The sequence below is a fragment of the Nuphar pumila genome, chromosome 7 (assembly GCF_984573655.1).
Source record: "Nuphar pumila chromosome 7, dmNupPumi1.hap1.1, whole genome shotgun sequence".
Lineage (NCBI taxonomy): Eukaryota > Viridiplantae > Streptophyta > Magnoliopsida > Nymphaeales > Nymphaeaceae > Nuphar > Nuphar pumila.
Window position 1 is genome coordinate 7425923 of NC_143255.1, and position 72089 is coordinate 7498011.

At 38.3% G+C, this 72089-nt stretch overlaps 2 protein-coding genes across 2 annotated transcripts; both read right to left on the reverse strand.

Annotated features, from left to right (window-relative positions):
* Positions 1-7743: 7743 nt before the first annotated feature.
* LOC149831019 (uncharacterized) lies at positions 7744-25693 on the reverse strand. Its single transcript, XM_090012914.1, is given in 7 exon segments — positions 7744-8035; positions 8531-9131; positions 9133-10820; positions 10854-11486; positions 11802-12092; positions 21984-23094; positions 24996-25693. Coding segments are annotated over 7 exon segments (5115 nt in total). The 5' UTR covers positions 25622-25693; the 3' UTR covers positions 7744-7870.
* A 37149-nt stretch (positions 25694-62842) lies between these two features.
* Positions 62843-64190, reverse strand: LOC149831020 (ankyrin repeat-containing protein At2g01680-like). Its single transcript, XM_090013615.1, has one exon. The coding sequence runs from the start codon at positions 64094-64096 to the stop codon at positions 63131-63133; it is 966 nt and encodes a 321-aa protein (XP_089869741.1). The 5' UTR covers positions 64097-64190; the 3' UTR covers positions 62843-63130.
* Between the last annotated feature and the right edge of the window lie 7899 nt (positions 64191-72089).

Below are 72089 nucleotides of genomic sequence, written 5' to 3' on the forward strand. Positions count from 1 at the left end.
ATATCAATATTATGCATGATCATTAGCATGTGTAGAAATGTATCTCTTGAGTGTAAGCATAATATGCATAAAATGACCATGAAAGAGTTAATAGCAATGAGATGAATGTATGCATATGCCGACGATGATATGTCATACATGTTAAAAAGAAGGATTGCCTTTTTTTTGCAACATATCTAGGTTATATTTTTTGAATAACATGCATGATAATGAGAATTGTGATTAGCCTTGAGTTTCTTAAGTTTAGTTAAGTTGTCTGAATTTAAATTGAGATTAATATGCTTAACCCATTAAATCTCGAAAGTAGCGACCTGTGAAAAGGGCTACCTGGTTCACTGCCAGAGTGTAACCACCATGAAGAGTGGACTGCTTGTGATTTAATGATATAAAGACTATTTCATTGCATGCTTAGTATAATATAAAGTTTGAACCCTAGTACGATTTTGAAATTGAGAATGGAACTCACAACAATTATTTTATGATGGCACTTGTAGGAGAATGAGTAAAACACGAGTTTGAAAGTAAGGTTCAAAGTAATGAACTTAAAATATGACTTAGGATATTATATTCACACAATATCTGAGATAGTAGATAATCATAGATGGTTGAAAGTCATTTATGGTTAGGATATAGCATAAACCATGACGAATTTGAGCCTAACCTACTGGGTAGCGACTAATGGGGACTTTCTTATTGTTTCACTGCAGTGGCTGGTGATTCGGGAATCACTAAAATCATATGGTTCATAGTTTGGCCAATAACATAGAATTGAGGTATTGTACACGAGTTGTTATGCCTATAGATGACTATGACCGGTATAGCCGACCTAGTGTTATAATATATTGTGAGTGAGTGTTAGATTGAGCGAGTTAATAAAGAAATTTAAAATATACAAACCTTATGCGGTGTATCAAAACTAAACTTAGATTAAGGACTTAAAACTTATTACAATTGTAAGTTAAAGTTATTTATTGCTTATAAATATTTTTTACTAAGTTATAGACTCATCTTTCTGAATAATTATAACTGTAGATTTCAGATACACAAGCAAAAGCGGTACATGATTAGCTACTTCGATTGTGCAACAAAGATATTGGTTAATTTTATTTTTTGTCATTGAACATTCATGTAATCTTTGTTTCTGTATGTTTTGAACGATAAACCTTGTTAATCAATTAGAGTATTTTAAAGAAAAAATTAGTTATATTTTCTCTATGCGAACTCTGTGTACTTTCTCTCTGGGAAGTAATATCAATCAGACTTGGACTTTAAAGGTCCTGGATTGGGGTGTTACAAATTTTTTTGTGAAAAAAAGATTTAAATGTGGTTTTGTGTAATAAAGAGGCATATTGCAAACAAAAAATCAAAGGTGTTATGGCTTCGTAAGGGGGATTCAAATTCTTCATAGTTTCATGTTATGGTGAGAGGGAGAAGAAGATAAAACATGATTCTTAACATAGAACATGAGAGCAATTATCTTTAGTCCTTCTCCTTCTCCTAAATTCAGTGGGTTGCTATACAGTATTTTAAGAGGTTGTTGTCCAGTGAGGACAATAGAGATAGCATGTTTGAGGAGATGGATAGCTAGGGGCCTAATTGTGTTTAATGAAGAAAATGAGACTTTAATTGCCCTCTTGAGTGATGATGAAATAAAGACTACAATTTTTCATAATGAATGGGGATAAATCCTCTGGGCTAAATGGGCTTTTGCATGTTTATTTCAGAAGTATTAAGATATTATTGGGTGGGAGGATTGTAAGCATATAAACGAATTCTTCTTATAAAGAAAGCTTGTGAAACAATAATTTTTTTTTTAAAGGCAAGGTAGGGTTAGGCAGACTTGCACCGGTTACACAACATATCACTGGGTTTTGAACTTGTAACATCCCAACACATGGTGACATGCACTAACAGCTCCTATCAAACAAGGCAAGGTCCTGCTGGTACTTATGAGGAAGATTAATCCAGTGTATCTTGTGCTTATTCCTAAGACTGGGGGAGTTACTTATTTGACACAATTTAGACCTATTGCATTGTGAAATGTTATATGTAAGTGCATTACTCGGGTTATGCTTAATCTTATGCATAAAATTTAAATTCGCATAATATCCTTAGTTTAATCAAGAGGCATTTTTATAACGGCGATGAATCCATGAGAGTATATTGTGAGCCCATTAGATGATTAATTCCATAATGGCTCACCCCTCCATATTAAGATGGATATGGAGAAAGCATAGGGCCGAGTTGAATGGGTTTTTTTGGATTTAGGTCTTTTTGTATTAGGCTTTCATCCTATTTGGGTAAGTTGTGTCATGTTATGTTTGAAATATGCCTTCTTTTCAGTTATGATATATGGATCACTATATTACTTTCATAGTAGTCAGGGCATAAAACAAGAGGACACATTATTTTCACATCTTTTCCTTGTGATTATGGAATGTCTTGAAAATTTCAGTTTGATATTGAGAAAGGGCATATTTTCACTCTAAAATTCATATATGAATGGAACCGATGACCTCTTGATTATGAACAATGCCTTATTTTTTATGGCTGCCCATGAAGAGTCCCGGAGAAATTTTAAGAAATCTCTTCATCAGTTTGAACAATGCACATGTATGACGATCAATGCCTTAAAGTCAATGATGAACCCAAGGTGGCAGCCATAAAGGAATGTTTGTCTAATAAATCATGTTTTGCCCAATCAACCATGGCATTGATGTTGACACCCAAATTATTTTGGGTTCTCTGAACCAACTTTGGTAGTTGGTCCCGACATCACATCATGGTTGGAAATTGGGATGTGTTAATTCACATTCCTCGAGATTTAAGGTGCGAACCTTTTATATTTCATTATTCGCTGAGAATACTAAGTTTCATAAAAAAATAAAACTTTAATTTCTTCAAATACACACCAAGCACAATCAAATAGTTTTAAAGAGTATTCCTAAAAGTCATATATGATAATTGTGTTTCAAAGAACATTTTTAAAAGGTTTTCTGTGTTTCTAGATCTTTTTGAATGAAAATACAATTTTTACTAAACTTTGACTAATAAAATAATGTTATCAACCTCTTTCAACCAAAAGTAAAGGTTTCTAACTTTTCAATGGATCGAAAATCACTTTGATATGGCATCGAAGTGAAAAGTTAGATCCAAAACATAATTTTGGTTTTCAAAATAACTTATTTGAAAAGTAGGGCCCACTTTGAGGGCATTTTTGGCTATTCAAATATGTGAATTTGGTTTCAAGCCTAAATGATCGATCATGTCAAAGGCTATTAGCTTTCCAAGGCACTAAACTTTTTGTAAAATGGACTTATAAATATTAAGTTATAGGCATTTTCCCAAAAATGTGTCAGAATGAGACTAAGGTTTTGGCTTTGATTCCATTCCAGATCCAATAGATCGGACCCAATCTTTAAGACATGTGCTGATCTAAGTGGGTTTGCACCTGATCTAACTTAGATTTGACACGATCCAGAAAGTCTGAGGCAATCCCAAAGATTGGCGACAATTTAAGTGGGTTTGGACTTGAGCTAGACTTGGATTCAACCCGATATAAATCTAGATCTAGTATATCAGATCCAGTCTCAATGACTGACACCAATCTATGTGGGTCTAGACCCATTCTAGACATAGGCCTAGGTCCAAATATGATCCATTGCCAAGATAACACCAGTCAAGGAGACTGGCACCGATCTCTTGGATCCAATCCATATCCAAATCTAGACACAACCTAGATCTGACTCGACCAAAGCATATCAACGCTAGTCAGTAAAAGCGGGGCAAATCGATCAGTGCCAACATCACTAATTGGCATGGATCTACATCGGTGCCAGTTTGTGTAAGTAGCACCAATCCTGATCAACCCCAGTGCACTCATCTAGCATCGATCTTGGACCAGAATTTGGCGGGAAGCCTATAAATACCTCCATATTCACCGTTTTTCAAAATTCTTGAGCTTGAGTGAACTTCTCCACTTGAGTGCTTAGGCTCTAATGAAGAATTGGGAGCCATCTCAAAACACACATGACAAGATCCTCATCCATAACTGGTTTCCCAGCCATAGCAAGCTGATGGATAATAAGCTAACTTTTTTACCATAGTCATCAATGCTTCTATTGTCCTTCTTCAGACATTGAATTTTTTATTTTATTTGACTGACTCAGAGCGTGAAACACAAGATTCTGTCAACATTTCTCAGACCTCATAAGACATCTCAAGGCCAACAACCAGTGTATGAATTGATTCGAACCATGACAAAATAATCCCGATCAAGAGAAACTGGTCATGTCACCTCCAAACAATAAATTCAAGACTGAGCTCTTTCTTGCCATCTTTTCAAGTGGGCTTGGGTTTAAACCCATCTTTGTACCCATCAAGTCGTTTGAATTTAGAAGCACATAAAGCATAACTCTCAGCAGTCAACTTTGTGCCAAGGAAATACTGAATGTTTTTCAGCGCTGGTAACGAAGGAGGATTAGAACTTATCTCATAATTGTTGGATGCCATAGACTACTTGAAAAAAGAACTGCAGCTATGTTGGCTTTGATACTATGTGAAGGTATCTAAATCAGTCCTCCCACGTGCTCTCTATCTCTCAACATATACACAAACATAAATCAATTTATGTGCTTCGATCCGTGAGTATCTACATCCACGGTTACCTATATCATTTAAATCATATCATTTTGGCTTAAATACTTGAGAATTTCACAACTTCGTTAGATAGATCTTTAAACTCTGTCATTGGTTGGTCATTCTCAAATGCATGGTGACTGAATAGCTGCAGTGAATACCCATTGTTCAGTTCTTTAAGGGCATAAATTTGGTCTTCCTTCCGTCCATGCTTTAGGACTACGTCTTTGTCCCTTGTTGTAACAATAATCTTACTTACTGCACCGAACCATTCCTCTTGCTTCGAAGCTTTTCGGTGGGCTATAAATGTATCAAGTTGCTCCTTGACATCCACATCATCAAGAATTAGAACTATATTACACCTCATTCATTGCCTGATCAAGCTAGCTAATTCCTTGTTTAACATCATGGACGTCAATATTTTCTTTTAAAATGTCAGAAATTAGCCTAGTTTGTAGTGCGGGAAGTCCCTTAAGATGCTGGGCATTTTCACGAACATCTTTGATGAAGCAAAAACTACCATCATATTTAGTAGATAGCTTATTATAGATGGCCATCGCAATTGTCATCTTTCCGTTGCCACCCTGCCCACAGATTCCAATAAGGCAAACAACATTTGTTTCCCTGTCCAACATCTCCAACACTTCATTTAATTGAGAATCCATCCCAATTAAAGGCTTTACGTGAAATGGAACCATTCTTAATAAATTAGATACCGCCTTGCATATAAGTATGATTAGTTTTGCCTCATCCCCCGGATTATGGAGAGTACTTGAATTGATGACAACAAATAAGAAATTCCAAAGCTTGAAGAACATTATCCAACTCAGATAAATAATCTGAACCCTTTATTACCAAAACATATATATGTATAGCATTTTCTACCCTCGTGGGTAAGGAACTTTCTAGTTTGAACTTGTGTGAAGATGTTGTTTTGACCAAATCTGACCTCATGGATATGTTCAACATGGTTAAAATAATAAAAACCCTTGGATCATAGCTTTTTCATGTTAACATATGTTTCTTTTGAAGTTTGAAAATTTGGTATGTCTAGGCCATTGATTTTTTCAAACCTCATCATATACCTCAGAAAAACATGACCAAAGGTCCGTTTCTACTAAATATGTAAATCACATCTCAAGGGTCAAATGTGTAAATAACTGAAAAAAATATAAAATATTACAATTTTTTACTAAGAGGTTCCTTACTACGTACCAACGTAACAAACATTATATATATATATATATAGTAATGGGTAGGTGCTTACTTATAAATTCTGGTTTTGCCCCTAAATGTAGACCATCCTAATTCCAAGTCATCTTCCTCCTTGGTAGCCAAGAATATGTTTTTCATTTTTTTTTTAAAGAAATCAAGTAAAAACAAGTATTGAAGGAAACCAAGCACACCGGGGGAAACATTAGCAGAGTAGAGTCAGCAACTATCAGTGTCAAAGCTTGCGAATATCTGGTCACCCTCTACAAAGTAGTACCAAGTACAAGAAGCTTAATAAAATACTATTAACACAAACTAAAACAAACAATACATACATAATGCTAAGAGCGATCAGCCTCTAGGGATTCTACCAGTCACCACCCAGTGGGAGCCAAATATGGGACGAAGGGGTCAGCAGTTTTGTTCCCAAGCCCGCCACCAGGTATCAAAACAGAGCACCAAATGGATAGTGCAAAAGGCACGGTCAACAAAGAAGCGACCCAACTTGGACGGGCATCCGTTTGCTAGGCGTCGTGACCAAAAGAAGACACTTGAACAAAGGCAAGAAAGGCACACGAGCAAGAGTGTGAGCAGAAGCCATTGAGATATCCGTTCAGACGGTTGCTTAACCAGTGACGGACAGTGAGACTAACTGCCAGCTAAGACGTAACAACACATCAGTTAGAGAACATACCATTGGGTTTTGAACTTGCAACGTCCCAACACATGGTCACATGCACTAACAGCTCCTACCAAGCAACAGGAGTCCCGTTGGTGACCGTGAAAGGATTTTAAAAAGCTCTTTGGAAGCCATCTGACTTAACCATTGTGACAAAGCTTGCCAGATTTATGAAAATCTCTCAAAAATACCATACCTTGAGAAATTACTAAAAGTTAAATACAGTAATTTCTTGCCATATTTTCAATTTCTAACTATTTTTTGTCAGAAACATATATATCGCATCTTACACATGATATTTATGTTTTTATCGGCTATTTATCATAAAAACTGTGTGTTTTTAGTTTTAAGTGTTTTTTATTTATATTTCTTTATAAAATTTATTTTTTATATTTTTAATTTATTTTTTTAGTACTGAGATTTTCCCTAAAATGCAAAATTTTCAAAAACTTTCTATTATTCAGACTTGCCACCAGTGTTGTGAGAGGCGCACACTCAGTACCTGAAGCGTTCTGGAATTGCTTTGAATACATAATTATCTAAAATAATTTCAAATATAACACCGTTTGGATTGCCCTTTCAGCTAAATTAAATGTTTGATGCAAGTTTCAATAGCATTAATAGCACCCGATTAATTGCGTGGTGGTAAACCACTAAAAATCTTGCATTAGTATAACTAACTTAAATTTACATATACCTGTATATAAGTAAGAGATGTGCGCAAAAGTGCATTGCTGAAAAACTATAGTTTCATGATAGTTCTATTGCATGTATGCATTTGATATGTCCAAGAAAAAAATATTTATATGCATCACTAAGATTTTTTTTTTGTTTAGGCCATTTTTGATGGAAACAAATTCAAGGTAATAATTTCAAAAATTGGGAGCTATTTATTTTTCAAGTCCTTCAAAAACCTTATATTTACTAAATCAACCATCAAACAAACTCATATAACAAACTCATATATGTATATTTATATTAAAAAACCATTTACCAGTGCTATTTTATTAATATTATATATTTTATTATTTTGATCATGAAGCTTACGCTTACGCCTGGCTTCATAACATGCTCAACGCCTCATTTAACAACCTTGCTGGCCACCACCCTCCAATTGTAATGTTACCCGAACTCAACTCGTAACCATAAGAAGTTGTTGAAACCCATATCATCAAAGGTCCTTCACCTAAGTGCTCATTTATGGCATCCTTCAATTTACTTGTTGAAAGTCGGAAGTATCTTCCAGTCTCGTCTACTTGACTCTCTCCTTGTAGCCTTTCAAGTAAGGCGATCTTTCGGTTCCCCATGACTTCGAAACACACGTTAATGGGTGATGTCTCATCAAAGTTTGGAGTGGAGCGCGAACGCCTCTGTCAAATAAAATTTGCATTCCGTATGTCGGTAAAATTTGATAAACCTCACGGCTTCCGCTGGAATCCCAAATATCAAGTGGGGAACCACACGGCTTCCAGTAATGCAGAAATCCCTCAAATGATTAAATGACGCCTGCAAGTCAAAGAGTTAGGCATTAATACATATATCGAAATGCTACATATACCAATCACTGGATCGGGGTGGAGGTAGGGGACCCCGTCTAAAAATTCTGCCTTCCATCTCCGCCTTCATCTCTGCATGGGTTTTGATTTTAACCTCCATCTCCTTCCTTTATTCCCATTTCATGTCTTCCATTCCGAGACCAAATGGGGGTGAAGCGGCGTTTCTCCCCGATCCTTAAAGGTATTTTAGATATTTTTAGTAACAGAGATCGAGGATGAAGCCCAACGAGAAAGCATAAATCCATCCCCGTCTCCATCCCTGCACGGGTTTTGATTTTAACCTCTCTATCCTTGTGCAAATGAGGCGAGGCCCGTTTTTCCCCTGTCCACTGCCATCCCTAAATCACTCTTAACAAATATCTGACACTAGATGTGATAACTCAATAATTAATATGTTCCCTTCAAAAAGAAAAAAAAAAGACCATGAAGCAAGGTACCTACCTACCTGTGACAATCTGCTCATAAGGTCAACACCCAGGCTTCCACACCCACTCATGTCCAACCTTTCTAAAGACTGGAGGCTTTCAATGCCAGGAACGTCAGTGAGATACTTGCATCCTCTGAGGCTCAAGTTCTTTAAAACCTTCAGGTTTGAGATGTCTGATATTTTACTCAAAACAGTACAATCAAAGAGATGGATGTAAAGAAGAGAAGATGGAAGCGGAGGAAGAGACTCGAGCCTAGAGAGGCCACGCAAGGTAAGTTTTTTTAATTGAAAAAAACCACCAATAAAATCCAGATGGAGTTCCCCAAAGGCTCTTGAAGATGGCTCAGGAAGGAAATCAACCTCTAGCTCCATCAAAGATTTCAAACATCCAATGGGATCTAGAAATTGTTCAAGCGAATTGCAAACCACTAGGTATAAATGAGTTAGGCTCGTTAAGTACCTAATGGAACCAGGTATCCCTTCCATTGAACTGCAGCCCTTCAGGTTGAGCTTTTTCAAAGACTCCAACCGACCGATGGAATCGGGAATTCCTTTTAGAGAGTGACAATCTTCTAGAGATAAAATACGAAGCTCCTTCAAGTCCCCTAAGGAATCAGGTATCGCTTCCATTGAACTGCAGCCCTTCAGGTTGAGCTCTTCCGAAGACTCCAACCGACCGATGAAATTGAGAATTCTTTTCAGAGAGCGACAATCTTCTAGAGATAATAGGAAGCTTCTTCAAGTCCCCTAACGAATCAGGTATCCCTTCCATTGAAGTGCAGCCCTTCAGGTTGAGCTCTTCTAAAGACTCCAACCGACCGATGGAATCGGGAATTCCTTTCAGAGCGTGACAATCCTCTAGAGATAAAATACGAAGCTTCTTCAAGTCCCCTAAGGAATCATGTATCTCTTGCATTGAACTGCAGCCCTTCAGGTTGAGCTCTTCTAAAGACTCCAACCGACCGATGGAATCGGGAATTCCTTTCAGAGCGTGACAATCCTCTAGAGATAAAATACGAAGCTTCTTCAAGTCCCCTAAGGAATCAGGTACCCCTTCCATTGAACTGCAGCCCTTCAGGTTGAGCTTTTCTAAAGACTCCAACCGACCGATGGAATCGGGAATTCCTTTCAGAGCGTGACAATCCTCTAGAGATAAAATACGAAGCTTCTTCAAGTCCCCTAAGGAATCAGGTACCCCTTCCATTGAACTGCAGCCCTTCAGGTTGAGCTTTTCTAAAGACTCCAACCGATCTATGGAATCGGGAATTCCTTTCAGAGAGTGACAATCTTCTAGAGATAAAATACGAAGCTTCTTCAAGTCCCCTAACGAATTAGGTATCCCTTCCATTGAACTGCAGCCCTTCAGGTTGAGTTGTTCCAAAGACTCCAACCTTCCAATGGAATAAGGAATTTCTTCCAGAAAGGAACAATTTTCTAGAGATAAAATACGAAGCTTCTTCAAGTCCCCTAAAGAATCAGGTATCTCTTCCATTGAACTGCAGCCCTTCAGGTTGAGCTTTTCTAAAGACTCCAACCGATCGATGGAATCGGGAATTCCTTTCAGAGAGTGACAATCTTCTAGAGATAAAATACGAAGCTTCTTCAAGTCCCCTAACGAATTAGGTATCCCTTCCATTGAACTGCAGCCCTTCAGGTTGAGTTGTTCCAAAGACTCCAACCTTCCAATGGAATAAGGAATTTCTTCCAGAAAGGAACAATTTTCTAGAGATAAAATACGAAGCTTCTTCAAGTCCCCTAAAGAATCAGGTATCTCTTCCATTGAACTGCAGCCCTTCAGGTTGAGCTTTTCTAAAGACTCCAACCGATCGATGGAATCGGGAATTCCTTTCAGAGAGTGACAATCTTCTAGAGATAAAATACGAAGCTTCTTCAAGTCCCCTAACGAATTAGGTATCCCTTCCATTGAACTGCAGCCCTTCAGGTTGAGTTGTTCCAAAGACTCCAACCTTCCAATGGAATAAGGAATTTCTTCCAGAAAGGAACAATTTTCTAGAGATAAAATACGAAGCTTCTTCAAGTCCCCTAAAGAATCAGGTATCTCTTTCATTGAACTGCAGCCCCTGAGGTTGAGCACTTCCAAAGACTCCAACCTTCCAATGGAATTGGGAATTCTTTTCAGAGAGCGACAACGTTCTAGAGATAAAATACGAAGCTTCTTCAAGTCCCCTAACGAATCAGGTATCTCTTTCATTGAAGTGCAACCCTCCAAGTTGAGCTCTTCCAAAGACTCCAACCTTCGAATGGAATCCGGAATTTCTTCTAGAGAGTAACAATATTCTAGAGATAAAATACGAAGCTTCTTCTAGTCCCCTAAGGAAACAGGTATCCTTTTCATTGAAGTGCAGCCCCTGAGGATGAGCTCTTCCAAAGACTCCAACCTTCGAATGGAATCCGGAATTCTTTTCAGAGAGCGACAATTTTCTAGAGATAAAATACGAAGCTTCTTCAAGTCCCCTAACGAATCAGGTATCTCTTCCATTGAAGTGCAACCCTCCAAGTTGAGCTCTTCCAAAGACTCCAACCTTCGAATGAAATCCGGAATTTCTACCAGAACGAAACAATATTCTAGAGATAAAATACGAAGCTTCTTCAAGTCCCCTAAGGAAACAGGTATCCTTTTCATTGAAGTGCAGCCCCTGAGGTTGAGCTCTTCCAAAGACTCCAACCTTCCAATGGAGTAGGGAATTTCTTCCAGAAAGGAACAATTTTCTAGAGATAAAATACGAAGCTTCTTCAAGTCCCCTACCCCTTCTGGCAGCCATTGTAGTGAGCCACACTCTTCCATACTCAAGAAAACCAGCTTCTTAAGATGCCCGATTGATTCATCAATTTCTATCAGTGACCGACAGTGGTCGAGCACCAACCTTTCCAGGCACTGGAGACTAGTGAAATCAGGAGTGCGGACGAGTCTTAGACAGTGAGAGAGATCGAGGACCTTTAGCTTTGGAAGCACCTGCAGATCAATTATTATTATTATTATTAAGAAAAACATTATATGCATCAAAAAAATATGAGAAACTAGGAGTAAAAAGAAAAGGTGACCTTGTTCAATGTTGTTCATCACTAGGATGCATGTGACTCAAATTCCCATGACCAAATGGCCATCACTCATTCTTGGTACCTTAATCAAAGGCACAAAACGTGTTGGCTCTGCCTAAAATAGGCATTTGAATCATGGGATGATTAGTGCTTTTCCGTATTTGATTTTGCACACCGAAGATGGAAATGCATGTGTGTTTTTATTCTTACTATTTTTGTGACTACTAACCATTTTACCCATTGCAATTTCTCGAAAGGCAGCACCACTTAAGTCGAGGACAACGAGTCCCTTAAGGCGATCGTTACTAAACTGAACCGTATCCGAGCGACCATAATACGACGACGTCAGATATTTTAGATTGCTTGGGAGGTGTACGGGCCCATCATCTTCATCCCCATAGGAGATGTTATCAAGGATCTTGAGACTGCTCATTGCTTCAGATGCGCGCTTGCTCAAATGCATATGCCCGTTGTCTATATTCTGAAAAGTGATGCCTTCTATGAGGGGGAGCTCGGATCCCTGCACAAATAAGAAAGGAAACAGACCGAATCAGGTTACCAAGAATCCGAGAACGTGCATGTTTGGACTCATCAAGCAGAGTTTGAGGGTCGCATGCACCAACTCATCCACAAACTGTTGACTGACTCGAACTTATGACCGAGTCTGTGCAATCAAACTAGAGGAGGATGGATGACCTCATTGAAATGGAATGAATACGGTAAAACTGAACCGATTCAAATAGAAAACAGTTGCAAGGGAGAGGGTCTTATGTTTTCATTTCATTTCTTTGTCATGATAACATATGTTAGGGAATGACCTTTCTACATCCTACAATCCAGCCGTAGACAAGTGCCATCCAAACCATATGTATCCGTTGACTTCACATAGATATATAAAAAAATAATTTATTCAATATTTGGAAGAATCTGAAACAAACATCAAACCACTACAAAACTTAATGTACCCGCTTAATGCTTATTTTTAGCCATTAAATATTAGAAGTGGACAATATGCCGGCGGTCACGGGCAGCCTATGACCGGACATGTTTGGTTTGGGCCTGGGCCTAGTTTCTGGATCAGCTCCCAGGAACAGGGTGTAGGCCGAGCCCAACCAAGATGTTGGTAGGCTAGAAAAGTCGGGCGCTTTAAGTCTCTCTCTCTCTCCCAACCATTGTGTCTCACTGTTCAGGTCCCGGCGGCACCCGGTTCTCAGGCGCTCGGGGGCGGTAGCCTCTCCTTCCTCCTTCGTAAGAGCCTCTTCGCGAGGGATGCACCTCCCTCGCAAAACTTCGTTCGCACCTTGGGTCCAGATCGGCATATTGGAAGATCCTTCGACGTCGTTTTTGGGAATCAAGATCGGTTCTGTTTGGGTGCCGATGTCGCCGTCACCAACCGCTTCGATGTCGTTCTCAGAAAAGTGTTTCAGACTCAACCATCTTTGTCGTGACCGCCCCAGTGGCTCGCTAGCCCTCATGGGTCGGGTCGATTCCTGCTCTGCTTTGTCGGGTCCGCCTATCTACTGTGATGCCGCCGTCTCTGAGGGCTCCTCTTTCGGTGAGTTTTGCAGCTCGGGGGTGCAGGCGGCAGTCTCGGGGGTGCAGGCGACATGCTCTGGGATGCATGCGATTTATCAGTCTGTATCTCTTCGGCGAAGCTTGGGGGTGCAGGTTGCGTGCTCTGGGGTGCCAACGTTTTATTCATCTTCTTCTTCTCGACAAAGGTATTATTACTCTTCTTTCACCTTTTTTGATTTTCGAGGAGATGTTAAGGCCAGAGGTAAGGCAAGCAGGCTCTCCTCGATTCATATATTGAGTTCTCGCCTTTCCTTGTTTTGGTGGCATTGCTGGCCACTCGGTTATCACGTCGTTCGGCGATCGGTGGATGGTGTGGTGCCCTTGAGCGACATCGCGAGGTCCTCTTGGACGAGCAGGGATTTTCTTCGTCCGCTATCGTCATCTTGCTCTCTTTCGGGGGCGTTGGGGTATAGGGTACCGCGGCTCCTTGGCGGTGTATGTGCCACTGTGTCGGCTAGGGGCTTTTTGCAACCTCGGGGTGAGAGTCTGCTGTCATCATCATTATTTGTAGTATCATCCTTTCTGGGCTCGTTGCTCGAAGTCGGGCGGGCTATCAGGTGGAATGGCGGGTGTGACGAGGCATCTGGGCCTCGGTCAGGAAGATGCTTGTTGTCATGGGAATCCTGGTGGTCTCAGCCTCAGGTTATGTTGCTGCGGAACCTTTTTGTGGACCCATTCTTTGAGGTTGATGGGGATCGGGGACCGTTAGGAGTCGCCTGGGCGACTAAGAGGTCTCAGCTTTCGGAGGACTCTTTTCTGGCTCGGGCAATCAGGTCGTCGAGTATCGGAGTCTCGATCCGACAGCATTTTTTCTGCAGGCTAGTTGATGACCTTTCAACCTTGGTTTCGTCTTTCTCAAACAATTGCATCGTCTGTCCTCTTCGCCTGGTCTCCATCAGTTTGTTAAGTGCACCTAGGTTAGCCGTGTATTGCAGGGCCCAGTCTGCATTGAACTACACCTCTTTCATCTGGGAAGGTGACCTCGTAGGCATGGGGGGTTCCCCAAACTCGGTCTATCCGTCGCTTGCGGGTTCGTCATCTATGAGTGGTCATCTTTCATCCATTATGGGTCTGTCTGTGGACGATGCAGCTCGGCATCTCGATCTAGCGCTTACTCAATCCCAGTTACTCAGCATCGATTTTGTTATGCGTGAGTCCCTGGCTACGATCGCAGATCATTTACCGATCTTGGTAGCAGATGTTGGGCATGTCACGAACGTCAGCTCCCTATCTCTTTCGGTCGGAGGGTTATCTCATACTGGGCGGGGTGGTCTCCCTATTAGGAGACGTCGTCGGCCTTCGCTATCTCCATCCGGCGAGTCTGGGGTCTCTCCTAGGCGGTCTACGAGGATCTGCATTCATCGGAGATTTCTGGACTTTCAGTTATGAAGATCTTGTGTTAGAATATTCGGGAACTGAATTGCCCCTCCAAACGTCTTTTCCTGGCAAGTTGGATCCGTCAAGAAAAGCCAGATCTGATTGCACTTTGTGAAACGAAGATGGCAGATATCTCGAGCTTCGTCGTCTCTAAAATCTGGCGTGGTGCAGATTTCTTCTTCAAGCCTGCGATTCAATATGCGGGAGGCATCCTCATCCTAGGGAAGCATTCTCTAGCCTTACAACGGGTGGATGAAGGTACATTTTTCATATCCATCACTCACCCACTTCCTCCAAATGCAAATCCAGCTGTGGTCACTATGGTGTATGGTCTCCACCGTCAAAGCCGTCGGAAGGAGTTTTGGTTGGAATTGAATAGGGTCATTGCTTCATTTGGGGATCAACATATTATCATGGGAGACTTCAACTGCCTCCTGTCTCCTATCGACTTAAGCATTTCGGTTCCCTACTCGGCTTTAATGAGGGGATTCCAAGACTTTATTCAGATGAACCAGTTGTACCACGTCTCCCATGTAGGTGAAGCTTTCTCGTGAACCAATCGACGATCTAGACCGTGCTTTCGTCTGCTAGACAGGGTGCTCGTTTCATCAGATCTGCTGAGTTCTATTAATGACATTTCATGTTACCTACTTCTACCATCTATCTCAGACCATAGTCAGATTGTTATCCGATGGGGACAAGGCTTCACCGGCAACAGATCCTTTAGATTTGAGCAATGGTGGCTTAAGGAGGCGGGCTTCGAGTCATTAGTCCAATAATATTGGAGTAGACCTTGCTATGCGGTCCGGGCGGCTACTAGATGCATGGTTAAGCTTTTTCGCCTATCCTGCGATATCAAATCTTGGCTTATCTTCAATAAAATAAGCAAATTCCAAAATATGGAGGATTGGGAGCGTGAGCTGTCTTCTATCAATCAGTCTCTCTTGGATACGACCTATATGAATGCATCCGATATTGAAAGCCTCAATGCTAGATCGACCGAGCTGACTTTTCTAGTAAAATCTTGGCGTCTGAAGGATAAGATTCGTTGGAAGCAGCGGTTAAGGGTGAATTGGCTTAAAGCGTGTGACGAGAATACAAGGCTCTTTCATTCTTTAGCGTCACACAGGCATCGAATACATGCGATTCATTCTATGTATACCAACGGTGTCTCCTTTTCGAGCGACCAGGTAATCAATGCTGTCACCAACTATTTCTCTAACCTGTATTCCTGCAACCAAGCTGCAGGTGGCAATATGGGTACGACGTTATTTTTGTCCTTGAATCGAGCGCTCTCCAACTCGATTCAGGGGTTATTCACCGAAGAAGAAATCGTCTCGGCGGTGCAGGATTCGTCTGGGTGGAAAGCTCCAGGTTTTGATGGGTATCTAGTGGACTTCTTTCGTATATTCTGGCAATGTGTTAAGAATGACATTCTTAGTGTCTTCGCTGAGTTTCATCGCAATAGTAGATTGCCGGTTCATTCTCACCTAGCAATTGTGTCGCTTATTCCTAAGGAGGAAGTCGCATCGGATATCTCGCGGTTTCGTCCTATATCAGTGTTAGGGAGTTTATATCGCATTATCACCAAGGTCTTGGCTAATAGGATGCGGTCAGTCGCTCATAGGATTTTTTCGGAGGACCAGTTTGCCTTCATTCCTAACAGAAGGCTTTAACATTCTTTCATTTTGGCCACAGAAGTGTTGCACTCTCTCAAGATCAGCGGGGGGGGCCTTCTTCACTCTTAAGCTTGACTTTCATAAAGCCTACGACTCGGATCATTGGCCGTTCCTCTTCAACATGCTGGCGAACCTGGGCTTCGGTCGGCGTTTCTCTAGCTGGGTGAATGAGCTGGTAACCAATGCCCAATCACAGATTCAGATCAATGGGGTCAAGGGAAAACAGTTCAAACTTGGTCGTGGTATTCAGCAAGGCCTTGTGGTTTTGGTTAAGAGGGCAGTGGAGGATGGTATAATTGAGTCTCTCGATATACATGAGTGCCGTAGTCAGATCCTGACTTACGCTGATGACATAATTATCTTCGGAAGTGCTTCCATCCAACAAATGTTAAAATTCAAGCTTGTCCTTTTTTTCCTATCGATGTCAGGGCTATCCATGAACTACGATAAGTGTTGTCTATCCATGGTCAATGCACCCCCGTCAATGCTGGACATGGGCCAGCGGATATTCGGGTGCTCGGTATCGAAAAACTCCTTTTCTTATCTGGGTCTGCCGCTTCAAATCAGTCGTGTAACATCGGCAGCCTGGAGCGCTACTATTCAAAGGGTTCAGAACAAAATATCGGGCTGGCAAGCTTCCTACCTTTCTATCGCGGGTAGACTGACTCTCATCAAACACGTTCTTTCTGCTATGCTAGAATTTTTTATGTCTATGTTTCTGATGCCTATGGGGGTCAGTAAGAAGCTAGCTCGGGTAGTGGCGAACTTCCTGTGGTCTGGGCGAGGTACCAACAACAAACGCCACCTCATAGGGTGGGACACACTTCGCCTTCCCCTATGTAAGGGGGGGTTGGGAATCAAGGATCCCTGATTGAGAAGTATGATTCTTGTCGTGAAGCAGAGCTGGCTGGCGCACCAACCTGGGTCCCCATGTGCAAGCGTGCTTCTGGCTAAATACGGAGGTGTGGAATCCTTGGTAGGGGCCACAAGTGGGTGTCAGCAAACATTGTCAAAGCTTCGTCGATCATGGATCCAAGCTTGGTCTGCGGTTCTGTCACATAATGGTAATGTTGACTCGTAGTCTCAGTTCGTTGAACGCAACTTTGGTCCGAATGGATCCTTCCGCTCAAAAGAGGGCTACCTCACTCTCCTTCCGTCGGGGGTGGACCGGTTCCCGATGAGCATGATCTGGGGCAAGGGTCCGACACCGAGATCATGTTTCCTGGCTTGGCTAATCTTACACGACCGGGTGCAGACTGACAACTTCCTCAAATCCATCGGTTTTCATCTGTCAAGTAAATGTGTGTTGTGCGAGGCGACTGAAGAATCTGCGTTTCACCTTTTTTGGGAGTGCTCTGTTTTTCAAAACATCTTTAAGGTGACTTGGAATAAGCCGGGGGTCAGCGTGCGCCAGGAATCGTTCGCCAGCGATTTGTTGTGGGGTCCTCAGCAGGTTCGTCATTGCAACTACTGGCGGATTATTTGGCGAACCTGGCTTCTCTCGTCATGGTGGGCCGTATGGATGACTCGCAACAACGCTATTTTTAGGAATATTCCGGCAATGTTCAACAAAATGGTGAACCTTATTTTGGCGGACGTGTATGCCATTCTTCGCATCAACATCCCTGATCTTCAGCACAATCTGCTTACAAGGTTGACTCATGATCCAGGGTGACGCTCGTTGACGAGCTGTAGTTGTTTCCTGTCTCTCTTTTATCTTTTATCTTTTATCTTTTTCCTTTCTCTGTTTCTCTTTTTTCTTTTTTTCTTTTTTTTTTTGGGCTCCTTGGCATGTCTTGGGCCTGTTGGGTTATCCAGTAGGTTCAATGTTGGTTGAACCTGTTTTTCGTAATGTTGATGGTTATAGTTTGGCTCTCTCTCAATATATATATATATATATATATATATATATATATATATATATATATATATATATATATAATGACTAAAAGGTTTTCCCATCTGTTGTTACCTTCAAAATTCAAATGTAGAGGTGTTTTTGACAAATCTGACCATATAGATGTAATCCCCACCGTTGAAAATGATTTCTGAGTATAATTTTGAAAAACAAACATGATTGCTATCAAATAAACTATGTGGATGCATCTATCAAGCCTGATTGAGAAGATGCAACCTGCACTTGTACTTTCTAGTAGGGGCTCTTATATATATATATATATATATATATATATATATATATATATATATATATATATATATATATATATATATTTTGAAAACCTATTTTTTATGGCTGGGAAACCAATGGGAGAGTGGCACCATCTCAATCATTTTAAGGCCAAGCAGGTTATATGTTACCCCCCGAATAGAGCATCTCATGCTCGGGGGTCCCAAAAAGCACCACGTATTTAAGCATGTGCTTCTCGTATCCCCATGTTTGTCAGCATTAATTAGCGTTGGAGTTTGATGCGATTGCAAAGACTTAAGTACCCTCTCCTCCATTGGTTCCAAAAAAAATAACGATTCTAGAAAAGGAGTGGTTGTAAAGACTTAAGTGCGCTGAAGATGATTATTTAAGACCCGGTTTCTGCACTGCAGGATTATCCGAGAAAGAAATCTTCCCTGGAGGAGGCCATGAACATTAACCCTCTCACTCTCTATCCCTTCTCTTTCTGCTTCTGTGCACATCCAGCAAAAGATCCTACATTGCTCCATCAAGCACCGACTGACCTGCACATTGACTGTTGTGGAGCCTGATTCAGAGTTTTTACTCTTACAGGAGGAGGGTTTGGGGGCTCCTCCCAGCGTGGGTAGCATCATTCAACTAAATGAGTTGTGGATCCTGATTCAGAGTTTTTACCCTTACAAGAAAGGGGTCTAGGGCTCCTCCCAGCATGGGTAGTATCATTCAACTTGAAGAGTTGTAGAGCCTGATTCAGAGTTTTTACCCTTACAGAAGGGGGGTCCGAGGGCTCCTCCCAGCGTGGGTAGCATCATTCAACTTGATGAGTTGTGGAGCTTGATTCAGAGTTTTTGTCCTTACAGGAAGAGGGTTTGGGGGCTCCTCCCAACGTGGATAGCATCATTCAACTTGATGAGTTGTGGAGCCTGATTCAGAGTTTTGGCCCTTACAGAAAGGGCGTTTGGGGGGTCCTCCCAGCGTGGGTAGCATCATTCAACTTGATGAGTTGTAGAGCTTGATTCAGAGTTTTTGTCCTTACAGGAGGAGAGTTTGGGAGCTCCTCCTAGCGTGGATAGCATCATTCAACTTGATGAGTTGTGGAGCCTGATTTAGAGTTTTTGCCCTTACAGGAAGGGCGTTTGGGGACTCCTCCAGGATGGGTAGCATCATTCAACTTGATGAGTTGTGGAGCATGATTCATAGTTTTTGCCCTTACAAGAGGGGGGTCCAGGGGCTCCCCCCCGACGCGGGAAAGAAATAAAAAATTGTGGAAAAGAAACAGAAAAAGAAAAATAGAAAAATCGTGAGAAGGGGTGTTACGAAAACCTCGAGCAAGAAACAACCGAAGGAAACATGAGCCCCACGATTAAACAAAACACTTTATTGCTCTTTTTCGATAGTTAAAAGAGGGAAAGAAAATTAAAAAATTATATAAAGCTCCCCAAAAATTTGATCCGAAGGGCGCTACCTCCCTGACCCCCGTTCGCTGACCACACAGCGGGACCCGCACCGTTGGGGAGCCCCCGGACCCCCCTCCTGTAAGGGCAAAAACTCTAAATCTGGCTCCACAATTCATCAAGTTGAATGATGCTACCCACGCTGGGAGGAGCCCCCAAACCCCCTCCTGTAAGGGCAAAAACTATAAATCAGGCTCCACAACTCATCAAGTTGAACAATGCTACAGTCAGTGTGCAGGTCAGTCGGTGTTTGATGGAGCAATGTAGGATCGTCTGCTGGATGTGCACAGAAGTAGAAAGAGAAGGGAGAGAGAGTGAGAGGGTTGACGTTCATGGCCTTCTCCAGGGGGAACTCTTTGCCTCCCTAGATTTCTTCTCTAGAGAGAGAAAGAGGGTTTTACAGTGTTTTACGGAAAAAGAAGAAGAAGAAGATGACGATGAAAAGTTCAAACATACATTTTTGATGGCTCAGGTTCGTTTCGCCGGATGACCATCGGATCGCCGGCTCACCATCGGATCGTCGGCTCACCATCGTTTCGCCGGATCACCATCGGATCGTTAGCTAAGGTTCGTTTCGCTGTGTAGACTTTAAAGAGTCAACATCATCCTCGACTTTTTGGATGAAGGACATGTTTGTCCTTTTTTTAAACCGTTTGTTTTCCTTTTTTGAATGAAGAACATTTTTGTCATTTTATCAAACCGTCGTTTTATGGCAAGAATAGCAAGAAAGGGTACTTAAGTCTTTGCAACCGCACCAGACTCCAATGCTGAGTGATGTCAACATACACGGGAATACGAGCCCCATGTGCTTATATACGTGGTGCTCATTCAGACCCCCGATGACAATCGTGGGATTCAGTGAATCATCGGGGGAGAGCATACACCACCCTCCCAACATCTGCAAAATGGCGTGGCTCGTGCCCTAGCCGAGAGGCGCCTGCCTGACTCATTCGGTACGTGTGGGCCTGGAAGTACAATGGTCATTTCATCCGTTGACACCCTCCAAAATCATATAAAATGCATTTTTGGGTAAACCTATCCATATGGATATAATATCCATCTTTATATAAGATTACTAAATAGGAGGTGAGAACATATTTATTTAGCATAGCATGGATTTATTACCCTATATATAGTCACAAATATCTTTCTCGAGATTTTTTGGCAAGTAGAGATTTGAAGAAAGCTTTGTTTACATGAGAACCTCCATCCCGCATGGGGATGGATTTTAATCTCCACCCCGCCTCCATCCCCGTTTCATGTCCTCCATCCGCGGTCCAAACGGGGGCGAGGCAGGGTGGGGCCGGTTTCCCCTCGGTCTATTGTCATCCCTTAGAAGGATTAGGGATGGAGCGGCAGGAATCACGATGGGGACGGGGGTAGTACGGGGGAAAGCATAAGTCCATCCCCGCACGGGGATGGATTTTAACCTTCATCCCCGCCTCCATCCCCGTATCATGCCCTTCATCCCCAGTCCAAACGGGGTGAGGCAGGGCAGGGATCCGCTTTCCCCCGGTCCACTGCCATCCCTACTTATGGGTGGTTGAGATGATATCTTAATGTGAATAAGATATTGCTTGGATATGAGTACAAGATTGCAAAAAGTAGCCCAATATCGATGAGGAAAAAGACTCATTACCTTTTCTACTCTAGCTAAAAAGGAACTCTCTTTGCTTGGCAACATACTTGAAATTTGAAATGGTTTGCCCATTCATGTGGGCTAATAAATCTGCTCGTTCAGATGGGTAACAAGCTTAAAGGTATGCTCACATGGAGTTTCCCACGTCAGCACTACTTTTTCGAACAATTTTTTTTTAACTAATTTGTTTGTTGTTGACAAGGTTTTATCGTTTTAAGTTATGTTAATATCGCAATACTTTTTGCCATAATTTCACAAAATATTCAGATTATGAGAGATTTTGAAAGCCTCACGATATTAACGGGATTTTTAGGCTTCGGAAATAAGTCATAAAAAATATTGCGCCATTTTCAAAATCTTGGCATTATTTGTTACTATATATATATATATATATATATATATATATATATATATAGAGAGAGAGAGAGAGAGAGAGAGAGAGAGAGAGAGAGAGAGAGAGAATACGCCACAATCATTCTTATGTCAATATTCAAAGTTCTAATACTATGAAAATAAAGATATAAATCAGTTTAGATCATACCTCTGCTTTCTCCAACACCCTTTCTATGTCATCCGCATCCCATAGCCTGCTGTAATTTTGAGGTTCGCCTTTTTCTCGAACTATAGTCCTTCCCATATCTCGAATTTGGTCATGCATTCTAAAACTACCATACTCAATACTAATGAGAGACTTGTGTTCGAGAACTTCGAGTGACAAGTCTGGGGAATAACGGCAATCCTCCCACATGCAAACTGGAAATTGTATATCCTCTCCAATAAAAAAACATGCTATGTCTAAAAATATGCTCTTCTCCTCTCGACTCAGTGAATCATAACTTAGTTTTAACCTTCCATGAATTCCTTTATCTTGAACTAGTTTCAGTTTTGTCAACAATTGTAGCCATTTTTTTCTCTCACTTGTACCATAAAAGAGTGACCCAAGTACTTTAAGAGCTAGTGGTAGGCCCCCTGTTACTTCCACAACTTCCATAGACAGATCTTTAAACTCTGCCTTTGGTTCGTCATTCTGAAATGCGTGGCGACTGAATAGCTCAAGTGAATGCTCATCGTCCAGTTCTTTAAGGGCATAAATTTGGTCTTCCTTCAGTCCATGCTTTAGGAGTACGTCTTTGTCCCTTGTTGTAACAATAATCTTACTTCCTCCACCAAACCATTCCTCTTGCTTCCAATCTTCTCGGTGGGCTATAAATGCATCAAGTTGCTCCTTGTCATCCACGTCATCAAGAATTAGGAGAACTTTCTTACGCCTCATTCTTTGCTTGATCAAGCTAATTCCTTCTTCAACATCAACGATGACAATATTTTCGTTTAAAATGTCAGAGATTAGCTGGGATTGTAGTTTGGGAAGTCCCTTATGGTGCTTGGCACTCTCGCGAACATCTGAGATGAAGCAAATACTACCATCATAGCTAAGAGATAACCTGTTAAAGACGTCCTTTGCAATTGTCGTTTTCCCAATACCACCCGGTCCATAGATTCCAACCACACAAACACCACCAGTTTCCCTCTCCAACATTTCCATCACTTGGTTTGTGCGAGAATCGAGTCCGATAGGATTTATTTCAAAGCGAACCTTCCTTAATAAACCAGACACATGTTGGCCTATTTTTGTGATCAGTTCTGCCTCAGTCCTGCATGCCCAATAAGAGGGTGTCTACTTAAATTGACAACAAAAATAGGTTACGCCAAAACACGCACATGTACAAACTATATATATATATATATATATATATATATATATATATATATATATATATATATATATGAAAACTGGAATTTGTTTACCAACCAAATATGTTTGCTAATATGTTTGTTAGTATGAATCCAGATTTCCATAGGTTTTTTTTTTTGCAAATCTTACCCTGCAGATGCAGATGCATTCAGCATGGTTCATTTGCGAGAAATCGTCTATTAGATCATCACAAGAAATATGGTTTTTTATGCTTGAATATTTATGAAAGAGAACCTTGCTTAATAAACCAGAGATATTTTGGCCTATTTTTGTGATCAGTTCTGCCTCATCTGCCTCATTCCTGCATGATCGATAAGAGGGTGTCTAATAGATTGACAACAAAAGCAAGTTATGCAAAACACGCACATGTACAAACAAACTATATTTTTTGATGAAAAAATGTATCTTTAGCAGCCGAGAAAATTGATGTCTCGTAGCCATTGATTTTGGATCACAGGAAAAACATGCATACATGTGGGATTCCACTGATCCAAAACAGGGTCCAGTAAACAAAACCTATAGATCACATCTATGGTGTTAGATGTGAAAAAAACACAAAAAACTGTGAATTTTGAATGGGCTTATCGAGGTTGATTTCTCTAGATCATATTTTAGTCAACTTTAATACATGAAAATAATAAATAGAATATATTAAACATGTAGATCTCTCTAAATCAAGGGTGTATCACCATAAGCTTCGTGTATATACCGGGATATAGGGATAATGTTTGCTACCCTCATAGGTGGCAACTGTAAGTGAAAAAATGTATTTTTTTTTTTAGTTTTGTAGCACATCTGGCCCTCCATATGTGACTACATATCAAGTTTAGCAAAAATTTGCCCTTGGATCATGTTTTTCTGACATATATAGGATTTTATGAAGGTTGAAAGATCAACAGCCAACATCCTATCAAATTTTCAAACCTCAAAAAGACACATCTTAATTCCAAAAACTGTGATTCTAGGAGTGTAGCAAATGCTAAAAACCTATAAAATGGGCACAGTGCTAAAGGAAACATGTTATTGGGGTTTCAGTGTTTGTTTCAATTTCTGATCCCATGGATGTGTTTAGCATGATTTTTTTTATATTTTACACAAAAAAAACCACAATTAGGAACAAAGACCTAGCCGCACTTGCACTGCCTGTCATCCTTGTGGTCATCCTTGTGGTGACTTTCCTTATAGTGTAAAACTCTGTGGGCTTACCCCCTTGCCCCTAGGGAATAGCCACGCTTTCGCTTGTGCAAAGAGAGATGCCCATGAGATTTGAGCCTAGAACGCCTACCTAGTGTCCTTGGCCCCATTCCACTGCTACAAACCCCTTTGGGATATGGAGTCTCAAAAATTTACTAAAAAATAGACACTTAGGTCATGCATTTTGGATAAAAAAACAGTATTTAGAGTCTTAAAAAAATTTATGAAAATAATTATAAGCCGTTGATTTTTTCAAACTTTATAAAAACCTATCCATGTATTGAAATCAAATGTTCCAAGAAGTGATTTCTAAAAAAAAAAAACAAGCATATACATCACATCATCGCATCTGTTCTCAGCATTTTGAAAAAACACCAGAAATCCAATTGCATGTTTTATTTAGCACCGACATCTTGGCCATCGGATTTGCATTTTAAAAAGCTCAAAAGTCAACAAAACCACGTGGCATTCATCCGAAATGCAAACAGACGGCCACGATGTCAGCATGAGCAAAAGCTCTCATGTTCAGCATGACCTGATCTGCTTCCTGATTTTGTCGGTTTTCATTATATATATGGAGAGAGAGAGAGAGAGGTTGTTACTGACCCATCTGTGTCAGGGAGACAGTACCCAGAAATCCTCCCTGCTCTTGTCAAGGCGCGACTCCACTCCTTCACCTTTATCTCACCCTCGTTTCTTTGGTGGTTTTCAAAAGCTTCTGGAAATGACTCTATCGGATGCTTGACATTATCAGGAGAAACATCAAAGAACACGGGAATGATTGGCCTCTCTTTCTCAGCCTTTTCGTTAATCTCCACCATCTTGGCTATCTCCATCAAACACCACTTAGACTTTGCATAGTTTTGGGAGAAGATGGGCACAAAAATCTTTGATCCCTCGATGTGCTTCAACAGTTGATCGATTCTTTGGCCCTTTGGCAAGTCCTTACTGTCTATGAAGGCTTTTATGCCATGCTGTTGCAGTCGTTGGTAGAGATGGCCCGTGAATCCTTTGCGTGTGTCCTCCCCTCTAAAACTTAAAAACACATCAAACTCAAACCCCTCATGCTTTGATAGCATCATTGATGGGTCTGCTGCCTTTTCCTCTTCATCATTGATTGGTAGCTTCGGTGGCAAGTTTATTTTCGGGCAGCTTTTTGATTTTTTCCAGAACTGAAGATATAGAAATGGAACCAACAAAAGCAAAGGTAGCAAGAATAGCACTAGAGCCATGGAGAAAAGCTACGCGATGGTCTTTCTTCTTAGAAACAGAGAAGCTATTAAACGGGAGTTTAAAATCTTCCCAGTCTTAGTCCAACCTCTACCATCCCTTTATAGCCGAGAGAGGTAACACAACCATAAAGCCTCTCACCATCTTCTTTTAATTCATTTGTTTCGTTCATTATTGAAAGGAAAGCGCGAGGAAGCTTCCCTCGGTCCTCTTACTTAGCTTTCTTATGACGTCAGACTAGAAGAAAACGTCTTTCCAGACCACCACACGGTCTTTTCTCTTACCCATTTTTGTTTTATAAACTAATGCAGCCATAAAAAGTGAAGGAGCCTGGCCCCCACCACTGGTGCTAGTTAGAAGTGAAGTGGGTGGGTTGTGTCCACGACGGTGACAAAAAATTTGAGCAGGAAAGCAACTATCATTTTTTTCTTTTCTCGTGAGAAAATTGAGTTCTTTATTTTTCTCACCTTTCATCCCCAAACAAAATCAACTAACAATAAAAACTAATTTATATGAAAAAATAAATTTCATAAAAATAGTTTATGCAAATATTTGCCTTTCTATTGGTAACCTAAAAACCACATTTTCCTTTCCAGAAAGAAAAAAACATGGTATTTGTCACGCTGAAATCTGGTGTTAGATCAGCATTCCTGATTCTAAGGCTCTAAAATGAAATAAAAAAAAAAGAAAAAGAAAAAAATGCTCCAAGTTCAAAATTTACCTATTCCAGTTTCTTGTTTGCAATGAGAGTCTTCTCAATTTGTTGGTGGATAGAAGGTATTTGCCAGCCAAGTTAAGACTTCCTTTGGAAAGCGACCATCGAATGTCCCGAGAGTGGTAAGTGTGAAATCTCCACTTGCGAAGCTGTTTGGAAGCAAGGAAAAATAGAAAAAAGTTGGAACCAACATAACCTTTGTTGGCTCCAATTCCTCATTTTAGCTAGCACCAGGGTGAGATGGTAATTACCAAATGGTACACCAGTGACACTTCTAAGTGGCCTTTTGGTGACCGTCTCAGTTTATTTGTGAAGGTAAAAGCTACATCCTAAATATCATGCCTATGGAAGTGAGGAATCTTCAATGGATTTGAAAGAGTTCTCCCAAACCACATTAAAGATTTGTTAAATCCATGACTATTACGGAATCCGCTTTTTCATCTTCCCAAACAAAGCTTAAAGTTCACTATCTTTTTTTCTTGTAAGCCTCTACTGTCAATACAGTGTAATGAGCCTGAATGTGCTTGCTGGTTCCTTCGTCTTCTCTTCTTCTTCGTTTTCGTATGGAAAAAAACCAATGACGCACAAACATTTCAACAAGTGTCATTAAAGTATGGTGAGTACCTTTCCATGTCATCATGCTATTGTTGAAGAACGTATGTCGTCGTGAGTGTCATTAAAACATTGTTTTGTTATTTCAGGTAGATTTTATCGTTTCGATGGTTGGAAACTTGAAAATATTTGTAAGGCGGTGGGATATCCTGACAAGAATGCTTGGTTACAAATGCGAGCAATAGCCTCTACCCCATCCGGTATCGTCAATTCACTCAGTATTGCAATGTAACCAAATCGTGGTTGTAATAACATGATATTATTTTGTTTGTTAATATCGATTTGTAATATATTATGTTGAATTATCGTATATCGATTTGTGAGATATTATTTTGTTTGTTAATATCGATTTGTAATATATTATGTTGAATTATCGTATATCGATTTGTAAGATATTATGTATTTTCTAGTATCAATTTGTGAGATATTATTTTGTTTGTTAATATCAATTTATAATATATTATACTGAATTGCCGTATATCGATTTGTAAGATATTATGTGCTTTCTAGTGTCGATTTGTGAGATATTGTTTTGTTTGTTAATATCATTTTGTAATATATTATGATGAATTGCCATATATCGATTTGTAAGATATTATGTGTTTTCTAGTGTCGATTTGTGAGATATTGATTTGTTTGTTAATATAATATATTATGCTGAATTGTCGTATATCGATTTGTAAGATATTATATGTTTTCTAGTGTCAATTTGTGGGATATTGTTTTGTTTATTACTATCGATTTGTAAGCTATTATGTTGAATTGTCGTACATCGATTTATAAGATATTTTATATTTTCTAGTATCGATTTGTGAGATATTGTTTTGGTTGTTAATATCAATTTATAATATATTATGTTGAATTGTCATATATCGATTTGTAAGATATTATGTTGAATTACCGTATACCGATTTGTAATATATTATGCTGAATTGTCGTATATTATGTTGATTTTGTCGATTTGTGAGATATGGTTTTGTTTGTTAATATCGATTTGTAAGCTATTATGTTGAATCTTTAATATTGTGATTCATTCAATCATTTTTTTGACTTGCTTAACTAATCGGTAGCCATTGTTATATGCATATTGAATAAATCGTAGTAAATGTGTGCGTTAGCTAACACAAATTGATATTTTGCTCATGACAGTGTTGAGCATATCAACTAGTTGCAGTGAAGATGATGTATCTCAATCATTGGGAAGTCATGGAACAATGGACATCCATAATATCGATGCACCTAAAGAATTGAATATGTGCATTAATGATGCATATGATAAGACGGGTGCTGGCATTGGATTCACTCTTGACTTGAATATTTTAGCAGACAAAATGCAATTCGATAATGTAGTAAACGATCATGACAGTGCACTTGACAAAAGTACAGGCACCTCAAGTCTACATGATAATATACTTGACTTTGTTCCCGTAGAGAGAATGTAGTTTAATAATGAGGAAGCTGCATACAAATTTTATAATGATTAGGCCTTAAAACTTGGTTTCAGTGTTAGAAGGTATTCTTGAGCAAAAAATGCACAGGGTGTCGTGGGGAGAAAGACATATGTTTGTTCTAAGCAAGGTTGAAAGAAATCAAGTGAAAATCCAGCAATGAGCAAGCCAGATTCAAGATGCGGCTGTCCAGCGAGAATGGTGTTAAGAAGACTTCCGAATAGAAAATATATAGTTCGTGTTTTAATCAAATGATCATAACCATGAATTAGCCGCTTCATTTATGACTTCTATGTTAAGGTCACATCATAAAGTAACTGAAGTACATGCTGAAATAGCTGATAGCACCGGCATTGCACCAATGAAGACATACAATTGGTGTACGCACGGTTATGGTGGTCGTGAGAATGTACTATTCACACCTATGGATCTAAGAAACCAATTGAGAAGGAAGATGTCAGAAAACATGAAGAATGAAGGAATATGTTCTTTAGTTGATTACCTATAGAAGCATTCAAGCAATGACCCTAGTTTCTTTAGTGCAATGCAACTGGATGAATATGAGTATGTTGTGAATACGTTTTGGGCAGATTCAAAGTCAAGAGTATATTATAAATGCTTCAATGATGTGCTTATTTTTTATACAACAGGAAAGATTAATACGGAACAGTGACCATTTGCGCAGTTTATCGGAGTGAACCATCACTCACTAAGTTGCATATTAGGCAACACTTTTTTGTATGACCAGACCAAGGAAACCTTTGAGTAGTTGTTCAAAGTATTTACACATGCAATGAATGAAAAGTACCCTAGAACTGCACTTACAGATGGTGATCATGCAATTGAGGTTGCAGTGTCTCATGTATGACCATATGCATATCATCGCCTATGTTTGTGGCATATCTTTCAAAATGTAGCAAAAAACATATGACACATTTTTAATCAGAAGACAAGGTTTGATAAAAAGTTTAGACAGTGTGTACTTGAGAGCATATACGAGGTCACCTTTATGTCTGATTGGAAGCAAATGATTCAGATGTATGACCTTGAAGACTGTGTGTGGTTACAACATTTATATGCAGACAAAGAGATCTTAAATCGATATTAAGAATTAAAACATCTTAAATCGATATAGAAATTCCTATTGATATCTAAAAAATTGATATTTAGAATCAAAACAATATCTTAAATCGATATTAAGAATCAACATAGAAATCAATATTAAGATTCAGAACAATATCTTAAATCAATTTGAAAATTCGTATTGATATCTTAAAAATCGATATTTAGAATCAAAACAATATCTTAAATCAATATTAAGAATCAAAACAATATCTTAAATCGATATAAAAATTCCTATTGATATCTTAAAAATCGATATTTAGAATCAAAACAATATCTTAAATCGATATTATAGATCGAAATAATATCTTAAATCGATATTAAGAATCAACATAGAAATCGATATTAAGATTCAAAACAATATCTTAAATCGATTTGAAAAATCGTATTGATATCTTAAAAATCGATATTTGGAAGCAAAACAATATCTTAAATCGATATTAAGAGTCAAAACAATATCTTAAGGGTTTAGGGTCTAGGGTCTAGGGTTAGGGTTTAGATTTAGGTTTAGGTTTAGGGTTTAGGGTTTTTAGGGTTTAGGGTTTAGGGATTTTAGGGTTTTAGGGTTTTAGGGTATAGGGTATAGGGTTTAGGGTTTAGGGTTAGGGTTTAGGCATTAGGATTTACGATTTAGGGTTTAGGTTTAGGTTAGGTTTTAGGTTTAGGGTTTAGGGTTTATGGTTTACGGTTAAAGAGTTCAGTGTTTAGGGTTAATGGGTTTACAGTTAAAGGGCTTAGGGTTAGGGTTTAGGTTTAGGATTTAGGTTTTAGGTTTAGGGTTAGGGTTTAGTAAGATATTAAGGGTTTAGGGTTAGGGTTTAGGGTTTAGTAAGATATTAAGGGTCTAGGGTTTAGCGTTAGGGTTTAGGGTTAGGGTTTAGGGTTTAGGTTTAGTTTTAGGGTTAGGGAGGGTTTATGATTTAGGTATAGGGTTTAGGGTTTTGGTTTAGTGTTTAGTAATATATTATGGGTTTAGGGTTAGGGTTTAGTAAGATATTAAGGGATTAGGGTTTAGGGTATAAGGTTAGGTATAATAATATATTATGGGATATATGTACTGATTTGTAAAATATTAAGTGCTTTCTAGTATCAATTTGTTAGATATTGTAGTATGTAATTGAAAACTGTGCGTGAGGAATTTACATTGTAGTGACATGAGGTGGCCATTTGCATGTTCTAATTGTTGCTCATTTAGCGATTTCTATGGAAATCACTTTAAAGCTCCGTACCTATAATTAAATAGCTGTCACGTAAATTGCTATCAACAACAAGTATACATCGCTATTTCATCAAATGTATAAATCATTCCTACTTTAAATGTACAAATCGACTATTCAAACGTATAAATCGATGTAGAAATCACACCCTTCTTATGTATATATCATTGCAACATTTGAGATTCAATAGTAAACATCGTTCTACATCCTGCTCATTGTAAAAAATCGATCTGCTTTGTGAGACTTGGATTTCGGTTAACAATTTATGCAATTTACGCAATGACGTATATGACAGAAACAACGATTTGCCTTTGTATAGAAAATATTGGAATAGTATAACGCAAATCACAGTTGTAGTAACATACTATCGATTTGCGAGATATTATTTTATTTGTTAATATTGATTTGTAGGCTATTATGCTGATTTTTTTTTATCAATTTGTAATATATTGTGCAATATATATATCAATTTATAACATATTATGTGTTTGCTAGTGTTGATTTGTAACATATTTGTATTATGATATTGAAACGTGTGTGTGCGACATTTACATTGTCAAGCGATTGCCGTGGTAATTTGCGTATTCAAATCATTGTTCATTTAGCGATTAAAATTGAAATCGTTTCACAGCGTTGTAGCTGTCATTAAATCTCTATCATGTGAATCGCTAGCGTCAACACACATATACGATGCGTCGTTTCATTAATTGGCATGATAAATAACAACTCAATTCATAATATAGTGCAATGCAAGTGACGATCATGACAGATAACATGAAAAATGATGTGAATGTAGATTTAATTTTGCATGGTTGACAGGAAGAAATCCTTTTGCCTCATAAGTGTGCATAGTTTTCATTCTCCTTCTCCTTCTTCTTTTGATTTTCCTTCTCTTCATCATCCTTCTTCTTTTTCTTCATCTTTAGTTCTTCCTCATCTTTCTTCATTTGCTTTTCATCTTCAATATCTGATGAATCAGGCTCCGCATAATAAATATCCAACAATTTGTTTCTGTCTTTTTCATTCTCAATGTTCATTATATTTTGGTACTTTACATAACCCTCATATATATCGGATTGGCGGATGATTTCTCCAAGAGTCATCCCATCCAACGGTGAAGGCTTTCTTGTCTTACGAATTGTAGTAATTGCTAACCTGCATAACACATAAATTTAACCACAAATCATTGTAGAAATTGAACCCTTCATAAGTACGTATCGTTGTAAATCATAAATCACAACTGTATTAAATGTATAAATAGTGGTTGCTTTAAATGTATAAATCATTAATCATAAATTGGCTAAATCGCTATTGCTTGAAATATATTAATCGTTGTTGCATAGAACATATCACTATTGTATTAAATGTATAAATCATTGTTAAATTCAAACTTATAAATCATTGTAAAAATTTAGCCCTCATAAGTACATATCATTGTAATGTTTGGCCTTCATAAAAATAAATCGTGCTAACTGTTTTTCGACGCCCAGAAAGTGGAGAGGTACAAATCGATTTGTTTCAGTATGAAAATATGTGTTATTTAGCATGAATAGTATAACCAGTTATAAGATTTAGCATTTAGATTTACATAACGAAAATTGATTTATTTATATAACGAAACCTAACACAAAACTCACAGAAAAGACACAAGTTTTGCTAATCCGACAGTGAAGGAGAAACACCTAGAAGGTAGATGCAACCGATGGTGGCAACAGTGCTCCAACTATGCTCTGACGACAGTAGACCACGAAAAAGGATGCTCAGACGGCAAAGGGTGATCCCATTGTAGCAGACGACGTCAAAGGCTGTGTCATCAAAGGGAGCTCCTGTTACAGCAGATGGTGCATCGTCAAAGGGTAAACCAGAATGTTTAGGGCGACATATTGCGAGGAGCTCCTGTTAAAGCAGAATCGTTTACTTCTTATGGCAAAAATGATGATGATTTTAACCACTTCTCGGGTCTGGCGGGAGGACATTTTTATCCTTTACTCGAAACGTCGTTTCATGGCGCTAATGGCGAGAAAGGGTACTTAAGTCTTTGCAAACAACTCGAACTCCAATGCTAAGTGATGCCGACACACACGGGGAAACAAGCCCCACGTGCTTACATACGTGGTGCTCATTCAGACCCGAAAACACGCACCTACGTGTTCCAGAGGAGGACATATAACCCGCTTCACAAATTCAGTGTTTTTTTTTTTTTGTTTTTTGAGGCAGAGAGTATAAAAAGATTTTATTAATAGCTAGGAAGAATTGAGCACACTGAAAAAGGTGGGTGAGGAGAAATCACCCAAAAGAAAAGGAAAATTGACTCAACTTCACAATTAATATATTAGAATCTCAAGCAACCAACATCATTGATTCAAAATTATATAGCTGAATTCAAAAAACAAATTTCAATTTGCATACATAAATTAAAATTAAAATGTAACTTTGATATTTCAAATCAAATTAAAATTTGAAATGTGGAGATCAACTTCGCTTAGAAAAATCCGAATTTTTATGGCCAAAATAATAATCTTGAAAACTTCAGAGTTGTGGTGGCCTAGATCATGTCAGTTTTGTGATAAGGTCGGCCATACAGCCAAAACATGTCAGCAAATCAATCCAGAGTTCCAATATGCCATCCTTATACTTATCATGCATCTTTGGTGATGAAGGAGATGATTCATGGTACCCCCATTAAGGTGCCTCACACCACTTTTCACCGAACTTGAATGCTTTACCGATTCACTCGGACTATCAGGGTGAAGATGATGGAAAAAGTTTAAAAATCTCTCATATTGACAACTATACTTTTCATTCACCCAACCAAATTACCTAACTCATTAGGAGGTACCAAGGTCCACGTCTGATCTCTACGTAGAGCATTCATCTTCTTTGCACAGCTAGAACCCACTTTGGTTCCTGTTGAGATTCATGAAAACTATTGGGTTCTAATTCTTCACAGATATAGGGTGTTTAACAACATCATAGACTTTCAGTTTGCGCTGAATCAGAGTTTTTCCATCAACAAAGTCGATCATGTCTTGGTTCTTAATGAGCCCAAGCAACTTTGTCTTTGACAACAAAATTTGCCACATTTAGATTGAAGGAATATGGGAACTTGATAGAGCAATCGCTGGATATGGATGTCATTGAAGAAAAATTTTTGATAAACCAGATTGCAAAAAGCTTTCATACCATAAAAGAAAAAGAATAACACATGATTTTAACGTGGTTCGGTGTAAAATCACCTACATCCACGATACTTCACTCAATGCTTTACATGTGGAGTTTTCCACTATTGAAAGATATTACAGGTATAGTTGACAATGTAGTTTTTTCATTTGTTTACATTTGGTACTCTTAACCGAATTATCCCTCATGTTTAATATTATCGCTAGTCATGATCTCCTCTACATTTGCCTCAGACCTGTTCTTTTCTTGAGTGATCCATTTGACTTTACCGTAACCATCGGTCTTGTAACCACATTTGATCATATCGGAATCACGTGTGAGAATTCCATTATCATGATCTTGCTTGTAACCACATTTGTTTATATCGGCTCCTCTTATGAGAGTCCCGTACCCGATATTATATCTGTTGTTAACACATTCACGGTGTAGATTGGTTTTTTTATTTGTTCTCTCACATATTTTATAATAAGTTGAATTTAGCAAGATGAGAATCAAAAGATTTATAAGGGGAGGGGGATGATAATCCTTGATTAGTCTTTTTTTCCAAAATATGGAGGTCTTTCTTTTCGTTTCTGTCAGCATGAAGAACACCCAGGATTGCCTTGGGCTTGTTTTTCATTTCCTTATTTGAGAGTAATACGTTGACAACATTAGCAATAACAGTTTCTTCAATTTCCTTGAATGAAAGATTCTTGGGTTATGAGATAGATCTGTCTTGGATGCTTTGAATGACAAAAATCTTAACTCGAACTTGTCTTGAGTTTGAGGCTTTCCTTTACTATGCTCTTTTATAGTGTGGAGTCTTGCCTTACTTTGAGTTAATTTCTCTTGAGTGAGATTTTTCCCAGTCTTGATTTTTTCTTGTTCGAAAGAAGACGTGCGGGTACTTTACTGTTGAAGACTTTCTTGAAAAACTTTATGCGGAATTGATTTCTTTTCTTGAGGCTGTTGATATAAATTCAAAGACGTGTGAGCCCTTACCTTTCTTTCTCCCTTCTTCTACTCACACAAACAGAGCGATTGTCTTCCTTCTTCCGGATAAAAAAGCTAATAAACAGAAGTAACAATTGCTCTATGGGTCTTTTTTGTTGTCAACCTCTCCAACATCTACCATTCCTTGTAGTTGCGAGAAAGCCTCTCACCATTATATCTTCACCAACCTGGAGACTTTTAATTTTTTTCCTTGCTGCTGTTTTTTTCATTGAACCGCATCAACTTATACAAATTTTTTTTATCTTTCATTATTGAAAGGAAAGCGCGAGGAAGCTTCCCTCTGTTCCCCTTTTGACCTGTTTTCTTTTGCTTTGCTTTTTTGTCACGTCAGAACAAAACGTCTTTTCAGATCCCCCACACGGTTTTGTTCTTAGCCATTTTTAATGCAGTCATAAAAAGACAACGAGCCTGGTCCCACCGCTGCTTATACGTTTCAGGTATGCTTTTTTTTTATGATGGTCCGATTAGACCCAGGTCCGAACCCAGTATCATCATGTCAAATCAGGTTTGAGTCTGGTTCTACTTGCGTCTGAACCTAGATGGGCTACCAAAACTTTGCAAAAAAAAAAAAGGTGTCATAGTTTCATGCTGCCAGGTATTTATTCTGTCCCCTCTAAAAATCTCATTTGTAATGTCAACGGGTTGGATTTAGGCATTACAGAATCTGACTTAATTGGATCTGATCTAATTGGATTCAAAATCGGTTGAAAAAGAGATAAAACTGAATCCGGATCCTACCAGCCTAAAACACAATATTTACATTTAATCGGTTTCAGATTTTAATAAGATTTAGATTTGGATTTCAATACAAAATCTATACCGAATCCAAATCTGATTTTTAATCAGATCTGGATTTAGGTTTACTGAATCTGACTTAATTGGATCTAACCTTATTGGATTCGGAATCGGATGAAAAAAAGATAAAACTGAATCTGGATCCGACTAGCCTAAAACAGAATATTTACACTTAATCGGTTTTCGATTTTTTACTAGGATTTACATTTGGATTTCAATGCAAAATCGATACCAAATCCGAATCTGATTTTTAATCGGATTTGAATTCAGGTCAGACATTGGGTTAATCCGACCCATTGACATCCCGTATCTCATCCACTCTTTGAAATTACTTGCAAAGCATGGCATTTTGAGGCTTTTAGCTTTGGCTGGATTTCATTGTTTAAAAGCAAAGCACAAGGAAGCTTTCCTTGTCTTTCTTGCACTTGTTTTCTCTTGCTTCCACTTTAACATTATGTCAGACCCGAGTCAATGATGTTGTCCAAGTGTCTTGTATCCACGGTGACAAAAAGCTTAGAATGGGATAATAACGCCAAGCCTTTTTTTTTTGTGCGAGAAATTTTATTTTTCTCATGTTTTATTCACCAATAAAACTAATTAAAAATAAATTTTAAAACTAGCTTGCCTATCAAAAACAAAACAAAAAAATCTAAAACAAGATAAAGCCTATTAAATGATGTTGTCCTGTGCACTATTTATGAAACATGAAGTAGGCCCTCTATCTGCCTCAAAAAAAAGTACGTTCTGTAATAGAATAGAACGTACTTTTTTTTCAAGCAAATAGTTTTTTTCAAAATTGATCCATGCTGAACTAAATCCCAATATGAACATGGGGCTAGGTTGTAGTTAATATATATATATATATATATATATATATATATATATATATATATATATATATATATATATATATATATATATATATATATTAAGCCTTTTCTAGTTTTGCCCCGTTGGCCCCATGTTTCATGACAGATCAAAGATGTGTTTAGCATTCTCGATTTAGTGGGAATCACTCTTGGATTATATTTTTTTGATGAAAAAATATATTTTTATGAGCTGGAAAAAAATGATGCCTTTATAGCCATTGATTTTGGATCACCCGAAAACCTATAGATCACATCTATACTATTAGACGTGGAAAAAAGCTTTTAAAACTCTTTAGAAATATATATATATATATATATGAACGACCCTATGGAATTAACGGCCTTTCTATTATTGTAGCTGACAATTTTTATACTTTAGATCTCACTGATCTATGATTGATGACCTTCAACTTCTTCAAAATGTCGTAAAAGAGAAAAAAAAGAGGAAAGCAGATAAAATCCTCTTTTTTCATCTTCTACTTCATTCTTTTCTTTTCTGCGAGTCCTTTTGTCCCCCACCTCCCCCCTTTTAGGGTTTTATGGAAGGGACCGGGTCGATCTGGTCAGTCTGGGTCGCACCCAAATCGAGCCTATTTAAAAAAAGAAAAAAATGGAGGATGGTTCGGCTTAGGTGTGGTCGGTCTAGGTCGCACTCAAACCGAACCACATGGTTCTGAAAAAAAAAAATTAATTTGTCAAACCGGTTCAGACCAAACTGATTTTAGCCGAACCGGTTAGGTTAGGTCAATTCAGACTAGTTTGAACCGAACCTTTTTGAATCAAATCGGTTCGGTCTGAAAAAGTCTCAGATTCATTTTGATTGGATCTGAACTAAATCAAATCTAGATCCAGTCAGTCTGAATAGATCTAAATTGAACTAGATCCAAAGAGATCTGAGCCTAGATCCAGATGGATTGCTCTGGATCTAGAACAGAACTAGATCTCGTTCAGATCAGTTCTAGATCCAGATAAAAATTGGATTTGGTTGGATCAGTCTTGGATCCATATCATAATTGGGTCTGGATCCAATCCGACTGTTCTAGATCCAGATATGAATAATGAATTTAGATCCAATTAGACAATGTTGGATATAGATTATAAATGGATCTGGATCAGATGGTGAGTTAGTATCGAATTGTACATCAATTTGAAATGAACAAAATACCCTTCTCGGTACCTAAGATCCATTTTGATAAAATGAACATAACTTTATGCATCAAACTCAGAATTGAGTGAGGTTTGATGCGTTGGGCTTATATCGTAGAGAAAAATCTAATTGTCTATTGTTTTTGGTCAGATTAGTGATACAAAAATTGAGATTTTATGAGTCATTTTGAATAAGATATTTTAGTAATTTAGTAAAAGGTTTTATGCAATAATGTGAGCATATTTATATAATGATTAGATTCTATTATCAGAATGCCTTGAGACTCGATTGCATTCAGAGCACAATATTCGCATTTGAGGTAAAAGATATTATAAGTAATTTTAGATGTAAATAAATATCTTGTTCAACCCTATTATAAGCATCTAGAGCACGGCATCCAAGCCTAGTTCAACATCTACCATTCCTTGTAGTTGAGAGGAAACACAAGGAGAAAGCATCTGACGATGATATCTTGACCAACATAGAGACTTTTACTTTTTTCCCCTTGCGGTTGTTTTTTTATTGGACCACCTCAACTTATACCATGATTGAAAGCAAAGCACAAGGAAGAAAACGTCTTTCCAGACCCCCACACGGTTTTGTTCTTACCCAATTTTAATACAGCCATGAAAAGACAATGAGCCTGGTCCCACGGCTGCTTATAGGCTGCCAAGCCTAGCTAGACCAACATCTGCCATTCCTTGTCCTTGAGATGAAATTCAAGGAGAAAGCCTCTCACCATGATATCTTGACCAACCTAGAGACTTTTATTTATTCTGCTTGCTGCTGTTTTTTTATTGGACCACCTCAACTTATACAATTTTTTTAATCTTTCATTATTGAAAGGAAAGCGCGAGGAAGCTTCCTTCAGTTTCCCTTTTGGATTGTTTTTCTTTTTCTTTGCTTTTTTGTCACGACAGACCACAAGAAAACGTCTTTCCAGCCCCCCACACGGTTTCCTTCTTATCCATTTTTAATGCAACCATGAAAAGACAACGAGCCTGATCCCACCGCTGCTTTGTTGTTTTGATAATAGTGATGCAGCGGAGCCAATGAGCACCATGTATTCGCCCCCGATGATTCACTGAATCCCACGTCCGTGTTCGGGGGGTCGAATGAGCGCCACGTATTCATGCACATGGGTCTCGTATTCCCGTGTAAGTTGACATAACTTTGCATCAGACTTTGGTGCTGTTGCAAAGACCTAATCACTCTTACTTGCTTTTCATGCCCTGAAACGACGGTTCGAGGAAATGACAAAAATATCCTCTATTCAAAAGTTGTGAAACGACAGTTCGAGAAGCGGACAAAAAAGTCCTCCATCCAGAAAGTTTGATGTTAACTATTTAAAGTGGAGACGTTCCCTATTCATTAAACTCCTGCACCATCTGCTGTAACAGTAGCTCCCATTATCAACCCAAACTTTGCCTTCGTCTCCAATCGAGTTTTCAGCCTTGTTTTTTACTCTGTTTTACAACACATTGTTTCCTTCTCGTGCATGCCTTGTGTTACAAAACATTCTCGTGTCTTCTCTTCATTTTTGTTGTCGTTAGGCATCATGAAAGAAAGCAATGATGCACAAACATTCCAACCAGTGCCATTAAGGCAACTTGAGTAGCTTTTTATCTCATCATGCTATCGATGAAGAAGGCATGTCGTCTTGTGTGCCATTAAGGCATTGTTTGGTTATTGCAGGTAGATCTTGTTCTTACGATGGTTGGAAAGTTTGATGTTAACTATTTAAAGTGGAGACGTTCCCTATCCATTAAACTCCTGCGCCATCTGCTGTAATAGTAGCTCCCATTATCAACCCAAACTTTTCCTTCTTCTCCAGTCAAGTTTTCCGCCTTGCTTTTTACCCTGTTTTACAATACATTGTTGCCTTCTCGTGCCTGCCTTGTGTTACAAAACATTCCCGTGTCTTCTCTTCATTTTTTTTGTTGTTAGGCATCATGGAAGAAAGCAATGATGCACAAACATTCCAACCAGTGCCATTAAGGCAACGTGAATAACTTTTTATCTCATCATGCTATCGATGAAGAAGGCATGTCGTGTTGTGTGCCATTAAGGCATTGTTTGTTTATTGCAGGTAGATCTTCTCCTTACGATGGTTGGAAACTTATCGATATTTATAAGACGCTGGGACCTGTTGACAAGAATGCTTGTTTACAAATGCTAGGAAGGGCCTCTACCCCATCAGGTATCCTACATTGTATGTCAAACCCCTGTATTAGTAACATACTCCCATTTTTGTGAGACACATTTTTGTTAGTTAATATCGATTTGTTTGCTATTATGCTCAATTTCTTCCTTATCGATTTGTAATTTATTGTGCGATATATTTATCCACCTTTTAGACAGTATGGTTTTGTATTGTCGAGTTGTAAGTTATTATGCCGAACTGCCGTATCGATTTTCAATATCTTACAAATCGATATGTATATCGATTTATTCGATATTATATGTTTTGTAATATGTATTTGTAAGATATTTTTACACAGACTTTGAAAACATGTGCGTGCAGAAACACATTGTTACACGCATTGGAGGGTGATTTTCGCATGCATATCTGTAAACACCCCAAATTTTCACTCTTATCAAGTGCTTACATTTCATGTGTCATTGCATATCATTGCATGCATTCAGCATGTCATTTCATTGCATTGCATATCATTACATTTCATTTTCGAGATCCAGCACTCTTGTTTTCAAAATATTTAATCCATACTTTGGTTTTTAAAACTTCTCTTTCAAAATTAATTTTAAAACCTGGGTTTTTAATCAACATTATGTAATTTGCCAACCCCCAGGACCTTTTATTTTGAAGTATTTTCTCAGAAAACAATCTGGATTCATTTCAAACTCAATTTTAATTAATTTCAATTCTCAGATGAGGCCCATTTAGGTGGTGTCGCTTCTGGATTCCTTTATTTATCAGAATCTCAAAAAAAATCAAAGAGTCCTAGTTGGATCAGGACTCTGATCCTGATTTCAATTTTGAAGAAAATCTTTCAAAATTCTTTCTATCTATCAAAATTGTTACACTTTTATCAAAGAATCTCAAAATTCTGAGGTTTTATCCTAAAGTCCTGATCAAATCTGGACTCTACCCCAGAGTCCTGATCGAATCTGGACTCTATCCAAAATTGATTTTTTTATACTTCATTTTCACTGGTTTTCAAAAGCTTTGCCCAAATTTCATCATTTTCTTATCAGAAAGCCAAAACTCTTAGAGTTTTGATCAAATCAGGACTCTTTCTCAGAGTCCTAATCAGATCAGGACTCTGAACCAAAACTTCAATTTTATCCTATTTTTAACTGTTTTTCAAAATTTTCTCATATTATTTTCTCAGAAAATCCAAAAATCTGAGAGTCCTAGTTCAATTAGGACTCTGTCCCCAGAGTCTTAGTTGAATCAGAACTCTATTTTATTTCAATATTTGTCATTGTTTTCACTGTTTTCACAAGTTCTTTCATCTGTTTTTCAAAAAATACATAAAAAAATCTAGAGTTTCAGTCCGATCAAGACTCCGTCCCAGAGTCCTAATCCAGTCAGGAGTCTGTTCTAGAGTCTGTTTTTGCTTCTATTTTTACTCTTTTTTATTTGTTTTTCAAAAATTAGGTTATTTGGTAGAGTCCCGGTTGATTCAAAACTCTATTTCAGAGTTTCGGTTGAGTTAGGACTTTAACCCTGACTGCATTTTCTGCCTTATTTTACCATTTTTTGATAAAATCTTTCAAAAACTCCTTCATTTGGTTTTTAAAATCCAAAATCTCAGAGTCCTAATTGGTTCAGGACTCTGGCCCAGAGTTCCAGTTTGCTTGGAACTCTATTTTCAAAACTTTGAATTTCAAATGTGATTTTAACCCCTTTTCAAAGCTATTTTTAGTCTTTATTTCAAAATTTTAAAACTTTGATGTGGGCCCACTCAGTTGGCGCCACATCCAGAGGAGTTCTGACTCAGTTGGAACTCTATACCATTTCAAACCTTTCAATTTCAAAGTCTACTTTTGAATCTCTTTTGAAAAACCTCTCATTTTCAAGTTCTAAAATCATTTTTGAAAATTCAAGTGGGGCCCACTCAGGGTGGCGCCACATTTGAAGAAGTCAAGGTTAGACTAGAGTTAGTCATTGTCCTAGTTAGGCTAGGGGTTTAGAGGAGTCAAAAGCAATTTTAAAAATCCAATTTATTTAAGTTTTAAACCATTGGTTTTTAAAGGTTTTAAATTCAAGTTTTAAAAACCAAATGTGGGTCCATACTAGGTGGTGCTACATTTGGACCTTTTAGGGTTTAATTAGGTGTTAATTAGGAATTAATTAGAGTCCATTTAGGTTAGAATTCTCCAAAAAAATCGTCCTCCCCATGTGGTTTATCAAAAACAATTAAAAAGAGTCCAAAAAATCAAAACTTTTCCTAAACAAATCCAAAAAAAAAATCTATAAATAGGGGACCTAAAGGGGGTCAAAGAGAGCTCTTTTTCTCTCAAATTTTCGTGGATTCTCTCTCCTCTTCAGCACCTCCACCTTCCTCCATTGCAGCTGCAGCCCCAAGGGACATTGGAGACTTTATTTTTCTGTATTTAAATTTGATTAGTGATGTAAATTGTAATTAAATTTGGAATAAGAATTTCAATTCCTGCATAGAATAGGATGCATTGCATATAGTTTAATTCTGCAAATTTTAATATCTGATGAATGCATTATTCATGCACCTATTACAAATTCACTATGGTCTACACGAATGACACATGCACCAGCTCTTATGGAGTTGACAAACTCGGTGGAATTTGTATTTATGGTCATAGTCAGAATACGAATGAGACCCAAATTTGTAATCTTCGTATTAGCCACATTCAGCCTACACTCTTAGGCTAACTTCTAAATGCACTGCATTTCTCAAGAATATAAAAAGGATTTCCTCAATTCCTCAAAATCAAGTCTTTCAAATCCATATTCATTCATTTTATTCATTTGCAAATTCCAATTTGAATTCAGAAAAATCGATTTTCTCAAAATTTTTTAAGTCTTGTTCAGAAATTGATTTTCTCAAAGCATTGATTTTCCAATGATATTTCAAGCATTTCCCGAGTTCAAAATTCTGATTTTCAAGTTATATTTCAAAGTTTCAATTCAGAGAAATCAGGTTTTTCCAAAGTTATTCCAAATTTCTCAGAATCGATTTTCATAAAACACTTGAATTCTTCAGAAATCGATTTTCACTTTCCTGAGAAATATTCTCTCACTAAGCTCATGATTTTCCAAGTGTCATCTTTTCCAAGAATCTCCAAATATTTTCCAATATTCAAAGCAAACATCCTGTTTTTCAAATATGCATTTTCAGAAATTCATAGCACATGCCTGATTCTTTGTGCATTTAGGAAATAGAACATGATTTAGACAAGTTGAGCAAAGCTAAGCATACTTTTGATCCTTGGTTCAATTACCCCTGATAAAGGCAGCATGAACGGTTGAACCTCGTACCGACAGGCGAGTCCCATTCTTCGGAATTATCCTACATTTTAAAACGGAGGCGAGTTATTTTCAAAATCTTTTTCAAAGGTCAGTTTGACTTGCAAAAGTAAAAATTTTGCGATGATAACAGGTTTGGCGACCGTGATGGGACCTGTCTTCGCCTGATCAATTGTGTGCTTAACTTAGTTCAAATTGTCAAAATCGTGTTCCATGAAATGTCAGCCTTTATTTCATGATATCATGTGAACCTAGGAGCCTAGACTTGAACCCAGCTGACATGGATTGCATATAGACTAAGTATGGTTTTGTAGGACCATATTGAGGAGAAAATTTTCATGTTCACATAGACTTAGGTCTAATACAACTCTCCTCAATCTAGGTTTGATTGAAAACAATGTTTGCTTCTTCAAAATTTTTAAAATCTCTACTTCTTTAGGTTTTAGAGCCTTCTGATTTTCTTGCATGTGATCATGTTTTCAAAAACCACCCCACCTACTTTTACCCGGTCTTCACGTTGCTGGGCTCTCTTTCAGAACCATAGTTCGGGACATAGCCTCACAACTGGGCCACCAATTTGAGTTAACACTCCCCTGCCACGTACCAAGGGCCATAGTCCAACGTATATCGGCAAGTGCTCATGGATGTTGGAAAACTTGAACCTAAAATCAGAGAAATTGATTTTATGCCACATACATCGAGCCTCAGCTCGAGTATATAGGCATAACATGATTGGACACAGATGATCTGAACCTTAGAGTTAGGATTAAGGTCCTACAGCTATTTCAAAACTTGTGTATCTAGAGTCAGCTTTTAGGGAATGTTGTATGTGCATACTTGATTGTACAGAATGTGATTGAATGTTAGCTTCTTTTATTCTATTTTATTACATTTTTTACAGCTTTTAGGGATGCCAATATTTTTTTAACTTTTTATTTTTCTCATGTTTCATTCACCCATAAAATTAATTTAAAATATTTTTTTCCATAAAATAAATTTCTTGAAAATAGTTTCTGCCAATTTTTTGCCTTTCTATCAGGATAAGGTAAAGATCGCCTTTTTTGTACTTTTTTGAACAAAAAATGAAGATATTTGTCACATGTATCCAACTTGGGGGTCAGACTCGCGTGCTTAAATCTAACACTTCAAGTTTACCTATTCCAGTTCCCCAATTTGCAAGACAATGTTATCAATTTCTTGGTAAATATGAAGAAGTGTTTGCCAGCCAACTTAAAGTTCACTCGATCCTTTGCTTGTAAGCATCTAGGCCCTCTACTATAAATGCAACATAATGGGCGTGACTGTGCTAGCTGGTGCATAAACACCCATCCCAAATTCAGTGTGTTTTTTATTTTTTGAGGCAGAGAGTATAAAAGAATTTTATTGATAGTTAGGAAGAATTAAGCACACTGAAAAAGGTGGGTGAGGAGAAATCACCCAAAAGAAAAAGAAAAATGACTCAACTTTAGTGCTTTAATCCACAATGGGGTAACACGACACAGGAAAATTGATGGCAGAAAAGATGGCTTAAAATTTCATCAAATTAAGTGAAATATATATGCATACATTTCTGTTACTTTTAATGGATAAGTTTACACTTATGGAGGAGGTTTTATAGATGTAACTTCTTGATTCATATGAATGAATTCAGGGATCAGATCTCATCCGATTAGGTGAGATTTATCTTTCTCCAGTTGTTCCTTTAGATAAGTGTTGCATTTGAATTCATTTTGGCAACTTTGCATTGAAATTTAAATTTAATTTTGATTTCAAAATATAGATTCAATTTTAATTTTCTGTTCAAAATTCGAATTCAATTTTGAAGTCAAACTTAAAATTAAAACTCAAGTTTTCATGCTAATTAAAATTAAAATTCAAATATGAATTTTAATTCAAGACAGCAGGTGAAGTGAAATGTTGGCTGGAGCATTGCTCTACCCAAAGCCGGTCAATCCCTCCAACCCTTTCTCTCAATTCAACATTGTTACTGCCCATTAACTGCTCAGTACAATGACCTTTTCTCTAGCTCCATGCAAAACCCAAAAGCTTCACAATTAATATAGTAGAATCTCAAGCGCCCAACATCATTGATTGAAAATTATATAGTTGAATTCAAAAAACAAACTTAAATTTACATAGTATACAGGTATGTTTTTTTTTATGATGGGTCCAATTAGACCCGGGTTTGAAACCAGTGTCATCATGTCAAATCAGGTTTGAGTCTTGTTCTACTCGTAGACTGAACCTAGATGGGCTCCCAAAAGTTTGCACGTTACCTTCACTCTTTTGCATGTACAGATTTTTCTAAAAGCCAATGCTGCTACCAAAAGTAAATGAGCATGGCCCCGTCGTAACCTACTAGGTAGAAGTGGAAGTGGGTTGCATCCACGCGTGACAAAAGTTTAGAATGGGAAAATAATGCTAAGATTTTTTTTTTGTGAGCAATTGAACTTTTTATTTTTCTCAAGTTTCATTCACCAATAAAATTAATTAAAAATAATATTTTTTGAGAAAATAAATTTCTTGAAAATAGTTTCTGGTAATTTTTTGCCTTTCTTGCTTTGCTTCTTGCACTTCATAAAATAAGATTGCTACCATGAAAAGTGCATAAGCTAGTGGTTCTATTGTGTGGGCACCCAACCCAATCCACATCAGAGAAGGCATATAAAGCCAATGTGTTTTGCTTTAATATACATAAACCAATTGCTATGGTTCCTTTGACATATTAGAGAGTTAACAGCTTGAAAATGAGCAGTTCTAGGATCATGCATGAACTGGCTAACCCACGGTTGTGTTCAACATGGTTAAAATAATAAGAATCAACCCTTGGATCATAGTTTTTTGTTAACATATGTTTTTTTTGAAGTTTGAAAATTTGGTATGTTATAGGCCATTAATTTTTTCAACCCTCGTAAACTCTGACATATACCTCAGAAAAAACAGGACCAATCAACTTAATATGTAAATCACATCTCAATGGTCAAATGTGCAAATAATTCAAAGAAATAAAAAATGTTACAATTTTTCAATAAGAGGTTCCTTCCGACACGGGTAACAAACATTATATATATATAGTAATGGGTAGGTGCTTAATGAAATATGCTTGACAGTACGTACTTAATGGGGTTTTCAGGTGTTTTGTTTTATTTTTCAACTTTGACCGTACAATCTATGTACTTGATCTTATAGGGATCAGCCCTTGAAGTGCTCGATTCCAACACATGGGTGGGTTTTTATAAAGTTCAAAAAATCAACAGTCCAAAATGTTTGATGCTCAAAATATCAATTTTTTCATGAATTTCTCGTATATCGACCATGCCCAATACATTTATGGGGCTGAAACTGAAAAAAAAAAAAAGCACCGGAAGAGCAGAAAAACCCCATTAAGCACATGTCCTTAAGCACCTATCAATTACTGTATAATGGGTAATGTTTGTTACCCTCGTGGTAATCCTCTTAGTGAAAAATTATATTATTTTTTATTTCATTCAGTTATTTTGCACCAAATGGATAGTGCAAAAGGCACGGTCAACAAAGAAGCGACCCAACTTGAACGGGCATCCGTTTGCTAGGCGTCATGACCAAACTATATGACGGTTGAACAAAGGCAAGATAGGAGAGTGTGAGCAGAAGCCATTGAGATATCTGTTCAGACGGTTGCTTAACCAGTGACGGACAGTGACCCTAACTGCCAGCTAAGATGTACCAACAGGCACGGTGACGGATTTTTTTTTTTTTTTAAAGGCAAGCTGGGTTGGGCAGAACCCCAATAACTTACACAATATACCATTGGGTTTTGAAGTTGCAACGTCCCAACATATGGTCACTACACTTAAATTATGATGTTACCCGTCCTCAACTGGTAAGCATTATAAGTTGTTGGAACCCGTATCATCGAAAAGGTCCTTCACCTAAGTACTCATTTATGGCATACTTCAAAGGTCCTTTTATCTAACTACTCATACTTCAATTCACTTGTTGGAACTCGGAAGTACACGGTGATGTCTCACCAAAGTGGGATGATCTTTCCTTGTAGCCTTTAAAGTGGGATGATCTTTCCCTTCACCATCAGTTGGAAATACACGGTGATGTCTCACCAAAGTTTGGACTGGAACGCGACGCTTCTGTCGAATAAAAATTGCATTCCATATGTTGACCATTTCTGATTGATCCGTATGGAATCCCGAATAGCAAGTGGGGGAACCACAGTAATGCAGAAACTATGCAAATGTTTACAAATCACACGGTTGGCGTTAATCAGTCCAAATGCATATCACGAAATGTGCTATATGTACCAATCACTAAGGATGCCAGTGGACCAGAGCTAAGGCGGGGGGACAAAGTCTCCACCCTTGCCCTGTCTCAAAATTCTGCCTTACATCCCCACCTTCATCTCTACATGGGTTTTGATTTTAACCTCCATCTCCTTCCTCTATTTCCGTTTCATGTCCTCTATCCCCGGTTCAAAGGGGGTGAACACTGCCATCCTTAAAGGTATTTTAGTTATTTTATAAATGGAGACCGGGGACAGGGACCAATGAGAGAAAGCATAAATTCATCCCCGCCTTCATCCCCGCACGGGTTTTGATTTTAATATCCATCTCCAATTCAAATGGGGCAAGAACGTTTTTTTCCCCGTCTACTGCCATCCCTAAATTACTCTAATAAATCACTAGCACTAAATGTGATAACCCAATCAGTAATATGCCCCTCTCAAAAAACAAGACCATGAAGTAAGAACGTAGTGACAATAAGTTCTTCATGAAGCAAGGGGTTGTTGTCTAGTGAGGACAATACAAGTAGCATGTTTGAGGAGATGGCTAGCGAGGGGCCTAGTGGTGTTTAATGAAAAAAAGGATACTTTAATTGCTCGGCTGAGTGATAATGAAATAAAGACCACAATCTTTCATATTCGGTGGGAATAAATCCTCATGGGTTTTTGCATATTTTTTTCATAAGTATTAGGATATTATTGGGTGGGAGGACTGTAAGCATGCAAAAGAATTCTTCTTATAAAAAAAGCTTGTGAGGCAGATTTGTTTTTTTGAAAGGCAAGCTAGGGTTAGGCAGACCTGCATCGGTTACACAATATATCATTGAGTTTTGAACTTGCAACGTCACAACACATGGTGACCTGCAGTAACAACTCCTACCAAACAAGGCAGGGCCTCGCTGGTACTTGTGAGGAAGATTAATCCAGCGCATCTTGTGCTTATTCCTAAGACTGGGGGAGCTACTTATTTGACACAATTTAGTTCTATTGCATTGTGAAATATTATATGTAAGTGCATTACTCAATAAGTTATGCTTAATCTTATGCATGAAATTTTAAGTCGCATAATATCTATCAATCAATCAAGACGCTTTTTTGCAACGACGAAGAATCTATGAGAGTATTTTGTGAGCTTATTAGATGATTAATTCCATAATGGCTCACCCCTCAATCTTAAGATGGATATGGAGAAAGCTTATGACTGGGTCGAATGAGATTTTTTGGAATTAAGTCTTTTTGTGTTAGGCTTTTCAGTTATGATATATGGATCACCATATTACTTTCAATAAGACAAGAGGACCCATTATTTTCTCATATTTTCCTTGTGACTATGGAATGTCATGAAAGTTTCAGTTTGGTATTGAGCAAAGGCGTATTTTCACTCTAAAATTCAAATAAGAATGGAATCGATGACCTCTCGTGTTTGCGAATGATGCCTTATTTTTTATGGCTGACCATGAAGAGTCCCTGAGGAATTTTAATAAATCTCTTCGGCAGTTTGAACAATATGTAGGTATGATGGTCAATGATGATCAGTGGCGGAGCTAGGATTCATGTGAGGAGGGGGGGCAAACTGGGGTGTAGCAAAAAAAAAAAATGGTGTGACAGTCGGGGGTTCGGGGGCAACACCCCCCCCCAATTTTTTTTTTTTGAGATAAAATAAAAAATGGCTTCAATTATTAATAAAAATCTATTTCATATGGACAAATCAAACTATTTGCTGGAGTGAGGGTTGGGCTAGGACTGGACTAAAAAAATGGATAAAAATCTATTTCATATGGAATCCCTTTAAACTATTCCTCAGATAAGGTGGCAGCCATAAAGAAATGTTTGGGCTGGAGTGAGGTTCAATTACCCATATATTACTTGGGATTGCCATTATTTAACAGGAAATTGGCATCGAAGGTGTGTGAAGGATTGTTGTCTAAGGTGCATCAAAAATTGACAATTGGCATGCAGCTAGTCTTTCTTTTGCCAAATCAGCTATGGCATTGGTGTTGACTAGGGGTGGAAATCGTGTCGGGTTGGCGGGTTGACCCGACGGGTTGGCGGTTTAGCATACCTCAACCCCAACCCGACCCGTTTATTAAACGGGTCGGCTATGGCAAACACAAACCCGACCCGTTTAATAAACGGGTAACCAGACACGACCCGCCAACCCATTTAATAAATGGGTTGGGTCGGGTAAACGGGTTCTCAGGTTCGCGGGTCGGGTTGGAGGGTTGGCGGGTTGACCCACCCACCTAACCCGTTTATTAAACGGGCCAGGCGGGTTGGCATACCCCTAACACAAACCCGACCCGTTTAATAAACGGGTTAGGCTGGTCAACCCGTTTATTAAACGGGTTCGTTTTTTCCAAACCCGAACTCGCCTAAGAGGCGGGTTGGCGGGTCGTGTCAGGTTTTGCCACCCCTAGTGTTGAGACCTGTATAACTTTGGGTTCTTTGAACCAACTTTGGTAGTTGGTCCCACCAATATGTCATGACAAGATTGGTAGGAAATTGGGATGTGTTTGTTCACATTCCTCGATCATTGCTAACATCACTAAATGGCATCGATCTACATCGGTCAGTTTCTGTAAGTAGCACCAATCCTGATCAACCCCAGTGCACTCATCTAGCATCGATCTTGGACCAGAATTTGGCGGGAAGCCTATAAATACCTCCATATGTACCATTTTTCAAAATTCTTGAGCTTCAGTGAACTTCTCCCCTTGAGTGCTTAGGTTCTAATGAAGAATTGGGAGCCATCTCAAAACACACATGACAAGATCTTCATCCATAACTGGTTTCCCAGCCAAACCTCATAAATTCTGACATATACCTCATAAAAACATGACCAAAGGTCTGTTTCTACTATGTAAATCACATCTCAAGGGTCAAATGTGCAAATAACTGAAAAAAATAAAAAATATTACAATTTTTTACTAAGAGGTTTCTTACTACCAGCGTAACAAACATTATTCCTATACATATATATCTATATATATATATATAGTAATGGGTAGGTGCTTACTTAAAAATTCTGGTTTTGCCCCTAAATATAGACCATCCTAATTCCAAGTCATCTTCCTACTTGGCAGCCAAGAATATGTTTTTCAAAATTTTTCAGCCTCTAGGGATCCAACACAGTGGGAGCCAAATATGGGACGAAGGGGTCAGCATTTTGTTCCCAAGCCCGCTACCCCTCGGCCGACTCGATCAGGTACCAAAACAGAGCACAAATGGATAGTGCAAAAGGCACGGTCAACAAAGAAGCGACCCAACATGGAAGGGCATCCGTTTGCTTGGCGTTGTGACCAAACGAAGACAGTTGAACAAAGGCACACGAGCAAGTGTGTGAGCAGAAGCCATTGAGAGATCTGTTCAGACGGTTGCTTAACTAGTGACCTTTCTTAATAAATCAGATACCTTCTTGCATATAAGTGTGATCAGTTGTGCCTCATCTCTGCAAATTGATGACAATACATGTAAAAACCATATTTTTGACAAAGATTTTAGAAAATCCTACAGACCGAATCAGGCTAAACCTTTAACTACAAAGTGAGAGTTCTGAGTCTGATCTTTCCAGAATGTCCAAGAACACCAAAATCAAACTTGTATCCAAAGCGATACAGTTGATATATCAGAGGTGTCTTTGACAATTCTAGATTCGGAAAAGAATAAATGCATGCAAAAACTATATTTTTGACAGAGATTTTAGAAGATTGTATGAACCAAATCAGGCTAAACCTTTAACTATAAAGTTAGAGGTCTGAGTCTGATCTTTCTAGAATGTTTAAGAACACCAAAATTGAACTTGTATCCAGAGCGATATAGTTGATTTATCAGAGGTATTTTTGACAATTTTAGATTCGGGAAAGAATCAATGCATGCGAAAACCATATTTTTGATAGAGATTTTAGGAGATTTTACGAACCGAATCAGGCTAAACCTTTAACTACAAAGTTAGAGGTCTAAGTTTGATCTTTCAAGAATATTTAAAAACACCAAAATTGAATTTGTATCCAGAGCGATATAGTTGATTTATCAGAGGTGTCTCTGACATCCTTGGATTTAGGAAAAACTAATGCATGTAAAAAGGACATTTTTGATGGAGCTTTTAGAGAACTTGTCATTCTGAATCTAGAAAAGTCTTCAACTACAAAGTTGGAGGACTAGGTCTGATCTTTCCATAATGTCTAAGGGCACCGAAATTTGACCAGTATCTAGGGAGATATGATCAAATTTTCAAAGGTGTCTTTGACAACTCTAGATTCGGGAAACTCGTTTTGACAAAATATATATATATATATATTTTGAAACATAAGTGTGTGCATGTGACGCATCTCACACAAGTGATATGAACTAAATATAAGGAACAACACACAAATCTAATACGCATGCAACTCACACCCATGCATTTGGAAAATCCGGTTCTATGAAAGAAGAAGATACAATCACATATATTTCTTTAAAATGAAAACAAAGGATTTGCAAATGGAAGATGGAAGAAAACTCACCCTCGATGCTACTGAAACAATGAAGGGATCTCCTATTGCTTGGGCATGTAGGATGAAATCCCACGTAGTACCCAACCATACACACTAGCAAGGTGGAGAGAAGGAAGGTCGGCTATGGTGGGAATCCCACGATTTTGCGCGCGAGAGAGAGAAAGAGAGGGAAGAGAGAGAAAGAAGAGGAGATAATGACTTTCTCTCTCTTATCAAAGGTTAAATATACTAGAGTTTTAAGTGGATGACTGAGATTAAAAGTTAGAAATGAATGGCTAGGATATATGTCACACTCTTCTAGGTGATGACATACTTGTAATATTTTAGTTCTACTTTTCTAGAACCAATAGGCTTATTTCATTTGAATTTCTCTGGAAACTTTTCAAAAATGCCACCGCCAAGTTGGTCAATCCTTGACCAGCTGGTCCACCAAGGCCAAACATGTTTGGAAAGGTGGTCGACCAAGGGCTTAGGTCGCCCCCTCCCTAGTCGGACCTACGGCCAACCTAAATAATAAATATTATTAAAACTTATTTACACACTCAATTTCAACCAAATTTTTAAGACAAATTCTTGTTTAAATTCTCAATTACAACTAAATTTTCAAAGCATATTTTTTTTATATTTTTATCACTTACGAAAATTGCTCCCGTTAAGACCCATATTCTATCGATATACGCTTTCCAGTAATTCACATGAAATAATGAGGTTTTTTTCTTCGTTTGGGCCTCAAATTCGAGGATTGACTAATCATATATATATTATCAATTTAATTTAAGGTTCTAAAAAATTAATGTATTATAGATTGCTTTCAATCATGTCGTACATCTTACTTACGCGATTTAGGGTCTCGTGTATCCATACTTATATACATGTACATATGTATAATGCATAACTATATGTGAAAACTTCATAATTAACACAAGCCATTTACCATCACTGAATCACATCATACATTGCCTTTTCTCAGAAAAATCTTGGGTCTTACAATAGGTAATCAAAGAATTTGTTTTTACAAATATTTTCTGTTATTTGCAAAATCAAAACATAATTAAAGTCTTTTGTATACCACCACAGAAAAATAATTTCTTTTACTTTTCTAAATATCATAATTATTTATGTTTTATTCTTGAAAAATCAAATAAAAATAAGTTATTATTTACTTATCCTCACTCATATGTTTTCTGCACAGGTTTTCTCAATCACACTTCTAAGCACTAAACTTTTTCTTTTTAAGCTCTTTTTCTCTTTCTTGATTTTCTATTTTTCACGCTTTTTCTTTTTGCGCACTTATTTTTATGTTATGGCTTGCGTATGGTATGCTTTTATGCCATATGCAATGTCAATATCTTTTATTCCTTTTCAATGCGTACCAAAAGATATCAACTAAAACATAAAATTGACTTCCTTCATTTACCTTTTCGACGTGAGAGTCAAACACTTCAACTTGTGTATGTTCTCAGCTACTGAGGATCATGAAGTTTTCCACTCTCCTTTTCGAAATGGAATTCAAAAGCTTCATCTTACATCTAAGTCCCATCTACTAAGGATTGAGAAATTATTCAAACAACCTAACGCATGGTCTTTTTTTTTTTCACTTTTGAGCTCATTTTTGCGCTTTTGTTTATTTGCTTAGTTTTTCAAAAATAAAACTGTGCATATTCATATTTGTGATTCAAAATAAACTCTAACATGTATCTATCATCATTTCTTAGAAATTCGCATAAACAACCATAATTTCTAGATCATTGTTAGAAAAAAATTTTGTGGGGCCTAAAAATCCTCTAAAAACATTAGATTTGAAATAACATTCATATAAGTTCAAACTCTTTCTTTAAAAACCTACTTTTCATGAAAGATATGTAAACATGTGCGAAAACGTAAACAAAAATATCAAGGTGTGTAAACTACACCCTCCCCCATGCTTGAATGACACTGTTCCAGTGGTACTCCCCCATGCTTATATGAAACTACGTGAGTGCATATGAGACACAATAAATGAGGGAAAAGCGTAGAAACAACCTTACATGAATTAAAAATGCACATTCTATGAATGCAATGTATACATGACATGACCTGAAAACTCATCTGATCAAGCTAATTCCTTGTTTAACATCATGGATGTCAATATTTTCTTCTAAAATGTAAAAAATTAGCCTAGTTTGTAGTGGAGGAAGTCTCTTAAGATGCTTGGCATTTTCGCGAACATCTTTGATGAAGCAAAAACTACCATCATATTTAGTAGATAGCTTATTATAGATGGCCATCACAATTGTCATCTTTCCGTTGCCACCCTGCCCACAGATTCCAATAAGGCAAACATTTGTTTCCCTGTCCAACATCTCCAACACTTCATTTAATTGAGAATCCATCCCAATTAAAGGCTTTACGTGAAATGAAACCTTAATAAATTAGATACCGCCTTGCATATAAGTGTGATTAGTTTTGCCTCATCCCCCCGATTATGGAGAGTACTTGAATTGATGACAACAACAAATAAGTAATTCCAAAGCTTGAAGAACATTATCCAACTCAGATAAATAATCAGAACCCTTTATTACCAAAACATATATATGTATAGCATTTGCTACCGTCGTGGGTAAGGAGCTATCTAGTTTGAACTTGTGTGAAGATACAATCCCACCTCTTGGATATGTTCAACATGGTTAAAATGATAAAACTCCTTGGATCATAGCTTTTTCATGTTAACATATGTTTGTTTTGAAGTTTGAAAATTTGGTATGTCTAGGCCATTGATTTTTTCAAACCTCATAAATTCTGACATATACCTCAGAAAAACATGACAAGGTCCGTTTCTACTATGTAAATCACATCTCAAGGGTCAAATGTGCAAATAACTGAAAAACCAGCGTAACAAACATTATTACTATATATATATATATATTAATGGGTAGGTGTTTACTTAAAAATTCTGGTTTTGCCCCTAAATATAGACCATCCTAATTCCAAGTCATCTTCCTCCTTGGCAGCCAAGAATATGTTTTTCAATTTTTTTTTTAAGGAAATCAAGTAAAAACAAGTATTGAAGGAAACCAAGCACACATAAAGCTAAGACCGATCAACCTCTAGGGATCCTACCAGTCACCACCGAAAGGATCCACACTATATATATATATATATATATATATATATATATATATATATATATATATATATAGAGAGAGAGAGAGAGAGAGAGAGAGAGAGAGAGAGAGAGAGAGAGAGAGAGACGAACTATAACCATCAACATTACGAAACAGGTTCAACCAACATTGAACCTACCAGATAACCCACCAGGCCCAAGACATGCCAAGGAGCCCCAAAACGAAGGACAAAAGAAGAAAGAGAAAAGAAAAATGAAAAAAAAGATAACAGAAAAACATGAAACAACTTCAGTTTGTCGACGAGAATCACCCTGGATCATGAATGGTCCTTGTGGGCAGATTGTGTTGAAGATCGGGGATGTTGATGCGAAGAATGACATACACGTCCACCAAAATAAGGTTCACCATTTTGTTGAACACTGCCGGAATATGCCGAAAGATAGCCTTGCTGTGAGTCATCCATACAACCCACCATGACGAGAGAAGCCAGGTTTGCCAAATAATCCGCCAATAGTTGCAATGACGAACTTGCTTAGGACCCCACAACAAATCGCTGGTGAACGATTCCTGGCGCACGCTGACCCCCGACTTATTCCAAGTCACCTTGAAAATGTTTTGAAAGACAGAGCACTCCCAAAAAAGGTGAAACGTAGATTCTTCGGTCGCCTCGCACAACACACATTTACTCGGCTGATGGAATCCGATGGATTTGAGGAAATTGTCAGTCTGTACCCGATCATGTAAGATTAGCCAAGACAGGAAACATGATCTCGGAGTCAGACCCTTGCCCCAGAGTAGGCTCGTCGGAAATCGTCCACCCCCGACAGAAGGAGAGCGAGGTAGCCTTCTTTTGAGCGAAAAGATCCGTTCGGAGCAAAGATGCGTCCAACGAACTGAGACTGCGAGTCAACATTACCATTATGTAACATAACCGCAGACCAAGCTTGGATCCATGATCGACGAAGCTTTGACATTGTTTGCTGACGCACGCTAGTGGCCCCCACCAAGGATTCCACACCTCCGTATTTAGCCAGAAGCATGCTTGCACACAGGGACCCAGTTTGGTGGGCAAGCCAGCTCTGCTTCACGACAAGAATCATACTCCTCAGCCTTGGATCCTTGATTCCCCCCCCCCCCCCCCCTATCTAAGGGAAGTCGAAGTGTGTCCCACCCTATGAGGTGGCGTTTGTTGTTGGTACCTCGCCCCGACCACAGAAAGTTCGCCACTACCTGAGTTAGCTTCTTACTAACCCCCATAGGCCTCAGGAACATAGACATAAAAAATTCTGGCATAACATAAAGAACGCGCTTGATGAGAGTCAGTCTACCCGCGATAGAAAGGTAGGAAGCCTGTCAGCCCGATATTTTGTTCTGAACCCTTTGAATAGTGGCGCTCCAGGCTGCCGTTGTTACACGACTGATTTGAAGTGGCAGACCCAGGTAAGAAAAGGAGTTCTCCGATACCGAGCACCCGAATATCCGCTGGCCCATGTCCAGCATTGATGGAGGAGCATTGACCATAGATAGAAAACACTTATCGTAGTTGATGGATAATCCTGACATCGATAGGAAAAGAAGAAGGACAAGCTTGAATCTTAACATTTGTTGGATGGACGCCCTTCCGAAAATAATTATGTCATCAGCGAAAGTCAGGATCTGACTACGGCACTCTTGTATACCGAGAGACTCAATTAGACCATCCTCCACTGCCCTCTTAACCAAAACCACAATGCCTTCAGGGACGATGTTAAAGAGTAACGGAGACAGATGACATCCTTGTCGAAGACCACGACCAAGTTTGAACTGATTTCCCTTCACCCCATTGATCTGAATCTGTGACTGGGCATTGGTAACCAACTCATGCACCCAGCTAGAGAAACGCCTACTGAAGCCCAGGTTCGCCAACATGTTGAAGAGGAACGACTAATGAACCGAGTCGTAGGCTTTATTAAAGTCAAGCTTAAGAGTGAAGAAGGCCTCCCCGCTGATCTTCAGAGAGTGCAACACTTCTGTGGCTAAAATGAAGGAATGTTGAAGCCTTCTGTTAGGAATGAAGGCAAACTGAGCCTCCGAAAAAATCCTAGGAGCGATTGACCACATCCTATTAGCCAAGACCTTGGCAATAATGCGATATAAGCTCCCTAACACTGATATAGGTCGAAACCGCGAGATATCGAATGCGGCTTCCTCCTTAAGAATAAGTGACACAATTGTTAGGTGAGCATGAACCGGCAATCTGCCATTGTGATGAAACTCAGCGAAGACACTAAGAATGTCACTCTTAACACATTGCCAGAATATGCGAAAGAAATCCACTGGATACCCATAAAAACCTGGTGCTTTCCACCCAGACGAGTCCTGCACCGCCGAGACGATTTCTTCTTCGGTGAATAACCCCTGAATCGAGTTGGAGAGCGCTCGATCCAAGGACAAAAATAAAGTCGTACCCATATTGCCACCTGCAACTTGGTTGTAGGAATACAGGTTAGAGAAATAGTTGGTGACAGCATTGATTACCTGATCACCTGAAAAGGAGACACTGTTGATATACATAGAATGAATCACATGTCTTCGATGCCTGTGCGATGCTAAAGAATGAAAGAACCTTGTATTCCCGTCACCTGCTTTAATCCAAGTCACCCTTGACCGCTGCTTCCAACAAATCTCATCCTTTAGACGCCAAGATTGCACTAGAAGAGTCAGCTCGGCCGATCTAGCATTGAGGCTTTCAATATCTGATGCATTCATATAGGTCGTATCCAAGAGAGACTGATTTATAGAAGACAGCCCACGCTCCCAATCCTCCATATTTTGGAATTTGCTTATTTTATTGGAGATAAGCCAAGATTTGATATTGCGGGATAGGCGAAAAAGCTTAACCATGCATCTAATAGCCGCCCGGACCGCATAACAAGGTCTACTCCAAGATTGTTGGACTAATGACTCGAAACCCGCCTCCTTAAGCCATCATTGCTCAAATCTAAAGGATCTGTCGCCGGTGAAGCCTTGTCCCCATCGGATAACAATCTGACTATGGTCCGAGACAGATGGTGGAAGTAGGTAACATGAAATGTCATTAATAGAACTCAGCAGATCTGACGAAACAAGCACCCTGTCTAGCAGACGAAAGCATGGTCTAAATCGTCGATTGGTCCATGAGAGAGAGAGAGAGAGAGAGAGAGAGAGAGAGAGAGGCAAGCTGGGTTAGGCAGACTCATCAGTCACACAACATACCATTGGGTTTTGAACTTGCACCGTCCCAACACATGGGTGATCGTGAAAGGATGGTCCCAACACAGCTCGTACCAAGCAACAGGAGCTCCGTTAGTGATCGTGAAAGGATTTTGAAAAGCTCTTTGGAAGCCATCTGACTTAACCATTGTGACAAAGCTTGCCAGATTTATGAAAATCTCTCAAAAATACCATACTGTGTATTACACACGATATTTATGTTTTTATTGCCTATTTATCATAAAAAGTTTGTGTTTTTTTACTTTTAAGAGTTTTTTATTTATATTTCTATAAAATTTATTTTTTATATTTTTAATTAATTATTTTATTACTGAGATTTAGCCTAAAAATGCAAAATTTTCAAAAATTTTCTATTATTCACGAGTTTTTGGCTGTCAATATTTTGTCGTTTTTAACTTTTGTCAGTGTGGATTTAACATACGAAGCCACAAAGAAAAATGTTTTCAATAGAAAATTCCCAAACAAGAAACAAGGTAACTAATTCAGTTCAAGTTGAGAGAAAATATCACAGCATTGCATTTGCATTCACATTTCAATGTTGCCTGTACTCAACTCGTAACCATAAGAAGTTGAAAGCCGTATCATCAAATGTCCTTCACCTAAGAAATCATTTATGGCACACTTCAATTCACTTGTTAGAAATATGAAGTAGGTTCCAGTCTCCGGTGATGCGCTCTCTCCTTGTAGCGTTTTAAGGAAGACGATCGTTCCGTTCACCATGAGTTCGAAACACACATCAATGGGTGATGTCTCATCAAAGTTTGGACTGGAGCGCGATGCCTCTGTCAAATAAAAATTGCATCTCATATATCCCCCATCTCTGATAATCCCCACGGCTTTTGCTGGAATCCCAAATAGCAAGTGGGGAACCACACGGCTTCCAGTAATGCAGAAACTCTCCAAATGTTCAAATGACGCCTGCAAGTCAAAGAGTTAGGCGTTAATGAGTCCAAATGCATATCACGAAATGTGCTACATATACCAATCACTAGGGATGACAGTGGAGGTGGGGGACAAAGTCTCCACCCCCCTACCCCGTCTAAAAATTCTGCCTTCCATCTCCACGTTTTGATTTTAACATCCATCTCCTTCATCTATTCCCATTTCATGTCTTCCGTTCCCAGTCCAAATGGGTTTCTCCCCGATCCACTAACATCATTAAAGGTATTTTTAGTTATTTTACTAATAGAGATCGGGGATGAGGCCCAACGAGAGAAAGCATAAATCCATCCCCGTCTCCATTCCTGCACGGGTTTTGATTTTAACCTCTCTATCCCTGTTCAAATGAGGCGATGCCCGTTTTCCCCCTATCTACTGTCATCACTATATGTGATAACTCAATCAGTAATATATGTCCCCCCCCCCCCCCCAAAAAAAAAAAAAAAAGACCATGAATGTAGAAGTTACCAACCTGTGACAATCTGCTCATAAGGTCAGAACCCAGGCTTCCACACCCACTCATGTCCAACCATAGTAAAGACTGGAGGCTTTCAATGCCTGGAACGTCAGTGAGATACTTGCATCCTGTGAGTCTCAATTCCGCTAAACGCTTCAGGTTTGAGATGTCTGATATTTTACTCAAAGCAGTACAATCTGAGAGATTGATGTAAAGAAGAGAAGACTCCAAACCACCGATGGAATCGGGAATTTCTTCAAGTGACTTACAACCTTTTAGAGATAAATAACAAAGCTTCTTTAGGTCTCCTATGGAATCTGGTATTCGTGCTAATGAAGTGCAGAAGTCGAGGTAGAGCTTTTCCAAAGACTCAAACCCACCAACGGAATCGGGAATTTCTTTCAGAGAGGAACAATGATTTAGAGAGAAAATAGGAAGCTTCTTCAAGTCCCCTATGGAATCAGGTATCCCTTTCATTGAAGTGCAGCACCAGAGGTTGAGCTCTTCCAAAGACTCCAACCTTCCAATGGAATCGGGAATTCTTTTCAGAGAATCACAATCTTCTAGAGAGAAAATACGAAGCTTCTTCAAGTCCCCTATGGAATCGGGAATTCCTTTCAAAGAACGACAATTTGCTAGAGAGAAAATACGAAGCTTCTTCAAGTCCCCTATGGAAGCAGGAATTCCTTTCAAAGAACGACAATTTGCTAGAGAGAAAATACGAAGCTTCTTCAAGTCCCCTATGGAAGCAGGTATCCCTTTCATTAAAGTGCAACCCGTCAGGTAGAGCTTTTCCAAAGACTCCAACCCACGGATGGAATCGGGGATTATTTTCAGAGAACGACAATTTGCTAGAGAGAAAATACGAAGCTTCTTCAAGTCCCCTATTGAATTAGGTATCCCTTTCATTGAAGTGCAGCCCTTCAGGTTCAGCTTTTCCAAAGACACTAACCTACCTATGGTGTCGGGTACTTTTTGAAGTGATTTACACCTAAGTAGGCTCTTCTCCAAGTTCTTTAAGTCTCCTAATGAATCGGGTAGCAGCCTTAACGATCTATAATGATGAAGATTCAGCACCCGTAAAGACGTGAATTTTCCGATGAAGATTGGTAACTGTTCCAGTGATCTGCAGCACTCTAGAGGCAATTGAGGCAGGTTCTTTAACCCTCCTAATGATTCAGGTATTATTCTTAGGCCAGAACATCCCTCAAGGTCAAGACGTTCTAGGGATTTCAAGTCCCCTAGCCCTTCTGGCAGAAGAGAAATTCCTGTGCAATTTTTAAGAACGAGGACTTCAAGCGAGTTCAGCTCACACAGACTGTTAGGTAGTCCTTTTAGTTCCTCACAGCCCTCCATACTCAAGAAAACCAGCTTCTTAAGACGCCCGATTGATTCATCAATTTCTTCCAGTGACCCACAGCTGTCGAGCACCAACCTTTCCAGGCACTGGAGATGAGTGAAATCAGGAGTGCGGAGGAGTTTTTTACAGTAACTGAGATCGAGCACCTTTAGCCTTGGAAGCACCTACAGATCAATATTATTATTATTATTATTTATATTAACAAAAACATTATATGCATCAATGTTCAATGTTGTTCATCCCTAGGATGAACGCATACATGCATGTGACTCAAATTCCCATGACCAAATGGCCATCACTCATTCTTGGTACCTTAATCAAAGGCACAAAACGCGTTGGCTCCGCCTAAAATAGGCATTTGAATAATGGGGGTGCTTGCTGCTTTTCCATATTTGATTTTGCACACTGAAGATGAAAATGCACGAGTGTTTTTATTCTTACTATTTTTGTGACTACTAACCATGTTACCCATTTTATGAAAGTGACTATGACTTAGGTCGAGGACAACGAGTCCCTTAAGGGGATCGTTAGGAAACCGAACCGTATCCCAGCGACCACAATACCACAACTTCAGATGTTTTAGATTCCTTGGGAGGTGTATGGACCCATCATCTTCATCGCTTTCATCAAGCATCTTGAGACTGCTCATTGCTTCAGATGCCTCCTTGCTCAAATGCTTATGTTGATAGTCCATATTCCGAAAAGTGATGCCTTGGATGAGAGGGAGCTTGGATCCCTGCACAAATAAGAAAGGAAATTACAGACCGAATCAGGTAAACAAGATTCCTAGAACATGAATGTTTCGACTCATCAAGCAGACTTTGAGGGTCGCATGCACCAACTCATCCACAAACTTGACTGACTCGATTTTCTGACCGAGTCTCTGCAATCAAACTAGAGGGGGATGGATGACCTCATTGAAATGGAATGAATACGGTAAAACTGAACCGATTCAAATAGAAAACAGTTGCAAGGGAGAGGGTCTTATGTTTTCAATTCATTTCTTTGTCATGATAACATATGTTAGGGAATGACCTTTTTACATCTTACAATCCAGCCGTTGACTTCACATAGAAATATGAAAAAATAATTTATTCAATATTTGGAAGAATCTGAAACAAACATCAAACCACTACAAAACTTAATGTACCCGCTTAATGCTTATTTTTAGCCATTAAATATTAGAACTGGACAATATGCAGGCGGTCACGGGCAGACTATGACAGGACATGTTTGGTTTGGGCCTGGGCCTAGTTTCTGGACCAGCTCCCAGGAACAGGGTGTAGACCGACCCAACCTAGATGTTGGTAGGCTAGAAAAGTCGGGCCCTTTAAGTCTCTCTCTCGCTCTCTCTCTCTCTCTCAATATATATATATATATATATATATATATATATATATATATATATATATATATATATATATATATATATATATAATGACTAAATGGTTCTCCCATCTGTTGTTACCTTCAAAATTCAAATGCAGAGGTGTTTTCGACAAATCTGTCCATATAGATGTAATCCCCACCGTTGAAAACGATTTCTGAGTATAATTTTGAAAAACAAACATGATTGCTATCAAATAAACTATGTGGATGCATCTATCAAGTCTGATTGAGAAGATGCAACCTGCACTTGTAGTTTCTAGTAGGTGCTCTTATCATATATATATATATATATATATATATATATATATATATATATATATATATATATATATATATATATATTGAGAGTTAATCATCATTAATAGAGTCATTAATAGAGTCACAGTAGTTACAATAAATTGAACCATGACATTTTTTACTCTTAATTTTTCTTGGTCAATTAATTTCCTTGATCCTTCATTTTTCTATGTATTCATGAAGTCCACAAGTGCAATGACAGTTAATTTTTACATAATGCAACAGATCCTCACAATCATGACTTCTTCAACTCCATTAGATCTCTCAACAAGAAGTCGAAAACCTATATTCACGTCTATTGTTTGCCATAATAGTTTACAAGGCCCCTCAAGGCAAACATGAAGTCATCGTTACTACAACCAATAGCAGTTTGCTTGAGCTAGTGCACACTGTATCCTTCCAGCTCCGAGCTAAGAACGTCAGAGTTGAGAGAGTCATCGCTGCCATCTTTGGATTTCACATGCTTCTCTTCATCAAGGACACAGTGTTGCCTAGCCACTGGGCTCCTTCTGCCCCTCGCCACCTTCCCTCTCCTGAACTCTTCCTTCCTTATCCAATGCCTAACCAGCAGCACAAAGAGACCCACAAACACTGGTCCAATTGTGCCCCAACCAATGGTGTAAAGAGCCACCAACGCCCACTTGCTTCTGTGTGAACGTGGCAGGATCACCCTGGTGGCTGCCATGTAAGCCAACACCATGAAACAAACTGCTGCCCACATCACCTTGTGAGTCACTGCCAGCAGTCTAGTCAGGACACGTCGCTGGAACGGTACAATGCTGACTAGGACAATGACAATGCTTAGTGATGTGAAAAGGGCCAAGTCATTGAAGACCATGAATGTTTTGAAGGCTGGTGTGTTGCTCATGATGGCCTTCCCGGCGTCCGGACCTTGGTCGTACACTCCGCCGGGAGGGCTGATCACGGCAGCGTATGTCACCGTGGCAATAAGTACGGCCACCACAGTTATTGTATTGCGCGAGTTCCTTAGTCCTTCACTGTGGAGCTTTAGATGGGTTTTCCGGGACCTTATCTGCTGGTCCTGGACCCAAGTCGGTGCAGGGGAAGCCGAATTACTGCAAGGAGTTGGGATTCTCCCCTTTGACATCGCAATTCTCGGTATGTCTGGTGATGGACTGCGGTGGGGACTTGGGATTCTCTCCTTTGGCATTGCAATTCCCTGCATGTATGATGATAACTGTGGGAGTTCCCATTTATCACCAGCATTTCGGAGCACCGAACCCATTTGGGTTCCTCTTGCGTCTTTGCTGTCGTCTCCCACCATGTCGTCTCCCACCATCATTGATGGGCCTGCAGCCTCGTCCTCCATGCACTTCCTCTTCATCTCACACAAGCTACGCGATGGTCTTTCTTCTTCGATACAGAGAAGCTATTAAACAGGAGTTTAAAATCTGCCCCCGTCTTAGTCCAACCTCTACCATCCCTTTAAAGCCGAGAGAGGGAACACAACCATAAAGCCTCTCACCATCTTCCTTTAATTCATTTGTTTCTTTCATTATGGAAAGGAAAGCGCGAGGAAGCTTCCCTCCCTCTTGTTTTCTCATGACATCAGATTAGAAGAAAACGTCTTTCCAGACCCCACACGGTCTTTTCCCTTACCCATTTTTGTTTTATAAACTAATGCAGCCATGAAAAGTCAAAGGAGCCTGGCCCCCACCACTGGTGCTAGTTAGAAGTGAAGTGGGTGGGTTGTGTTCACGACGGTGACAAAAGATTTGTGCAGGAAAGCAACACCAATTTTTTATTTTCTCATGTATATCGATTTGTGAGATATTGTTTTGTTTGTTAATATTGATTTATAATATATTATGTTGAATTATCGTATATCGATTTGTAAGATATTATGTATTTTTTAGTATCAATTTGTAAGATATTATTTTGTTTGTTAATATCAATTTATAATATATTATGTTGAATTATCGTATATCGATTTGTAAGATATTATGTGCTTTCTAGTATCGATTTGTGAGATATTGTTTTGTTTGTTAATATCAATTTGTAATATATTATAATGAATTGTCATATATCGATTTGTAAGATATTATGTGTTTTCTAGTATCGATTTGTGAGATATTGATTTGTTCGTTAATATTAATTTGTAATATATTATGTTGAATTATCGTATATCGATTTGTAAGATATTATATGTTTTCTAGTGTTGATTTGTGGGATATTGTTTTGTTTATTACTATCGATTTGTAAGCTATTATTTTGAATTTTCGTACATCGATTTGTAAGATATTATGTGTTTTCTAGTATCGATTTGTGAGATATTGTTTTGGTTGTTAATATCAATTTGTAATATATTATGTTGAATTATCATATATCGATTTGTAAGATATTATGTTAAATTGCCGTATACCAATTTGTAATATATTATGCTAAATTGTCGTATATTATGCTGATTTTGTCGATTTGTGAGATATGGTTTTGTTTGTTAATATCGATTTGTAAGCTATTATGTTGAATCTTTGATATTGTGATTCATTCAATCGTTTCTTTAACTTGCTTAACTAATCAGTAGCCGTTGTTATATGCATCTTGAATAAATCGTAGTAAATGTATGTGTTGGCTAACATAAATTGATATTTTGCTCATGATAGTGTTGAGCATATCAACTAGTTGCAGTGAAGATGATGTATTTCAATCATTGAGAAGTCATGGAGCAATGGACATCCATAATATTGATGCACCTAAAGAATTGAATATGTGTATTAATGATGCATATGATAAGAAGGGTGCAGGCATTGGATTCACTCTTGACTTGAATATTTTAGCAGACAAAATGCAATTCGATAATGAGGTAGATGATCATGACAATGCACTTGACGAAGGTGCAGACACCTCAAGTCTACATGATAATATACTTGACTTTGTTCCCGTAGAGAGAATGCAATTTAATAATGAGGAAGCTGCATACAAATTTTATAATGATTATGCCTTAAAACTTGGTTTCAGTGTTAGAAGGTATTCTTGAGCAAAAAATACACATGGTGTCATGGTGAGAAAGAGATATGTTTGTTCTAAGCAAGGTTGAAAGAAGTCAAGTGAAAATCCAGCAATGAGCAAGCCAGATTCAAGATGCAGCTATCCAGCGAGAATAGTGTTAAGAAAACTTTCGAATGGAAAATATGTAATTCGTATTTTAATCAATGATCATAACCATGAATTAGTCGTTTCATTTATGACTCCTATGTTAAGGTCACATCATAAAATAACTGAAGTGCATGCTGAAATAGATGATAGCACCGGCATTGCACCAATGACAACATATAATTGGTGCATGCACGTAGATGGTGGTCATGAGAATGTACTATTCACACCTATGGATCTAAGAAACCAAATGAGAAGGAAGATGTCAGAAAACATGAAGAATGAAGGAATATGTTCTTTGATTGATTACCTACAGAAGCATTCAAGCAATGACCCTAGTTTCTTTAGTGCAATGCAACTGGATGAAGATGGGTATGCTTTGAATATGTTTTGGGCAGATTCAACGTCAAGAGTATATTATGAATGCTTCAATGATGTGCTTGTTTTTTATACGACTGGAAAGATTAATACGGAACAATGGCCATTTGCGCAGTTTGTCGGAGTGGACCATCACTCACGGAGTTGCATATTAGGCAGCACTTTTTTGTATGACCAGACCAAGGAAACCTTTGAGTAGTTCTTCAGAGTATTTACACATGCAATGAATGAAAAGTACCCTAGAATTGTACTTACAGATGGTGATCATGCAATTGAGGCTGCAGTGTCTCATGTATGACCATATGCATATCATCGCCTATGTTTGTGGCATATCTTTCAAAATGTAACAAAAAACATATGACACATTTTGAATCAGAATACAGGGTTTGATAAAAAGTTTAGACAATGTGTACTTGAGAGCATAGACGAGGTCACCTTTATGTCTGATTGGAAGCAAATAATTCAGATGTACGACCTTGAAGACTGTGTATGGTTACAACATTTATATGCAGACAAAGAGATCTTAAATTGATATTAAGAATCAAAACAACATCTTAAATCGATATAGAAATTCCTATTGATATCTAAAAAGTTGATATTTAAAATCAAAACAATATCTTAAATCAATATTACGGATCAAAACAATATCTTAAGTCGATATTTAGAATCAACATAGAAATCAATATTAAGATTCAGAACAATATCTTAAATCAATTTGAAAATTCGTATTGATATCTTAAAAATCGATATTTAGAATCAAAACAATATCTTAAATCGATATTAAGAATCAAAACAATATCTTAAATCGATATGGAAATTCCTATTGATATCTTAAAAATTGATATTTAGAATCAAAACAATATCTTAAATCGATATTACAGATCAAAATAATATCTTAAATCGATATTAAGAATCAACATAGAAATCGATATTAAGATTCAGGACAATATCTAAATCGATTTGGAAATTCGTATTGATATCTTAAAAATTGATATTTGTAATCAAAACAATATCTTAAATCGATATTAAGAATTAAAAAAATATCTTAAGGGTTTAGGATTTAGGGTCTAGGGTTAGGGCTTAGATTTAGGTTTAGGTTTAGGGTTTAGGGTTTAAGGTTCTTAGGGTTTAGGGCTTTTAGGGTATAGGGTTTAGGGTTTAGGCATTAGGATTTACGGTTTAGGTTAGGTTTTAGGTTCAAGGTTTAGGTTTAGGTTAGGGTTTAGGTTTAGGGTTTAGGTTTATGGTTTACGGTTAAAGAGTTTAGTGTTTAGGGTTAATGGGTTTACGATTAAAGGGTTTAGGGTTAGGGTTTAGGTTTTAGTTTTAGGGTTAGGGTTTAGGGTTTAGTAAGATATTAAGGGTTTAGTGTTAGGGTTTAGTAAGATATTAAGGGTTTAGTGTTAGGGTTTAGTAAGATATTAAGGGTTTGAGGTTTAGCGTTAGGGTCTAGTAAGATATTAAGAGTTTAGGGTTTAGGTTTAGTTTTCGGGTTAGGGAGGGTTTAGGATTTAGGTTTAGGGTTTAGGATTTAGTAATATATTATCGGTTTAGGGTTAGGGTTTAGTAAGATATTAAGGGCTTAAGGTTTAGGGTATAAGGTTAGGTATAGTAATATATTCTGGGATATATATGTACTGATTTATAAAATATTAAGTGCTTTCTAGTGTCGATTTGTTAGATATTGTAGTATATAATTAAAAACTGTGCGTGAGGAATTTACATTGTAGTGACATGAGGTGACCATTTGCGTGTTCTAATCGTTGCTCATTTAGTGATTTCTATGGAAATCGCTTCAAAGCTTCATACTTGTAATTAAATAGCTATCACATGAATTGCTATCATCAACAAGTATACATCGCTATTTCATCAAACGTATAAATCATTCCTGCTTTAAATGTACAAATCGATGCTTCAAACATATAGATCGATGTAGAAATCACACCCTCCATAAGTACATATCATTGTAACATTTGGGATTCAACAGTAAATGTCGTTCTACATCCTACTCCTTGTAAAAAATTGATCTGCCTTGTGAGACCTGAATTTCGGTTAACGATTTATGCAATTTACGCAATGACGTATATGTCAGCCACAACGAATTGCCTTTGTATAGAAAATATTGGAATAGTATAATGCAAATTGCTGTTGTAGTAACATACTATCGATTTGTGAGATATTGTTTTGTTTGTTAATATCGATTTGTAGGCTATTATGCTGAATTTTTGTATCGATTTGTAATATATTATGCGATATATATATATATATATATATCAATTTATAACATATTATGTGTTTGCTAGTGTTGATTTGTAACATATTCGTATTATGATATTGATACGTGTGTGTGTGTGTGACATTTATATTGTTGCACGATTGTGGTGGCGATTTGCGTATTCAAATCATTATTCATTTAGCGATTCAAATTGAAATTGCTTCACATCGTCGTAGCTGTCATTAAATCGCTATCACATGAATTGCTACCGTCAACACACATATACGCTAAGTCGTTTCATTAATTGGCATGATAAATAACAACTCGATTCATAATATAGTGCGATGTAAGTGACGATTATGATAGATAACATGAAGAATGATGTGAATGTAGATTTAATTTTGCATGGTCGGCAGGAAGAAATCCTTTTGCCTCATAAGTGTGCATAGTTTTCATTCTCCTCCTCCTTCTTCATTTGATTTTCCTTCTCTTCATCATTCTTCTTCTTCTTCTTCATCTTTAGTTCTTTCTCATCTTTCTTCATTTGCTTTTCATCTTCAATATCTGATGGATCAGTCTCCGTATAATAAATATTCAACAATTTGTTTCTGTCTTTTTCATTCTCAATGTTCATTATATTTTGGTACTTTACATAACCCTCATATATATCGGATTGGTGGATAATTTCTCCAAGAGTCATCCCATCCAACGGTGAAGGCTTTCTTGTCTTACCAATTGTAGTAATTGCTAACCTGCACAACACATAAATTTAACCACAAATCATTGTAGAAATTGAACCCTTCATAAGTACATATCGTTGTAAATCATAAATCTCTACTGCATTAAATGTATAAATCGTGGTTGCTTTAAATGTATAAATCATTAATCATAAATCGGCTAAATTGATATTGCTTGAAATGTATAAATCGTTGTTGCATCGAACATATCACTATTGTATTAAATATATAAATCGTTGTTAAATTCAAACTTATAAATCATTGTAAAAATTTAGCCCTCATAAGTACATATCATTGTAATGTTTGGCCTTCATAAAAACAAATCGTGCTAACTGTTTTTCGATGCCCAGAAAGTGGAGAGGTACAAATCGGTTTGTTTCAGAATGAAAATAGGTGTTATTTAGCATGAATAGTATAACCAGTTGTAAGATTTAGCATTTAGATTTACATAACGAAAAATGATTTATTTATATAACGAAACCTAACACAAAACTCACCGAAAGGACACAAGTTTTGCTAATCCGACAGTGAAGGAGAAACACCTAGAAGGTAGATGCAACCGATTGTGGCAACGGTGCTACTACGCTCCGACGACAGTAGACGACGAAAAGGGGTGCTCCGACGACAAAGGGTGATCCCGTTCACTACAAGAAAATTGTTAATTAGCGACGGAAAAAATCCGTTGCTAATTACCGACAGATTAGCTAGAGATAGAATCTGTCGCTAATTCACGACGAATTAGCGAGGAAACAAATTTTATCGCTAATCTGTAGCTACTTAGCGACAGCTTAGCGACTAAATTTTTTTTCGCTACTTTTTATTACAAGAACACCATTTTAGCGATGGATTTAGAGAGGGAACTCTGTCGTCGCTAATCCGTCGCTAATTAGCGACGGCGTAGCGACAGAATATATTCCATCGCGGTTTTTGTATTTTGATTTAGCGACGGCTTAGCGACGGAAACATTCCGTCGCTAAGCCGTCACTAAATGTCGCGTAAATCCCTAATCCCATCCCTCTTTCTCTTTTTTCTGTTTCGCTGTATTGCTCCCGCCCGCCGCCTTCTCCCTCCCGCCGCCCGTCGGCTCTCGCCACCGTCCGGCCGCCGCCGCCTCGCGGACGATCCTCGCTGCCGACCTCCCTGCTTGGCTAGCGGCTGCGCCAGGGACCCCGAGCACCGGCGACCCGCCACCGACCTCTTCCTCCTCCCTGCTGTTCCTCCCTGTGGCTGCTGCCGGGAGGTGTTGTCTCCCCTTCGGTCGCCGGCGACTCGCAACCGGCGTCCTCAGCCGGGGACGACCGACGATCCTCCCTGCAGCCACCTCTTCTCCTCCGCTCTGAGTTCCGGCGACCCAGTGGCCCCCGAGCTTCGCTCCAGGTCTCCCCCTCTCTGCTGTCGACTGCGCCGGCCACCGGCGACCTGGCCAGCCGCCGCTCCCCGTGCTTTCCGGCAGGGGGGGTCGACCCCCTGCCGGAAAGGCATGGGGGGTCGACCCCCTGCCGGAAACGCAGGGGGTTAAACCCCCTGCCGTAAAGGCACGGCAGGGGGTCAACCCCCCATGCCGGAACTGCCTTTTCAGCAGGGGGTTTAACCCCCTTCCCTGCCGGAAAGGCAGGGGGTTTAACCCCCTGCCGTGCTTTCAAACTAACAAATTGAAAACAAACTAACAAATTGAAAACAAATTGTTGTATTTGAAAATTATGTCGATAAAAGTAGAACTATTCTTAAATTTTTGTGGAAATCAAAATCCACTATTGAACTATGATAAATCAAGCTACTGATTTGCAATTTGTCAAACTGCTGTGAAAAGATTGAATCAAACTACTGGAAATTATAATAAATATGCTGTCATAAAATCAACTGCTAAAAAGAATGTCTAACTGCTGATATATATATAAAAACTAATTTTTTTAGTTAGTGTTTCATCTTGTTTCATGATTAGTTAGTTTGTTACTTAATTTGTTTTGTTTTTGTGCAGATTTTTCAACGGAACCAACTCGTGCTCGGCCACCTGTGGTAAGTAAATGACAAAAACAATGCAAATCGGGTAAATACTCGTGGTGAGTAAGTGATGCAAACGTATCACATGTTATTTAATTTATTGAATGCAGCACTTTATTGTTCACACACTCACTTAGTTGTTGATATCTAGGACTGCTTTGTTGGAGTTCGGAGATCATGCTGAGCATGATTTTAATGTAGAAATATGGAAGTGTTCTTATTTTTGGAGTACGCAGTCCATGCTAAGCATGGTAGTAGTTAGTGAGATATTGAAGTGTGTTTGCTGCAGGTACATGTTTGCCATTTATTTGATATGAATGATTATGATGTATTGCAATGTTTGATGTAATTGTATCCACGCTTGCATGTAGTTACTTTCAATTTGATTTTGACTTCCATGTGAAATTTTATAATAAAAGCATGCTTCAAATGATTGTATCGTGTCATTAATAGTTTGCACATGAAAATATTAAGTTATCAATGCATGCATCAAAATTCTTGTTATTGTTTGACATAGTATATTGCATGATAAATTTGATATTTTCTTCATCGTAGCATTCTGATTGTTTTTTTCTTAATTCGTTAGGATACTATTCGTAACATCATACGACAGAATGACTGCAAACCGTGAATGGATGCACCGTATGATAGTGGACAATGAGTTATCGCATGAATATATGGATGGTGTCGATAGTTTTATTGAATTTGCAACGGCGAGTGTCAGTACGGTAGATCCCATAGGTCGGATTAGGTGCCCTGCAAGATTTGTAAGAATAATCGATTTGTAGAACCTCATGGCGTTAGACATCACCTATACAGGAAGGGTTTTGTGAGTGATTATCAGAACTGGACGTTTCATGGAGAAGAATTTAGAAACGATTTTGATGCACGGG

Bases quoted from the DNA above. Each gene is read 5' to 3' on its own strand.
- LOC149831020 (XM_090013615.1), bottom strand. From the start codon at position 64,096: ATGAAGAGGAAGTGCATGGAGGACGAGGCTGCAGGCCCATCAATGATG.